Source organism: Mauremys reevesii, linkage group 3, assembly GCF_016161935.1.
Source record: "Mauremys reevesii isolate NIE-2019 linkage group 3, ASM1616193v1, whole genome shotgun sequence".
NCBI classification, from domain to species: domain Eukaryota; kingdom Metazoa; phylum Chordata; order Testudines; family Geoemydidae; genus Mauremys; species Mauremys reevesii.
Genome location: NC_052625.1, coordinates 10431734 through 10503822, shown reverse-complemented (window position 1 = coordinate 10503822; position 72089 = coordinate 10431734). Strand labels below are relative to the sequence as shown.

Sequence of the window (72089 nt, the reverse complement as noted above, 5' to 3'; positions counted from 1 at the left end):
AATTAAATTAAAATGCAGAGCCCCCTGGACCGGTGGCCAGGACCCAGGCAGTGTGAGTGCTACTGAAAATCAGCTCGCGTGCCGCCTTCGGCGCACGTGCCATAAGTGCCTACCCCTGGTTTACTGGAAACCATAAATAATAATACCTAGCTTTTATATACCACTTTTCATCCATAGAGTGCAAAGCAGTTTCTAAAGGAGGTCAGTTAATCCCCATTTTGCAAGTGGGTAAACTGAGGAACAGTGACTTGCCCAAGGTCATACAGCTGACCAGTATGACATCTGTTACTATCCAGGATCAGATCAGTGAAATAAACCCAGGCCAATGAGTGATCTGCTGTTTGCTGGTTGTAGCTATTTTTACAAGTGTTGTCAAATGTAACATCTCCAGATCACCCGCTTGGAGTGAAGGTAGACCCCTCATTTACCTCACCCATTATTCCCTGGGCAACATCAGTTCTGTGGCCCAGTCCTGAGGTATGGCCCTCAAGGTGTACCTCTTAGCAAGCCCAGCTCCAGTGGGTGGGTGTAGGGTGTAAGGCAGTCCACACCAAAAGGAACATGGTTCCAGAGCCACTCAGGACAGGGTCCCCCCTTCACACAAAGGGAGAGAAACAAGCTTTCGTGGAATCTCAGCTCCCAACCTCCTAGGTGGGTGGAGACCAAGAATTCCCCATGGGATTTAACTGAAAGAAATAAGCCAGCCCATCTTTTTTCCTCAGAGGTCCCAGGCTGGCAGCGCTCCCACCACACTGATCCTGATCTAGGAGCAGGAGCTCTCCTTGGCTCAGGGCACTACCTCGGCCACTGAGCATTCCACCCTTGGGGCCTTCCCCCAAAGCCTGACAGGGCCCACAGGTGCAACAAGTTGGGTCTGATTGTGGCCACAGGAGTTCTTTAACCCCTTCTTGCCCCTCCACCGATGTATTATAACCTTTGAACAAGAACTGGCTGCTTTTGGAGAACACCTCCATTTTATATTGCAAGCCAACTGTTCCACATTTGGGATAAAGGTGTTCTGAGGACGACTGGTTGTCCCTTTTCCTCTCTCCCCTGGGGAATGTCTTGGCCATCCTTGCACTTTATAAATGGTGTTTCAGCGCTAGCCCTATCATGCTATCCAGCCCTCTCCCTTTACGGAGGCGTGTGCTGCAGAAGGCCCAGCAGATATTTTGAGCATTAGTGTAAATAATGTGAAGTATCCGCTGGGCTGCTCTGGCCTTGCCCATTGAGATGTGACCTTGATGTGCGCCTTTGTCGCTTTTTTGCTCTGTTTATTGCTTCGGGGCAAACGTTGGGTCTTGTCAGGGCCCCAGCGGGAAAACCTGGTAAAAAGCTGCGTCACCTCAGCTGTGAAATACAAGCCTCTTATCACTCATAACTATAAGAGAATGTTTAATACGGGAGCTAATACTGGGATTTGTACTCGATCTGTGTTTGTGGGTTTGGGATGTATGCACAACCACTGACACTGCTGGACCTTTAAAATTGTTCCAATCTTGTGGAAGATATGATTTGAAGGAATTCTGTTATTCAAGGTATTGCATATGGACATCACCAGAGGACCATTTAAGCCCATTGGTTGTAAGAAACATGGCTCAGTATCATCCCCTGGTCTTCTACTTTTCTGTCAGTGCCAGTCAACAGCAAGCTTTAAAAAAAATACACCTTTTTTTTTAACTGCTAGACAACACTGATTTCTTTGACAACTAGGGTATTTTCAGTCATCCATGTATATTTAGTATTTGCACAGCAGCTGTCAGTCTCTGATTTGTGATCATATCTTTCCAGTGGTCCTTGGTAATCGAGCACTCTCTGGTTCATCTGTCCCTGCAGCTACCGATTTATTCATTCTGTTTTTAAAATAACTCAGCAGTGACACAGAGATTTCAGCGTCAAGGTCTGCGTTTGAGATGAGTGAAGAACTTTGGAGAGGTGGTGTTAATCTGGGCGGGGGGAAGGCAAGGAGCTATGGAGTCTAGAGCTGAGTGGAGGAAATTTGCTTTCATGAAGAATTTCCATATTTTGTTCCACCAGGCAGCCTGCCCCAGAGTCATAGACTCAGTGATTAATTTGTAATGAAAGAGGTGCCGGGGCTCAAGCAATATTTGTACTTTCAGAACCGAGGCGGCAAGCCCACAGGTGCTGGGGCTATGAACTGCCAAGCCTACAGGTGCCAGGGCTCAGCCTTCGCAAGCCCTGGCACAAGTTAAGCACTGCATGGAGCCTGGACTGCCAAAGCAGCAGCTAGCCCAGAAGGCAGCCAGCACACTGCTGGACAAGGTCTGTGGCTACAGGACAGCCCACCAGGTAGACTGCCCCAGAGCCAAGTTCCATTCCCTTTCATGTTGATTTTTGGTTTTCCTTCCTAACTGGAATTTCAACTCCTATGAAACCCTGATGGAACTAAAAGATTTCTCTGAAAATGAACTGAAAAAAAAAACAGAATTAAAACTCTAGCTTTAAAGTTGTGCTGAGAATTTCCAGCCACAAAGACAAAACCAATATAACCATAACATTGGAGAATTACAACCCTCTGCATATGCACTAACAGATTGCATACTAATGAGCTGGAGATGCTATCAAGATCATCCCATGACACAATGAAAGGTGACAGCAGCTGATATTTAAATCCAGCCAAGCCCTGGAAAGAGGTGTGTCTTCCACCTTTAGAGAGACTATGGAAAAAGAATATAAATTCATCTGATCCGAGACATTCACTCTCTTACGCATCTGCATTCTCAGGCTTGTATTTTCTTGTACACTTACGCTCTTATGCTTACTTATTGATTTTTCGATTCAGCCAGCGTACTGAAAAACAGGGAACATATTTGGTTTGGCTCTGAAAATTGTCAAACTGGAAAAGTCTGTTTCATGCCAACAAACTCATGAATGTACCTGTCACATGGGAGACCTAGGTTTGAGTAGGCCTGGCTCTGGAGCAGGGACTTGCACTCAGATCCCCAGGACAAGCAGCCCTGCCCCCAGGCCATAAGCTATTCTGGTAGGTTGCTCTTAATCTCTCCTTTTGAAACAGCTCTGCTTTTTCTAAGATACTTGAATATTCATTAGGCCAGAGAGCACTTGAATGACTCAGTTGCTTGGTGATTAAAGCATTCACCTGGGAGGAAAGCACAGTGGCTTCAAATCCCTCTTCTGAATCATTACTCAACAGACAAGTCCTGTATCCACAATGCAGCTTCCAGACTCTGCACCCAACCACACTCTGTACTAATAGCTGGTACTTGGTTAGGAGTTTACTGTGCAATGTTTTATGGGAGGAAAATGCTGGGTTACCAGAATCACTGGCAGTTTGGTCGAGAGCAGCAGTTCTCAAACTGGGTTGTGTCCCCGTTTTAATGGCGTCGCCATTAGAGTTGCTGGGTCCGGGGCCGAAGCCCGAGCCCCACCGCCTGAGGGCTTCAGCCCTGGGTGGTGGGGCTTAGGTTGCAGGCCCCCTGCCTGGCCTGAAGCCTTTGGGAGCAGTGGGGCTCTGGCAGGCTCAGGTTTTGGTCCCTCCTCCTGGGGTCATGTAGTCATTTTTGTTGTCAGAAAGGGGTCATGGAGCAGTGAAGTCTGAGAACCCCTGGCCTAGAGACTACAGTGTTTTATTTCCAATTTTGCCTTTAATAAAAGCTCACACCATTTAATACAAATTAAACCAAGCTGAAATTTGACATCCGTGCTTTCACAACACCACAGATACGTAATGAAACTCGTGAGGAAGACCTTCGTTTGCTGTTCATTTCTAGAAGGAAAATAAAGACAGCGCTGGCCGTTAACGGTTTGCATGTCCACATTTCAAACTGACCTTGTGATGCTCTTACCCCTTTCCCCAGCGCTGAATGGATCGCATTCCATCTCCTGCTCCGATTCGAGGGTGGCCCATAAACCCATTCAACTGCAATGGAAACCAGATCAGAGAATCATATTTCTTAAGGTGCCAGCCCAACACTAAGAGTGATCAGTGTTTTTGCTCCTCGTGTGGCTGCGTAACAGATAACAATGGCTTGTTGAAATCAGTTCGCATTGTTAGATAAAGGAATATAACAATTCCAGGGCTAGGCTGTGTCTGGGACCTCATGCTTGCACGAGGAGTAAGGGAGAGTGTGAACGCCCCCTGCATTCCTGCGCCAGTTACCCAGACTTTGGGTCCAGGCATGTAGGAGGAAACCATGCGCCCATTTTCTCTCTCCCTGCCCTGCAGCCAGAGTATTTGGGTTGCAAGTGGTGTGGAATGGGAGGAGCAGCTTTGGGTTCATACCCTCTACCAGCTGACCAGCAGGACCGACTGAGCCAAACCCTTTTGCTGTAATTAGGGCTGACCGGAAAACAAAAATCGTGAGGTTTGGGAATTTGTTTTTGGTACTGGAGTGAACCTGAGCCCTTCTAAAATTTAAAACAGGGGAATGAGCCCTGGCCCATTATAGCCAATAGCTCTGTGGTTAGGGCACTCTCCAGGCACTTGAGCTCAGGAAAAGGTGGAACCAGGACCAGCCCGCAGGCTGCATGCAGGGCAGAACCTCCCCATCCCTGTGGGGAAGGCAGCAACCCCATAGGCCTGGGTCCTCTCTGACCACGCACCCCTTCCCCAGCTCCCATTCTCCACAGGGAGGGCAGAAACCACACAGGCCTCAGCCGTCTCTGATCCCCCAGCCCCTCCTTTCTTCTTAAACTTTTGTCTCCAGGACCTTTTTTTTTTTTTGGAAGGATGGGACAGGGGTGTCCCAGATTCATATTTTGCCCCGGGTCCTAAAAACCTCTGTGCAGCCCCGTCCCTCAGCTAGGCCACTAATGTTCATAGCTTGGAATAAATGTGCACTGTGAGGATTAGTTAATGTCTGTACAGCGCTCTGCGTGTATTGAGTGCAAAGCACTTCCAAACGCTAGTGGTGCTAGGTTTATGCTGTTATGTTTCCACTCCATGGTACAAGTTATGCAAGCCCATTTGATAACTAGATATTTATTGTTTTTTTCCTCTCTTTTCTTTCTTTACTTGCATTTCCCACTTTGTGGTGCTGCTCTGCTTTTGCTAGTCTTGAGTATTGCGTTGCTTCTTGAGCAGTTTCCACTGAAATCAATAGGTTTATTTGATGAGCAAGGTACTATTTGATCTGTATTAGCCAAGAGCGTGGCCCAATATGAGTAAAGATGGTCAACTCTGGGTTATATCTGTACTGCAAAGAAAGGTTGACTCCAATACAGACCTCAAACTGTAGGTATTTATGGCTGAAATCACTTTTGATATCTCCAGCTCTCTCATATCTAGTCCTTGAGACTAGATCAACTTTGTTGGCTTGTTTTTTTAAAGCCCACCGATTTGGAACTCCTTCGGCATGACTGCCATTAAGACAACTTTCCTGTTAAAGGATACTGAGGCAGAGGCACAAATATATATTAAAATTGGGCACGTGTAAAACTCTGATTTCCTTTCATTCTTGTTAGGCCAATGCAGGTCGCACTGCCCAAAATGTTGCCAGTCTTCAGCCCCACAAGTGGAAGAAAGCAAAACCGTTCCTCTAAATATGTGGGTATGTTTCTACTCACAGTCACCTTTAAGTGTTAATTAACCTTTGCGTAAGACACAAGACAGTTGCATCCATGGACGAGAATCTTTTAGCAGACACTAGGCGTTCTTTAGCCAAAAAAGAAAAAGGGAAGATCCCTGTTATGATGGTAATTGTGTAAGTGGGATTATTGGACAATAGAGACCAGAGGTGCCTCTTGTGTCATGCAACGTCTATAAATGCTGTCTGACATTTTATTGGCAGGGCAGTTGTCCTAGCTTGTCTCCTTGATTTATTTGCTTTGGTGCTATGAAACCGAGAGTCCCCTGACCTAGATTAAAATTGTTAGTCACTGCATGCATCTTTTGCTGTGTCCATGTATTGCAAAATGGAAATTTACAGCTGCGATAGTTTCTGCAACTCAAAATAAATCACCACAATAATCTAGTCAACTGGCTGTCTTAATTCTTATGGCCTAACATAACTTTTGAATCTAAAGCAAAGGCCCCAGGGACTTCTATGTGATCTTCCCAAAGTAATTTAGTATCAGATATGACCCCTAAGAATTTGAACTTTTAAACTTTGTTTTCCAACACAGATACTGTTCACATTCCTTTGTAACTTTCCTTTTTGTTATGCTCAATCCTTTCATTTTAGCAATGGAGACTTGAAACCCCAAGCATTTTCCCATCAGAGGTCTCTTGTAACTCTTTGTTGGTTCTCTTTTCTGCCACCTCAGTATTCCTACTCCTAATCCACAGGGCACAACCATCGGCAAATAGAGTGACACCTACTCCAGCATTTATTTGTTTGGGGAGATCATGTGTCATAATATGAAATAAAGTTGGTCTGATAACAGTTCCCTGTAGTGTACCATTTTTAATATTATATATATTTGACATACCTTTCCCAACTCTGACCTGGTCCTTTTACTCAAAAAATCTCTAACCCACTCAGACATTCTTCCCCTCATCCATAGTGCACCAATTTTGTACAATAAGCCTTCTCTCCATAGCAGGTCGTATGTCTTTTTGATATCTAGAAAGGGATATCTAGGGGTTATAGTGGACCACAAGCTAAATATGAGTCAACAGTGTGATGCTGTTGCAAAAAAAGCAAACGTGATTCTGGGATGCATTAACAGGTGTGTTGTGAGCAAGACACGAGAAGTCATTCTTCCGCTCTACTCTGCGCTGGTTAGGCCTCAACTGGAGTATTGTGTCCAGTTCTGGGCACCGCATTTCAAGAAAGATGTGGAGAAATTGGAGAGGGTCCAGAGAAGAGCAACAAGAATGATTAAAGGTCTAGAGAACATGACCTATGAAAGAAGGCTGAAAGAATTGGGTTTGTTTAGTTTGGAAAAGAGAAGACTGAGAGGGGACATGATAGCAGTTTTCAGGTATCTAAAAGGGTGTCATAAGGAGGAGGGAGAAAACTTGTTCATCTTAGCCTCTAAGGATAGAACAAGAAGCAATGGGCTTAAACTGCAGCAAGGGAGGTTTAGGCTGGACATTAGGAAAAAGTTCCTAACTGTCAAGGTGGTTAAACACTGGAATAAATTGCCTAGGGAGGTTGTGGAATCTCCATCTCTGGAGATCTTTAAGAGCAGGTTAGATAAATGTCTATCCGGGATGGTCTACACAGTATTTGGTCCTGCCATGAGGGCAGGGGACTGGACTCGATGACCTCTGGAGGTCCCTTCCAGTCCTAGAATCTATGAAACCATTGTGCCTCATACTTCTTTGTATTTCAGTTTCTAATTTAGCAATATAATCAATGGTGCATCTTCCTCTCCTAAAACCACTCTGTATCTTGTGTATAATACTATTATTTTTCAAATAGGCAATCATTTCATTCACCATTCTCTCTTAATTTTACCCAGACAGGACATGAGGGCAATTGATCTACAGGTATCCACTTTTGTGGACAGTTTACCTGTTTTTTGTATTGGCATTACTACTGTATGTTTCCACCTTACTGGTATCACTCCTTTTTCCCATATAGTGTTAAATAATTGCAAGATAACCCTCAAATTGCTTTCAGAGAGAGATTTCAACATTATGTTACATATATTATCTTTACCTGGGGATGTATTCTTGCTGATATCAATAGCTTTCTCAAGTTCTTGCATACAAAACCACTCATTCAGTATAATATCTTCATGTTCACCTCAACTGCATAATAGATTGTGATTCTCTTCAATGAATTGTCTTAACCCGGTGAAAACTTCACTTTGGTTTTCATCCTTATTCATCCCTCAGAAAGTTTCTGCTAAAACTTCTGCTTTCACATTATCAGAACTTTTAACTATAACACTAAGAACTGGGATGTGCCTATCTGAATTCTATTCATTCTTCTAATTTGCCTTGTATATTTCCAATGTCTTTGTATCTTTGTTTAACCACCCACAGTACTTCCTCCGACTCTCTGATTTTTTTTTATAATTCTTTGTGCTGTTCCCTTACTTATTTTATACTTTACTAAATCTTCAGTATTCATGGTATTTCTTGCTTTTTTATAGGCTTTATTCCTTTCTTTAACTGAAATTTTGACTCCTCATTCTACCATAGAAGTCAGTTGTTAGTTTTAGGGTATTTCAATATCCTAGGTCTGGCTACAGTAACTGCTGCTAATAATCCCGTTGTGACATTATCACTGAAATTCTCTATGTCCCCACTCTCACAACGATTATTCACAAATTCAGTACATTTACTTGTAAATAGCTCCCAGTTAGCTTTCTTAAAATTCCAGGTGGGTAATTTTCCATTATCTTCAATCTAACCCTGGAATTTTAAAGGCAAGCTTTTCAACCAGCCATGTTTCCTGGGTACATATGATGTCTGGTTTATTTTTTGATTCCAGGATATTATCTTTTAGTTCTTGACCGTGTGCTATCAGGCAGTGCACATTCCAACAAAAGATTGAAATCCCCATACTACTCGTATTTCACCATTAACTTCATTCAAAGTTGCATGAATATATGGTCCACTCACAGGTTGCTAATATACAAGTATTTCTCCACTGCCCTTTCTATAACTTTCATTAATTTCTGATTTTTCCCTCTGTTTGTGATGTACAATTTATCACTTTTACCATAAACACAATAAACCTTTTTTCATTCCTAGCAGATCATTGACTATTTCTTACATGGCGTTTATCATATTCTTTATAGAATGAGGCTGCGTCTGCGGTTCCCTTTTTCTTGTGCTGATTGCCCCTTTCTTCTCCATCCGATGCTATGAGTCTCCTTTCAGTTTCCGCATAAGATATGTTATTGACAGTTTTTGTCTTTTGTATCTCTTTAGCTTGCCTTGCCACAACAAATCCTCTATGTGCTCAGCTGTGGTTACCACTGTAGTTACCACAACTGACCTGAGTCCCTTCTATACAATTTTCATAGGAATGCTTTCCCATGTGTTTACCATGTCTTGTTTTCCCTTTACAAACAGCTGCTACATGTTCATACCGTTAGCACTTATAACACCTGCCAAGCCCCTTGCCTATTGGCCCAGCTGTCCTGCCTTTATAGGAACCACCCAGCCTAGTTCTCTCTCACTGGATATAGTCCTTAATTACCCATCTTCCCTCCAAATGTCATAGAATGGGATAACTGGGCTCTTTGACTTCCCTTACCTGTTGCTGCAAGTGTGGGGTTTATATGCCGCATCAGAAGGAACAAAGTCTGAAATACACCTCTACCTCAATATAACACGACTTGATATAACACAAATTTGGATATAAGGCGGTAAAGCAGCGCTCCAGGGGGGCGGGGCTGCGCACTCCGGTGGATCAAAGCAAGTTTGATATAACATGGTTTCACCTATAACACGGTAAGATTTTTTGGCTCCCAAGGACAGCGTTATATCGAGGTAGCAGTGTACCTCAAACAATAATATAGAACCATGCAACCTATGCAAAGTTCATTACACGAAATAACCGACAAAAATAAAATTGAAAAAGTCCTGAGGGCTACAGAGCCCAGAATGATGCCCCCCGCTCCCCTATATTTTTGCTGAAGATCAGAGAATTCTGCAGAACTGTTCCTAAATGGAGAAGAATCTGCCTCTGGATTTCTCCATGGTAGGCTGTTCCATCCCAGCCACTCTCAATTTCTATGAAGGGACATAAAGCAAACAATCCCTTAGGCAGATAGGCCTTCTTCTTTAGGGCTTAAACCATGACTCTAACTGCTGAATAAAAGCCACCCAAGTGCAGATCGTGGAGCACGATTTAGAGGCAAATCTCTCTCTTTTCTGTCATGTGATGCAGGTTATTTTCACATACAAGATTTTGATTTGTCTACACACTGATTTCTGTTCAGTGGTACTGCAGGTTTGCACGACTGTTTTCCACACTCATTCACAGATATTTTCACTATCTTCACACTGGCAGTCTTGCAGAACATTGTGGCTCACATCCTACACTCCCCTATAGCACCGGCGGCAATGACTTTTGCTGTGGAAAGCCCTTGAGGAATCAGGAATCTGCATTAGCTGTAAATGATTTTATTGAATAAATACTTTATTGATTTGCTATTAAACAAACAAGTAACAAAAGTTTTTCCACACACGTCCCTGGGCTTCCTGAACAAAGAGCTTGAGCTTTTCAAACATATAATAGGTACAAACACCGAGTGGATAATTTTAAGGCAGAACATTCCCACATATTTCAGACAGTTTCATATTTATATATAGCAAGTCATGTCAGACACAATCAAAGGCAACATGACCACGAAAAGCTCTCTTCACTTGAGTAATCTCTGTTCACATGAGGAGATGCACTGAAATCATGCAAAATCCTTACTCACATAAATAGTGTTTTGCTGAATGAAGTTCTAAATGACCAACTACTTCATTTTTTCTGCCAAACTGAGAATATGTAACCTTGGCATATGAGTGGCCTTCATTGATAGCTCCAAATAAAACATTTAATATAGTGCAGTAGCACTCAGTCAGGGATCAGGGCCCTAGCATGTTAGTCAGACTACAAACGGACTAAAACACAATCCCTGCTCTGAGGAGTTTACAATCTAAGGCCCCAATCCTGTAAACACTATGTACGTGCTAACCTTTACTCACATGAGTCGTTCCATTAACACCCAGTGGAAATGGATTCCATTCCCCATGACTCTGTACAACGAGGGCTGTTAGTTTGTGAGGTTATATGACACCTGAGCTGTGCTTTGAGGTGTGAGGTAAAATACCGAATGCCTTCAAGTCTGAGTGTAATAATCCCAAGAAACGCAGCACTTGGAGTGACTTATTGCAGCTGCTGCATCAAATGGAAATGATGTTTCCACATTGAAAAAAAAAAAGTTGGTTGTTGTGCAGATTGTTGATTTGCTAAAAGTCCCTGGTACAGATGGAACAAAAAACATAACAGGAGAAAATTGTGCCACCAAAGGACTTGATTCTGCATGCTCCATTACTCATGGGAGCTTGCATTTGTATGGTCAGGTCCAAAATGAACCAAACCGGGCCTTTAAAAACTAGTGTTGCCTCTGAATTGCCCTTCCGTGCTGAAAATTATACTTATATAGGTTATAAATACCCCCTCCCCCACACTAGAGTTTTACTTTCAACATTTACTTTAAGGCAGTGCTTCTCAATGTATTTACCATTGTGAGACTCATATGCGGCCCACAACGTGTTATGTGGCCGGCATCCAATACTATCTGTATGGCTCTAAGGATATCGCATGGGCCGCAGCTCTGTGCTGATTGGGCTGTAAGCAGCATGTGGGCCGCAGGTTGGGAACCCCTGCTTCAGAGGAGGTTTTTTATCCTATCCCCAACTTAGAACACTATGGGCCAAATGGTGCCATAAATACACTGGCATCTGTTGAGAGAGGGGGCACAGCCTCCGGGATGATCCCTCCCTGAGCAGCCTGCCATGCAGAGGGACGGCCCAGGCTACCAGACCACAAACTGCTCCTCCCGTTGCACCCAGCATGTTGTACCCGGCTGAGCTGTGCCTCCACCTCCTTCCCTTCCCACTTTTGGGCAATGTGTAAGAAGGGGTAGGGCCCTACATGGTCCATGCACAGAGCGGTCAGTCACAGGCGCACAGGGGCTGCCATTATGCACAGGAGAGGCTTTTTGCATGCTGCTTCCTCACCCGTCCTTTCCAAGGGCAGTCACAATCAAGCCACACGCTGCACAACCCAAAACGACGGGAGAAATAGCATTGTACACTGGTTAGGTTAAACTCTTCTACTGTATCCTAACAAAATCCTTCTCCCTTCCGGTCGGGCCACTCATCTGAGTAAGCCAAAGAAGACATTGCCCTTAGTTAATCATAGCAGTGATTACCTAAGGGTAGGCTATTTATTAGGATATTAATGAGTAGCTGACGTTAATGGCTGAGAAAACTCTCCCAGCTAATTCCCATGATACGCCCGTGTCCTGAACATGGTTGTTTAACTTCTGAAATAAATGACTTATGAATCTCCCCACCCCACCCGGCATTTCTATCCGTGAAGTCTGCTTTATTCTGGTGTGTATGATTTATCAAATCAATCCTTATGCTTTTTCTGTATGTACAGATACAGCTTTATTCTTGATCTTTTGTTGTCTGCCAGCTCATCCTCCTTTGCATGGTTCTCTCTGAACAGTTTTAATAAAATTATTTTATTATTTTGAACTATCTGGGTACAAACAGAAGTTTCACACTGACGGTCAAAGACACCATGCCCATATATTGAGAATCCCCAAACAATTTATGTCCACCCAGGACACCCTTGAAAGGCCTCCATTACTCTGAAATATACGAACTACAATACCAGTAGTATTGGGCCATTCTTCCACGCTAAGCATCTTGCCCTAAGAATTTTCATCAGGGCTAAGATGCCAATTCTATTCTAAATAATTATATGTTAAATAAGGTCATTTTAAATTGCACGTAATATTGCACTGGGTGTGTTCATCTTCAAAAGAAAGGAAGCACAAGGGCTCTGTTGATGTAAAGTCAATGGAACTATGTGCATTTACACTAGCTGGGAACCTGGCCCCAACATTTTCAAATGTGCACGTAGCTCATTAAGAATTATTTTCCTAACAAATGCTGTCTAAGTCATTTGCTTCAAGTTTCTGTCTCCATACCAGTGAATAGTACGTCTATCGTCCTACATGCAACTAGGGTAAAAAGCATTGGGCTCATATGGGTAACTGGGCCAGTAAGAGGCATGGGTAGAGAATCGTACAGTCCCACCACTATTAAGGTCTCAGTCCTGCAGCCTTTACTCAGGCAAAGCACCCACTGAAGTCCATGCTATCCTCAGCAGTGCCTGTGCACATCCATTAAGGACAATGTGGCTGCACAGGTGTCACTGAGGGCAGAATTTGGTCTGCAGAATCTTTATTACTGGGGATGATGCACATGAAGGAAAGAACGCAGCTTGACTCTCAGATTCCATGCAGAGTTGGCAGGACTGACAGAAAAAACCCCAAATATTTTCACCCTTGTAAACTGAAAAAACTGGATCTAGAAATCATGGAGACACAAATATAAATACAAGAATTGTCACACCAGGACAAACCAATGGTTCTTCTAGTCCAGTATCATGTCTCAGAAACATACTTCTGAGGGAGGTGCCAGCATCTCTGCAATGGAAAATTATAGAATAACCTAGCCACAAGGAAACTTTCTTCTTAACACACATTCAACTAGTAATTGGCTTAGGCTCTGAAGCATGAGGGTTTGTATACATATATATATATATAAAGTCATGTCTAAAGTAACTATGGCTGTTCTCATAATCCATATAAATGTCTACATCTTGTACTAAGTTATTGTCTTCAGATATATAGTAATGGGGAGTTCCACTGGTTATTTATGCACTAGAGAACATTTATGTACTATTTAAATGACACATAACATCATGTTGGGTGTTTTCATCTTCAAACAAACAAGGTGTCTTATAATTCTCTTTTTAAATATGTTTTCAACCAGTTTTCCTGGTGCTAAAACAAGGCCCCCCAATCTATAATTCACAAGATCACTCCTAAGGCCTATTTCTAAGGTAGGGACAATATTCACTGGCCTTCATTCCTTGAGTATAGACCAGCCACTGAGTTCAAAAGGCTTTGTATCAAGCCCCACGAGAGCAAAACTACATAGAATCATAGAATATCAGGGTTGGAAGGGACCTCAGGAGGTCATGTAGTCCAACCCCCTGCTCAAAGCAGGACCAATTCCCAACTAAATCATCCCAGCCAGGGCTTTGTCAAGCCTGACCTTAAAAACCTCTAAGGAAGGAGATTCCACCACCTCCCTAGGGAACCCATTCCAGTGCTTCACCACCCTCCTAGTGAAAAAGTTTTTCCTAATATCCAACCTAAACCTTCCCCACTGCAACTTGAGACCATTACTCCTTGTTCTGTCATCTGCTACCACTGAGAACAGTCTAAATCCATCCTCTTTGGAACCTCCTTTCAGGTATTTGAAAGCAGCTATCAAATCCCCCCTCATTCTTCTCTTCTGCAGACTAAACACTCCCAGTACTGGTGATTATTTTTGAAAGAACATAAGAGTGGCCATACTGGGTCAGACCAATGGTCCATCTAGCCCAGTATCCTGTCTTCCAATAGTGGCCAGTGCCAGATGTTCCAGAGGGAATGTACAGAAAACGGCAATTTCAAGGGATCCATCCCCAATCATCCAGTCCCAGCTTCTGGCAAGTTTGTTGAAAATATATCAGTGGCCTGAGCCTGATGTGTGGTGCACTGGCTCAGAACTGGAGTAATGCAATACTGAGCAAATCCCTGCATTTGTCCATTTTGCAAGTGTGTGTGATGGGATATGAAAATATCAGTTCAGCAATTAATACCAGAACTACCCATTACTCGTCTATTTTCAATTTTTAACTAATAGGAATGATGCCATCTACCTCTCTGGAGGATGATGCTTTCCTCCTGACTGTCCCATAGCACTGGCTAAGGACATCCCAATAGAGGACTTATCCTGCTTGCAATTTACACTGTTCTTTTTTTAAAAAATATCCTAATGAGAGAAAGAGAAATACAAACCTACTTGCCCTTAGATGAGTCTTGCCCAGTGTCCAAGAATATGGTAGCATAAAGCTGTAGCCAACAGTGCCTATGTTTATAAATTAAAAAGGATGCATCGTTTTATGGAACTAGAGTCTGCATACCCTGGTAAATCAGGGCCTGATCCTTTGAGGATTCTAGAATCTTGGCAATCTAGAATCTAGAAAGAGGCAGCTCAGCCTCTTATAAGATTAAGTCCTTAACTACAGGAAAACTACATAGTTGTACAAAGAAAAAAAAAAGTGTTGCTACAATTTTATCATAATTGAGGGGCATTAAATAAGGGTAACATGATTCAGTCTTCAAAAAAGGAGCCTCTGCTTTTAAGCCCTTTCTGAACTTTGATGCAAAGAACAGCATGAATTAATTTAAGACGCCATTTCTAACGCACGGGCTTTTCCCATGAAATTCTTCTTAAATGGCATCATGAAGTCTTCAAAATCCACCTCATAAGTAAAGCGCTCACGATGCAATTCCCGCTTTCTTATTAGACTGGCTGTTGTCGCTTCTGGGCTCCAAGTCTGGAAAACAAAGATAAATAGAATTGTAATAATTAAGTGCTAGTATGTTCTAATTTACTAATAATGCTTATGCAATTGTCTTAACATTTTTTATATAGTTTTTTTAAAAAATTAGAATCAATATCAGACAGACAAACTATTGGTTATTTAGTTGAATATCTGCTTTATCAGCTGGGAGATTAGTGATTTGAATCCTGGAATTCACCCTCATATAACATTACTTCCAGCCAATTAAGGGTGGAATTTTTTAAAACACCTAAGGAAGTTAGACGCCTAACTTTCATTGACTCCCAATGGGAACTGGAAACCTAATTCACTTATAAGCTTTGGAAAATCCTACCGTGTCCCTTAGACACTTTTAAAAATCTCATCCTAAAAATAGTCTGTATAGTTACAAAACCTCTTCCTCATTCAGTAAAATATTCGTGGGCATGGGAGGGCACATCCAGCATTGCTTCCTGCTTCCATACCTGGCATAACCAAATAGCTTTCCCAGCTGAAAGGCATCATAGTGACAGAGAGTTCCCCAATGTAATTTCCAAACGTCTTCAATAGCTGCCGGAAAGCATATGCCACACACACTTCACCATTGTCGCTTGACAATGAATATTTGATATAGACAGAAATGGGTGTCCAGCACTCCTGCTGAATAGCCAGTGATGGCATCAAAATCTGCAGCTTTGTGTGAAAGAGGAGGCCACAGACCTTTATTGCAAATGGAGCATTGTAAGTGAGGACAAATGTTTACAAACATGCTTTGAAAAAGGACTGGAGCCTGACGGTTCTGTCAGTTTGCATGTGCAACTCCCACAGATTTCACCTGCAACTGATGGGGTCCTGGTGTGCATATCACCTGTTAATTGTTACAGTAACACAGGGATTGCCGTTCTGGATCTGAACAGTGACCCATCTAGCCCAGTATCCTGTCACCAACAGTGGCCAGCACCAGCTACTTCAGAGGAAGGTGCAGTCATGGGATAACTTGCCCAAAGGGAAAGTTTCCCCCTAAGCCCCATCAGTTAGAAGTCAACTTATGCCTGAAGCATGAGGGTTTACAGCCTTTAAAAGTGTTACTTATTTTTAACATACATTTAATATAGTTACAGTTGTAACAATGGATCCACATTAAATGTCTAATCCCTTTTTGAATCCTGTTACGGTGTTGACCTCAGCGATATCATGTGGCAATGAGTTCCACGGGCTAATTATAATTTCTTTAATTTATGAAGGAGAGGAGAATGACTAGGAAAAAATCAGTTGTCTTCAGCAAGGTCTTTTCTTCAAAGATTATTGTTTATAACAGCAAAGTCAAATAAAATAATAACATAACTGACAAGTAAGGAAAAAGACTCCCTAGAATGGATTTAAGCCAGACAAATGACAGCCCTTTCTTCTAAAGGTACTCTCCCCTCTGTCTCCAAAGCAGCCATTCTTATATCCCTTCCCCTTAATAGCTGTAGAAGAGGTGAAGAAAGCTGATCTGGAGTTAACCCCGGTACTCTAGCATCATCCTTACACCCTTATACAACTTCATTGTCAACATTGGAAAGCATCTTTCTCAGAGAGAAACCACCTGAATTTTTACAAGGTTGTTGCTCTTTGATCAATTGATTTGTAATAAAAATACTGAAGGCTATTAATTTCTAGAGTCAGAACACAATGATTTCTCTTAAGCAGAGCAAGCAAAGTGACACTAGTTATGAAAGCCATGTTTCCAAATCATGCAAATAAAAGTTGTATATTTTTGAGATTTCTGAATATACTGGGCCAGATTCTCTGCTGGTGTTAATGGGTTCAGCTCCACTAAACTGACTTTGACTTCAATCAAGCTGTAGATATTTACACCAGCAGAGAATACAGGTCTATTGTCATATTCATTTCAGTGTCAAAATGCAGCAGTATGAGGCTCTGCTAATATACTTACTTTTCTGGGTGTGAATGTGATATCAACTTTCTTAGTAGCTCCACTGGTTATTAAAGAATTCAGATGAATAACATTGTCCTTAAGGGATTCTTTCTTTTCTTCAAAAATAGATTTTTCTACGATTGGTGGAGGTGGCTGCAAAAGTTTAAGCACAAGACAAATATGTCACCCTTTCAAACACTGTTCATACTAGTTGTTGTATGATATTTCTTTTACCAGACAGCCAGATCGATGTGTGTGTGTGTATCTATTCTAGAAAGGATTTTTATTATTGAACCATTTAAAAAAAGGTGTAACGATTTATATTGGAAATAAAAATGAGGGAAGCATTTTAAGAATCAGGCAGGTGGATGCAGTTCTTGGGAATTTACAGATGAATTTGCAAAATACATTTGCAAAATAATTGGTTGACAAGTTTAGAAAGCTTGATGCTTTTTCCATGTATCACAAGTATTAACTAGCAAGCCTGCAAAGAAAAAGCCCGTAGGACATCTACACCAGGGGGGTTAACTAGAGTTTAACTTCTAGTCTCAGTCACATTCTCCCTAGGCTGTCAAGGGCAGGATTGCTGTAAGGAAAGCACTTTTAGTCCCGGAGGGAATAATTACATTGCATCTCTAAATAACGTCCCCTGGGGCTGATTAAGAAGCAGCGCTGATAAACTCAGAAGAAAGTCATGACTGAAAATGCCTTAACTATGATGAAGTTGCTAACGTTGGTGTTAGAATGTGTATTGGGGGGAAGATCAGCGACTCAAGGCTCTGGCTGGGGTGCAGAGAACACACCAGGGAAAAGAACACTCAGAAGAGAGGCAGGGTTTGAAAAATATGACTCAAATAGCTCAACATCGGAAAAGGCGGAATATGTGATAACTGCAGACTCACTACTGGAAAAAAAAGTCAAGGGCCTTTATCCAAAGCCCACTGAACTCAATGGAAGTCTTCCTGTAGACTTCAAGGGCTTTGGGTCAGGTCTCCTTTTAACATATCACAATCATGATGACAGTAAAGATTATATGAGGGAAAAGGACATTTCTCTACCTTGTATTTAGAACCCACAATTCCTGGAATATCACACACCAGGCAGGACAGTGGGCTATCCTGCACTAAGATAATTACCCAATCCACAGTTTTAGCTGATGAATGAACGAGTACCACACGAGCTCAAAGCAGCAGGCGAGTGTCATTCAGAAACCACATGTTGCAAAGTACAGACTTTAAACGAAGTAAATACTCTTGGTGAGGGTCACGTGCTACAATAACACATTTTGATGCCCACAACTTGGATAGTGATTATGTTCCTTGCACGTTTTCAGTGGCCAAATCTATTGACACAGCCAAGGCCACGCAAGCACCACAGGGTTCTGGGTACTGACTGTGTGACTTAGCAGAAAGGAAGGCTGAAGTTGTGGGTAAAGGTCTGACTCTGATGCTCTGGGTTCTGTTCATGGCTCTGACACAGACTTCCTGTGTGACCTTTGGAAAGACACCTAACATACTTAGATTGAAAGCTCTTTGGGACAGGGACCGTCTTTTTGTTCGGTGTCTGTACAACACCTCGCATAATGGGGTCCTGGTCCATAATCGGGGCTACTAGGTTACACAGTAATACAAATAATAACAATAAACCCTGTGTCTGAGTTCTTCTATCTGCAATGCTCTCCACTCTCACGGTTCATGCTGCCAGGCTCTTGCTCCCTCTGAATTCTTTACCCTGCCCTTGAAGCAAACTGTCGCTATTCCTGTTCTAGTCTGAAGATTAGGCAGAATGCTTCCCACAGCTCCTGCTGGGCCAGAGGGGTTGCACTAAAGAGCTGCAGCTAAACACTGACAATTGAGCTCTTCTTCTGTAACATTCTCCAGATCTGTGACGTCCAGACTGCCCCTCAATCAATACGTCTGCTTGGTACAAACCTCCAGCACACACTCTCAGGGTATCATCCCTCTCACCACAGGTCAGCTCAGAAGCATGCAGACTTTTCGAAGAATTAAATTCCAACCCAGTCCAGCCTGCACCACCACCAAGATTGCATTTTGGAAAGTCTGATCTTTAATAACCTTATCTCATGCTGCATCTTCCAGGATAGTAAATAAGGGTATTGCAAAACTTTTTAAAAAATGGAGTCATGTTGGCAAAAAGTGACTTACATGACGCCAGTAGGTAGCGGGTGTGACAGCAGTACCTTACGGGGCACTGGTAACTGTGAGGAGAGTGCTGCTAAACAGGGGTTCAGGGACCAGAGAAACAGAAAAGCAAGCTCAAGTTACCGTGGAACTGAAATGCTCCTTATACCATTTGTCTGGGGGCAAGCCGCACGGGCTTTTGTTAATACGAAAATAGCACCTAGAGGCCTGTGTGATGGGCACTGTCCCTGCCCTCAAAGAGTTTACAGTCTAAATAGACAAGCCGTTTCTCGGAGGGGGAACTGCCCAAGGTCATACAAGGAAGCCTGAGTTAGGAGATCGGGGTTCAATCCCAGATACCCAATGCCTTAATCCTTTCTCACAGTCACCGGTGACAGTGCTAGCATGGTTTGCGTAAGTATTTTGTAGAGCATCTTTATAGCTTTAGTCTGGAAAATAAATGAAGAAAATGAGCATTTGAGTAACTGCTGGCAAATCAAATCGCCTCCTGGGCTGTATTTCATTACCCCAGGCTATCTATCATACCTCCTCTTTTGCAGTTTCAGCCTCCCCCCGCGTGGGCTTCGCGGCTGATTTAGGCTTGCCAGCTTTCTTCACTTTCTTCCCTTTATCTGCTTTGGTTTCTGGTGGTTTTGGCAAACGGTCCAGTTTTTCTTGAAGCAGGTCAATTAGTCTAAAGTCAGCGTACGCCTTTGCAATGTCCAAAGTATTTTGGCCTTTTAAAAAAGAAAAACAAAAAGCAAACAAAGTTGCTGATAAGAATCGCTGTCAGTAGCCATAAAAATAAACGGTGGCACTGATCACCATAATTGCATAATGACACTGCAATTCACTGAACTCAATGAGAGATCAAGCCTGCTAACCATGAAACACATGAGTTGTGCTCACTCATGCTAGCCGCCTTGCTGACATCAATGGGAATACTTGCAGGAAGGAGTACTAAAGGCACTATTTATGTGACTAAGGGTTTTCAGGATCAAGCCCCTAAACTGTGTATCACATGTATTATTTGGTTGGTCATTTTGCTTGTAATAGTTTTTGACATTTGTTGTTTATATTTGAACTCCCGTAGAAGCGAATTCAGCAAGATGCTGACTTTACTTGGAGGCACTCAACCCCTCTCAGGAAGCCGTCAGCATATTGCAGGCTTTAAAACAGGCTAGAGTAGATCTCCACCTCTTTTAAGGCCCCCAATGGAACACCATCATTTTAGAAGTTATTCCTCTGTGGCAAGACTCAGTGGAGCTGAGCACCTGCAGTTCCCAGTGAACTCAGTGGGAATTACAAGGCTCTGGCCTAGAATTGGATAGGGAATGGTTTTGGGGCCCCACAAAAATTTCTAGGATTTCAAAAAACAAAAAATCCAGTTTAACACTTGGGGGGCAGGGGACTGAAATCTTTAGAATTTGTTCCTTTTAAAAAAAAATCAGAGAGACTCCCCTCCCCACATCCAAGAACACCTTATAGTCTGGTAGGTAGGACCCTCCACCGGGATCTGAGAAAGACAGTGACTTCAACCCCCATCCCAAGTGAGCACCCTAACACCAACCTATTTGGGGGAGTGTGGGGGTTAAGAGGGGGAGCACACACCCTTTGACCAGATAGTGCCCCATGGACCTGAGAAACCTTCTCATGCAAGCTTCAGCGAAACCGACCCTTTCTTGCAAAAAGTTTCACTTTTGACAAAGCTATGTTTTTCAACAAGCTATGTTTCCCAAATCAGCTCTACTGAGGGCCCTCTGGATCAATCATTTTATCCCCTCATAGATGCTCCCATATCTTTTTAAAAAAACCAAAACTACAAGATTAAAATTGTCAGTAACAGAAATAAAAGTTTTCATTGTAAATGATGCCAGCTCCATCGATCACAGAACTCCCATATAATCATTGTTTTGGTTGAACAGCTGCTGTGCGTCTCAACCCAGGAATAAAGCCACACTAGTCAACAATTTTGACATTTCACATAATCATACCTTACAGAAAGTACTAAAATGTTTCACAATAGTTTAAAACCAAACAAACCCTAAATGTGCACTATAGCTCATGAAGGGAATGGTTTTAAGTTTGTTTAACCATTAGAAAGGGCTAGTATGAAAAGTTTTTCCCCACTACTTTTAAAACTGTTTGCCCACAGAGGTGTGATTAGAACAGAGCAGAAGATGCATATACAGAGTCAGATTTTCAAAAGGGCTCAGCTTCCAGTTGCAGACCTAAATAAGGGCCAGATTTCCAGATTGCTCAGCACCCGGCAGTTCGAATGCTCTTTTGAAAATCCAACTACTTATTTAGGCATCGGATGCTCGGCTATTTTGAAAATCTGGCCCACAGTGACATTTACACCTGGAGCATGTTTTTCCTCTTTTATTCAGAACAAACTTGTCCCCTTACTATTACTTAAACAGCATGAATTAAAGAGGCCTTTAAGACACCTTTGTGGTGTTGGCATTTTGGTCTGGTTGGCAGGCAATGCAGCCTCCAGCACAATCTAGAGTGGCCTCCAGGGCTGCTCTAACTACAACAGCCTGCAATCTGGAGTTGTCCAGAATCCCTTTCCAGGAATAAGCTGTGAAGTCTCCCTTCTTGCCCCAGCACATCTTCTATGCCAAGGCTTCTAAGGGGACCTGTGTAGAGCTACTGACCTTCACCAGAAGAATTGTCCTGTAGCCCTTTTCTGGATATTGCATGGTGACATAAGAGTGCATAGGGGCCGGAGTACAGGTGAAGAATTCCTTCCCTGGAGTTTGCCAGCTGATAGAGTGACCAGACAGCAAGTGTGAAAAATTGGGACGGGGGTGAGGGGGTAATAGGAGCCTATATACGTCCAAAAATCGGAACTGTCCCTATAAAATCGGGACATCTGGTCACCCTACCAGCTGATGTCAATGGGGACAAGACTACATCAATAAGTTGGATCTTCATACCAGCAGATGGCCAAAACACCCAGCCAATATATTTTTAATTTAATAAAGTTTATGTTACTGGGAGTATTTCTGATGCATGACAGCTATTGGACACCTTTGCAGACTGAAGTTAATGAGACTCTCCCACTACATCACGTGAAAACCAAGTAAACTAACAGAGCTGCACTAGATCCCTGTCTCTACTGCTGCTAGAAGGTAATAACTTCTGTATAAATCCAGATAATTTTTGTTGTCACTTTTGCTAACACAGAATAATATCTATCCAACTGCTAAACAGGAAGAAGCACATCAAACAAGTGCCACATACAGAATTAAAAGTAAAAATACAATGGCCATTACAGGTGGTCACAATTAAAACCTTTACAATTTTGCTTTACAGAACTAGCATTCCCTCATTATTGTACTCACTAATAATGATTTGCAAACCATGGAGCCACTACAGTCCTAGCAGAGTTGTTTTCAATTACACTCTGTTACACTGCAAAAAACTCTGTTAACCTAGAGTTAAGTTTGAATCTTCACATAAAGAATAAATCAAAACAAAAAGAACCCCAAAACTCCTGAGACTCACTTTTTTCAAAAAGCACAAAACGACACAAATCCTGAACAGAAAGAATCACAATGCCACGATATAAATCCATGGCATGCCCACACCTTGAATACTGCATGCAGTTCTGGTTACCTCATCTCCAAAAAAGGTACATTAGAATCAGAAAAGGTGCAGAGAAGGACAACGAAAATGATTAGGGGCATGGAACATTTTCCATAAAGGAGAGATTAAAAAAACTGGGACTGTTCAGTTTAGAAAAGAGATGACTAAGGGATATGATAGAGGTCTATAAAATCACAATTCGTCTGGAGAAAGTGAATAGGGAAGTTCTATTTACCCCTTCACGTAACATAAGAATGAAATTCAGCCAGTGACATTAATAGGCAGCAGGTTTAAAACAAATGCACGCACAAGACACAGTCAACTGATGGTACTCGTTGCCAGGAGATGTTGTGAAGGCCAAAAGTATAGTGGGGTTCAAAAAAGAATGAGAGAAGTTCATGGAGGATAGGCATGGCTATTAGACAAGATGGTCAGGGACCGAACCCCAAGCTCCTGCATCTGACATTGGCCATTATCAGAGATAGGATACTGGGCTAGATGGACAACTGGTCTGACCCAGTATTGCTGTTCTTAATGTTCTCAAAATGTGGGTTCCACATAGTAAAAACGAAAACCCTAAACACTGGGAAATAGGAACATGGCTGCTAAATTTGCTCAGACAACTTTGACTGTATCCCAGCACACCATGCTGACAACAACCAGAAATCTAGTACCGCCGGCTCCTCAAAGAACATACCACTTCATTTTATTTCTTTTACAATACGGTCCACTGTCTCAACAAAGCTTATGTGTAACTGAGAAAAACCCCAAACCCTCTACGGCCGTTTTAATCGAAAGTGACCACAAATAATGTGGGTATTTACCTTTTCTGTTTTCCATCTGGACTTTTGCACCACAATCAATTAAATATTGCACTGAGTCCAGTCTACAGCTCTCAATAGCTCTCATCAATGGGGTGGCATTGTTGATTGTAACTGCATCGATCACTGCTCCAGACTTCACAAGCAGTTCAGCAATGTCTTGTTGACCTGCATGGCAGGCATGGTGCAGAGGAGTCCACTTGAAATTGTCAGTTGCATTTACATCAGCCCTGTAAATAAATAAAACATAAGAACATATGAATGGCCATACTGAGTCAGACCAATGGTCCATCTAGCCCAGTGTCCTGTCTTCTGACAGTCACTGGTACCAGATACTTCAGAGCAGGGGTTCTCAAACTGGGGGTTAAGACCCCTCAGGGGGTCATGAGGTTATTACATGGGGGGTCACAAGATTTCAGCCTCCACCTCAAGCCTCACTTTGCCTCCAGCATTTATAAAGGTGTCAAATATATTTAAAAAGTGTTTTTTGCTTATAAGAGGGTTCGCACTCAGAGGCTTGCTATGTGAAAAGGGTCACCAGTACAAAAGTTTGATAACCACTGCTTCAGAGGGAATGAACAGACATGGGCAATTATCGAGTGATCCATCCCCTGTCATCTAATCCCAGATTCAAACCATTTCACCTCTAGGGACACCCAGAGCATGGGGTTACATCCCTGACCATCTTGATTAAAGGTCTAGAAAACATGACCTCTGAGGGAAGATTGAAAGAAACTGGGTTTGTTTAGTCTGGAAAAGAGAAGACCGAGAGGGGACATGATAACAGTTTTCAAGCACATAAAAGGTTGCTACAAAGAGGAGGGAGAAAAAGTGTTCTTCTTAACCTCTGAGAATAGGACAAGAAGCAATGGGCTTAAATTGCAGCAAGGGAGGTTTAGGTTGGACACTAGGAAAAGCATCCTAACTGTCAGGGTGGTTAAGCACTGGAATAAATTGCCTAGGAAGGTTGTGGAATCTCCATCATTGGAGATTTTTAAGAGCAGATTACACAAACACGTGTCAGGGATGGTCTAGATAATGCTTAGCCCTGTCATAAGCATAGGGGATTGGACTAGACGACCTCTCGAGCTCCCTTCCAGTCCTATGATTCCCATTTCGGAAGAGCTGTACGGTGCCGGCTCACATGACTGCGAGAATGCTTCCATAAGGAGGGGAACAATAGGGTTGTCAATGATTCATGTCACTAATCAAACATGTCGCTTTTATCGTGCTGCTACCTTTGGCTTCCATTTGGAACACTACTTCTCACCCTTATGGCTGTGTTTTACATTCTTTAACAGAAGATCAGCATTCTTAGATGCTTTTTACCAGAACAATTCAGGTTGATTGTCACTTTAAAATCTGCCCTGGGTTAAGGGACTGCATGGTGCTCTGCTGCTTCAGAAGCAATGATTCAGGGGAAAGGAATCTGCCACTGAGCTAGACTAAGAGTTTACTTTTCTCATGTGAATTGACTCAGCTGTGTTGGCTCATTATGGGGGGCAGAGCCCCAGCCTCTCCATGTCGCTCAGGGGCCTGCCTCCCTGTACACAGGAAGGGTCGTAGGAGCCCTACAAAGGCTGCTCTCTCCACAGCGTTCAGGATAGCGAGGAGGCACTTCACACCCCTGTACGGGCACACAGGGCAAGCTGTGATCTTGCCTCTGATGGAAGAGGAAGAGGAGACGAGATCGGCACTTGCAGTGGGGGTGGGATTCCCAGCTTGAGGAGACATCCTCGTGCTAGCTCTGATCAAGTGAGCACGCTGAAAAAACAGAATGTAGGCACGGCAGCAGGACTGGCAGGAGGGGCTGGCCCCCGAAGTACAAACCCAGCTGAGACCCTAGGTATGTACTTGGGACAGCGAGCCCCTCTCACCGCTTGCGCTGCCATGGTGACACCCTATTTTTAAGCACACTCACTAGCGCACGTCCCTGCAAGCTGGAAATCACACCCCCAGCTCCAAGTGTAGACGTACCTGGAGAGGTAGAACGGGCACTTGAGCTGTGGGTAGGAGAAGTAAGAAGTCTGTGAGGGGATGAGGGAGGGAAAGAGGGAGTATGGGTTAAATACAGATCTTACTTCCACTGAAGCCCAAGGTAAAATTTCCATTCAATTCCAAAAGGAGCTGGATCAGGGCCTAAAACGAAGCCGGTCTAAGGGCATGTCTTCACAACACAGTTAGCTCACGGGATCGTCCAAGGGTTACGCTTTCCTCAACTCCCATCCACTCACAAAAATGTCCTGGTCAAGTTAAATGGTGCTTTAAACCCTAGGATGCAGTGACTTACAGTAACTCATCACCCGATAATCCAACCACACTGTGTAACTGCAGTGTTGTTTTACAGTGTGGCTGTGCTCACTGGGGCTAGGTTAACTTGAGCTAACTGAAGCAGTGAAGACAAGGCCCAAGGGACAGGCCACAATAGATGTGGGGCAGAAACTCTGCCAGGTACTATCTCTAAAGTCCAGTTACATCATTTATTTCAGTTCCCCTCCCAGTTTAACATTTTCATCTGTTGAATATTCTTCCACAGCCCAAAGAATTACAGCCTACAGATTCCAAATAGGGATGACAGGGAAAGGAGACATGAAAAGGAAGCTCATCTTTAGATTTTTCTCAACCTTTTTTTTTTTAAGTCAGTGCACCTGATTTTATTTTGAACTAGTTACATCCTAAAAGGGATGTGACCAAGTAGTTTACTACCCAGATTTCACAGTACGTTATTGTAGGATCAAATAATACTCATGTTTGCTTTTAACACTAAACAGCCTCTCTCTGATTATAAATTGCCAGACCTCTGGCATAAATTAGCATAGCTCCACTGAAACTAGAGCATCTATGCTGATTTATACAAGCTGATGATCCAACACTGCATGCCTGGACAGCTTTAAGTTAGAAAATTACAGTATTTCTTTAATTATTCAGAGCTAGAAAGAACCAAGATTGGTATTAAAAACTTCACACTGCTGTAATCAGGGGGGAGGGAGGGAGTGTATTTTCAGTATTGTTTATCCAGTTTATCCTACACAGCAGTACAGCAATGATGGCATGACAGAAGTGAAATGTGCAACTTGAAAGAAAGCATAAGAGTTAGGCTAGCAGAAAGAATATCAATATTTTATTTTACTACAGAACAGAAATAATCCAAATTGCTGCAATATTGTTGACATAGCTGCTTCATAAAATGTGACCTGAATAGTGACTCTGATTATGCCTCTACACTTTCTACATCTCATATTCAGACTTTTCCCTCCTTCTTCCATATTCCCTTCTGGTTAATTTCATTTTTTTAATATTTCCCCATTCATATTTTTTGCATTTGATTTTTATTTTACTCACTCTTCATTTTTTTTTTTTTACTTTTTGGAAATGAAAATTTATATGCAAAGAACTGAATTAACAGAAATGCAGTGGTCTGAAGGACTGTCTTCAGTCCAACGCAATTAGATCCAGGGATGCAGACACCTGTGTGCAAGCTGAAGTTAATGAGGCCCTGCATGCATGCAGGGGTCCATCTGTGCAGGACTGGGACCCAGTTGATTGTGGGACACCTCCCTCAGGTGGAGCTCAGAACAGGAGGGTCTCCATCAGCCACTTCTCCTGGTTTCTCACTTCATCTATGTTCCTTCGCAGTTATCAAAGGGGGGAAAGATGCTCCCTCCTGTTTTCAAACAAGCCACAAGCTCCTCCCACAATCCTCTCCAAGGCTGCTGCCTCTCAGAAGCCCCACTGCGTGGGTTTACAAGGAGTAAAAAATTGCTCAACTGAAGCATCCATTAGAACATTAGTCCAGGAGCCAATACCGCATGCTTCACAGGAAGATGCAAGAAACCCCGCAGTTATAAGATGTTTCAGGATAAGTTTCTTCCTAAACGGCTCTGGCCAAAAGGTGACTTTATGCCCTGAAACACAAGGGTTTGCATTCCATCCACATGTCTTTTAAATTCTTTACTAATGTAGTCCTAGATGTTCTTGTAATCTATATAAATGTCTAATCTTTTTTTAAAATCCCACTGAAATCTTGCTCGCAGTGACATCTTGGCAATAAGTTCCACAGGATAATTGAGTGTTATTTGTTTACCAGGTTTAAATTTGCTGGCTTTCAGTGTCATTGGATAACACTTGATCTCGTGTAAGAAAGTGCGGGAGGGGAAGTGCTCAATCATCTCCATACCATTAATTATTTTATACATCACTATCATTTCCTATTCATCTTCTTTCTGGAGTCAATGAGCCACAAGCCTTCCAGTCTCTCTTCATATGCAATATTTTCCAGGCCTGCAATTATTCTCTCCATCTGTTCACTGAACCCCCTCTGCTTCTATTTTATCCTTTTAGGGACAAGCTGATCAGATCTGAACAGAGAATTCCAGGGAGGGCATAACGTTGATTTACACAGGACTTGTATGTTAGCACTGTCTCTTGCTGTATTTTTTTTTAATCAAACTGATTTATAATCCTGCTCCAGCAAAACCGTGCAAATAAACCACAGCACGCACTGCCGATTTCTGTTCAAACTGCACCATTTTCTAGAACCTTAGATGAACATACAGAACACTTTGTATTCCACTCGATATGGTTTGTTGAAAGACCATGTTATAAAACGGAGCCCAGTTAGATTCCCATAGCAATATTTTCACCACATATTGAAATTCTATCCTGCCGAAAGGTACAAAGCTGACATTTACTATGGCACTTTACCTCTGAATTTCCTGGTTTTGTCTGTTTAAAATCTCCAAATTAACAGTGCTTTACCATGTTACAAGGTCCAAATGTTAAACATAAGGGGCAAAATTTATCCTAGCTGTAACTCCATTGAACTCAATGGAGGTTTGATGACGTCAGTAAAGATTAACTGGCCCAATGAGCATAACCACTGGACCCCAAGAATGCACAGGCTTAAACGTGTACGTAACTTTAGAAATGTCCCATCAATGTTAATGGGAGTGCTGAAATGCATTAAGTTGCACGAGTTTAAGCCTCTTCAGGATTGGGGCTTGTAGGCAATATAGGTGTTACTGGAGCCCTACACACAGCTAACAGTAAGAACCAAAGGCTGTGAACCAGAGGAAGCCTGGCCTTGGCAAAATGTCAATGCACCAGGTATTAGCTAACACCAGGTAAGCAGATTCCAGGCCTGAGAGGATGGTACAGGAACACCCAGAGTTCTCATGTAACTGCATGAACACATTCCCAGGAGACGGTTCAGGGACAGACAGACCCCTCGTAAGATACTGAGGGAATGACAGGATAATGGATGAGGATGTTTTGTTAAATCTAGCAGGTGCAAGGTACAAGAAAATAATGAAAAGCATATGGAATGTAATATGGAACTTCTTTATATCGGTGTATAAAAGGAGAAGACATAGGAGGGGCACCTTTCTGTTGGCCTAGGGGACCGGATCCTAGTGTCCTGATTGAGCTGGTACCATTGTCGCAGGCATACATATAGTGGTGTACCTGTAGCTCCTATGGGGCACTGGAACTGTGCTTTGTCGACAACGAACCTGGCTGAGCGCTTCGGCACTGAACCGAGCCCATGGGCTTTATGAACAACATCAAGGTCTGCTGAATCAAGAAGCTGCTGGTGAAGCTGACAGATACAGGAGCACGTACCAACTTCAGCAAGGCTTCACTAACAACAGAGCCTAAGATTGTAAGTAACTTAGGGTGACCAGACGTCCCGATTTTATAGGGACAGTCCCGATTTTGGGGTCTTTGCTGTCTGGTCCCCCTAAAGTAACTGCTCACCCTTGGAAATGGGAATTGCTACATGTAGAGAGTAATGCTAATGTAAATGTCATTGTCTTTAAAATTAAAAAAAAAAGGTTTGTTTAAAAACCCATCACACTTGTGTGTAGCGATTTTTGCATATAACATAACATACTGCTCTTTTGTTCTCCTCTTTGAACAGACACCCTGTCATGCTCTGGTATAGCCCTACAGTCATTCAGATAAATGCCTAAGGGAACATCTTCCAAATTACTTTAATGAATCGTTAACTATCATTCAAAATAAAAACCCTACCTTTTATTATTAAGATTTCCCTAGTGTGTCTGCTGACTATAATCTGCTGCAGAACTTTTAAAGTGGTGAATATATTAGATAGTAGTGTCTGACTACAACCTGAAGCCTGATCTACTCAGCACACGTGTCAGTCCGCTGTGGCTGTAGAATAGAAGTAATGCTTTTATGCACCAGTTTCATTCACACCTTTGCCTCTAAAGGCAATGTCAATCAGGAGACCTAGGATGTATTCCCAATTCTGCTACAGACTGCTTGTGTGACCTTCGGCCAGTCACTTAGGCCAACATTTTCAAAAAGCATCCACTAATTTTGACTGCCTCCATTTTTGGAATGCCCAATTTGGGACACGCCAAGGCTGATGTTCAGAGGTGCTAAGCACCTGCAGATCCCATTGACTTCAACTGGATATGTTGGCACTTCTGAAAGACCAAAAGCTCAGATCCCCTAAATTAGCAAACACTCTGAAAATGTTTCAGAGTAGCAGCCATGTTAGCCTGCATCCGTAAAAAGATCAGGAGTACTTGTGGCACCTTAGAGACTAACAAATTTATTTGAGCATAAGCTTGGCTTTAGCCAACTTTGAAGATCACCTTTAAGTGCTTCTGTTTCAAAAACAAGGATCATAATAACAATACCCTACCTCATGGGCGTTATGAAGCTAAATTCATTACTGCTTGCAATGCTTTGATTGTCCAGTAATAAACACTATGCAAATTCTTAAAAATAAAGTTAAATATCTCCACTTTTTTTTCTTTTGTGTCTAAGTGACTATCAAATATATACACTGTGCAAAAACAAAAACAACCCTCCTCACAAAAACTTACCCCTTCTCTAGAAGATATTTCACAGCATCCATGTTTCCACTTCCACATGCAGCCATCAAAGGAGTTTTATAATATACATCTCTAATGTCCACTGGGACCCCCTCTTCAAATGCTTTTTTCAGTGACACAATGTCTCCTGCTTTAGTAAGATAGTTGATCTTGGTGTAAGTCTTCTCCGGCTCATCAATGTACCACGCAGAGTCATCCTGCAAAGGATGTTCAGGGGGGTGATCCCGATGAAAGCGGTTACCATCGGTCACATTCTGATAGGTCTCAATCATGTACATAGAGGTCCCGCCATCTATTCGGCGTGGGCACAAGCTCTCTGGTATGACGCAGATGGGCATGGGGATGGAGAACTTGCCTTTCTTGCCTTTTCCTTTTTTCCCTTTCTTCTTTTTGGGTCCAAAAGACGAAATGAGATAGGCTTTTTGCAAGTATTTGGAACCTTTAAAGAACTCTTCAATGTTAATCCCCCCAGCACGAGACTTATCATGTGCCTGGGCAACGGTTTGTATTAGTTCAGGATCCACAAACTCACACTTCTCCTGAATAATTGATGCAAAGTCATCTTTGCTTATTGTTCCATCCCCTCTGTCCACCACCTCAAATGCCTCACGAAGGGCTGTCTGGTGTTCTAAGGACCAATCGTGCAACCTCATTGCCCAGCGAGGATTGTCTTCTTTCGGTCCAGGTTTGGAGATTTTAGCATGAAGTCGTTCAATTTTGCGCAGTTCCTTTGATGCTGCTTTAAAACCACCTTCTTTGGCAGTCATTCTTGGGGTCTTTGTTAGTAGGTTCTTCCATTTTGGATCACAACCTAAACATACAGAAATCGTTTTACTGCAAAAACAAGATGGCGTATAAAACTAGCTGAGTCTTAATTCAGATTTGCCGCAAACTGCTGCAGATAATTATTAACATGGGTCTATAATTTTATACGGTCTGGGATCTAGACAGAACTATTAAATGCACTTTTTAACTAGGGAGTGGGATAATTATTAAATACAAATACTACGCTGAAAATGTTAAAGATTTTACTTAAACCAATAAAAGAAGCCATGAAGAGCAGAGCTAAGGTTGAAATACTATTTTTAACTCACGATTCTGTACCCAAGAATTGCAGTTTGGCTATGTGTGGTGCCATCACTTAAAATGTTTGGACCTCATGAACAGAGCATGAACAGATTTTGCAGGTTCACGTGGAAACAGTGTTAAATTCCAGGTGTGTCACTGAATTTGATTTTAGTCAGTATGACCACAGCTTCTCTGAGGCCAGATCCAATGCACATGGAGATTAAGGGGAGTCATTCCGTTAATTTCAATGGCTCTGGATCAATCCCTTTAACTGATACAATGATTATTTTCCTATGAAATGTAAAAGTTTCAAAAGCAGCTGTGGGCACTCACTTCTGAAAGAATTAAATCCATCCCAATGCTAATGGAATATCGTTCCCACCTGTGTATGCCTAAATACTTAGCCCAGCATAGTTTTAAATGACTCAAATCTATTGAGCATCCACTGCCTCCTTTGAGAATTATTCTACAGGCTCACAGCCACACAGCTAGGAACATTTTCCTGACAATCTATATTTGTCAGTGGATTAAATGCTCATTACAAGTGCAACTGTGACAGTTCTGGAAAGTCAAATCCTCCATTTATAGAGAAGTGAAATCCTGTATTTAGCACAGAAGACAAGCAAAGATTTGTATAATCTATGTAAATACACGTTGTTTGTTTACCTCTTTGCCCTATAAATTTGCAGCAATCCGCAAACCCCCCAGCAGCAGCGTAATGAAGTGGCGTGTTCCCATTCATAGCAATGAGCCCCACATCTCCATTATAAGCTGAAATAATTCTTAGGATCTAGAAAAGCAAAGTCAATGCCATTAAAAACCCTGCACTAAAATGACTGGGATTTGTTTTTGTTTTTTTTAAACTTTAATAATTAAAATTAGGGCTGTCAATTAATCACAGTTAGAGTGACCAGATGTCCTGACTTTATAGGGACAGTCCCGATATTTGAGGCTTTTTCTTATATAGAGGACTATTACCCTCCCCCACACCCCGTCCCAATTTTTCACACTTGCTATCTAGTCACCCTAATCACAGTTAACTCAAGCAATTAACTCAAAACAGATTAACTCGATTAAACAATTAATTGTGATTAATCATAGTTTTAATCGCACTGTTACACAATAATAGAATACCAATTTATTATATTATTTTGTTTCTCCACATTTTCAAATATATTTATTTCAATTACAATGCAGAATACGAAGTGTACAGTGCTCACTTTATATTATTTTTTATTACAAATATTTGAACTGTAAAAAAAATAAAAATACTATTTTTCAATTCACCTCATACAGGTACAGTAGTGCAATCTCTTTATCATGAAAGTGCAACTTACAAATGTAGATTTTTGTTACATAATTCCATTCAAAAACAAAACAATCTAAAACTTTAGAGCAGGGGTAGGCAACCTATGGCACGGGTGCTGAAGGTGGCACGTGAGCTGATTTTCAGTGGCACTCGCACTGCCCGGGTCCTCGCCACCGGTCTGGGGGACTCTGCATTTTAATTTAATTTTAAATTAAGCTTCTTAAACATTTTAAAAACCTTATTTACTTTACATACAATAGTTTAGTTGTATATTATAGTCTTACAGAAGGAGACCTTCTAAAAACGTTAACATGTATTACTGGCACGCGAAACCTTAAATTAGAGGGAATAAATGAAGACTCGGCACACCACTTCTGAAAGGTTGCTGACCCCTGCTTTAGAGCCTACAAGTCCACTCAGTCCTACTTCTTGTTCAGCCAATCACTGAAACAAACAAGTGTGTTTACATTTACGGGAGACAATGCTGCCTGCTTCTTATTTACAACATCACCTGAAAGTGAAAACAGGTGTTCGCATGGCACTGTTGCAGCCAGCGTTGCAAGGTATTTATGTACCAGATATGCTAAACATTAGTATGCCCCTTCATGCTTCGACTTGTATACTGCACTATTTTTTGTTTCTCTTTTTTACAGTGCAAATATGTGTAATAAAAAGAATAATATAAAGTGAGCACTTCACACTTTGTAGTCTGTGTTGTAACTGAAATCAATATATTTGAATATGTAGAAACACATCCAAAAATATTTATAATACATTTAAATTGATATTCTATCATTGTTTAACAGTGCGATTAAAACAGCGATTAATCACAATTAATTGTTGTAATCGTTTGACAGCCCTAACTGAAATACTGTGTAATCCATGCCCACATTGCGCAGCTCTCTGTCCCTCTCCACTGATTAGTCTACATCGAAAAGTTTATGAGGTTGCTATAGTTATGTGATTCCTTAGCCAGGCAGTTGGAGCTTGTGCTTTTAAATCCAGAGAGCCCACGTTCAATCCCTATTACCACCAACCCATTCAAGGCTGTTGTGTTTTAAGAGGCAATTACCTGTGACAGATAGAACAATACTGCTACAGTAAGTGACCCTAGATCCAAACAACATGGTACTAATGGGGTGGGCATTGCCTTCAGGCTTCTCTATAGCAGAAATGTGGAGATCTTTGGGGTAGGAATGGGGGGGTAGTTGCTGCAGATCAGTTCCCCCACCTCTGTTGAAATTACAGAGGTCAAATCCACAGCTGTCCTGAACATGCCTTAGGGACAACAGGGAAGAAAAGAAGCCGCTCCCCCTCACTGGGCATCTACAAGCAACACCTCCTTCGTGAGAGACAGCCACGACCCACGGCCTTGTGAGACCCCTCTGCCCTGGTGGGCCCACCCGCAACAGATATAAGTAGGAACATGCATTTATAGGTACCTCACAGGAAATTGTTGCCGATTTATAAGAGAAATACCATAATTTCTAAATTCCCTTCGATGGTTTAATAGAAGCCATTCATGAATACTGATTTCTCTGCTTAATCAGCAAAGCTGCTTGGCTTGGGGGGAAAAAAACAGGCTGAGTAGCTTTGAAGTTAAGTTTCAGTACTATCAACAAAGATACCTCAAAAAAGCCTCCTTTGGCGGCAAAATGTGCAGCATTGTGTCTTTCATTGTCAAATATGTTAACATCTCCTCCTCTTTCAAGTATGCCACGCACCACCTCTATTACACCTTCTCTTGCTGCTTCCATTAAGGCAGTGCGACCAGTAGCCTGCAAATTAAACAGCTTTTTACGTTTGTTTTTGTGTTAGACAGCCCAAGCCAGTGTCACAAGGGGACAGAAGAACTGAAGGCCTCCTTTATGCATCATAAAGAAGCAAAGAAGAGTGGGTGCAAGCCCAATAATTTCAAAAGTCTTCTGCAGGTCACCTTTAAAAACCTAATCCTACAGTCTTTAAAACATGTGAGCCGTCCCACTGTCTTCTCTTGAGTAAAAGCTATAGGATCAAGCCACATAAGCCGAACCCTATAAGTAACTACACAAGTAGTTTTACTCAAATGAGTAGTCCCTGTGAAGTCACTGTGCCTACTCACTTGAGGAAAATTACACAGAGGCATGTTTGTGGGATCAGCCCCTAGATATTCAGAAAAGCTCAGCTCAGCCATTCAGTGACGTGCTCCTCACCCAGCAACTGACATTGTTCTCTTACACGCAAAGGGCTTGTTGGATCTTGCTTAGGAGTTCCACAGCTGTGGATACAGACTTAAAACAGAGTACCATTGTTCTTCCATGTCACAGATGACCTAGAGAGGGACACGGGACCATAGGCTCCTTTGGCCAATTGGTTTTCAACCAGGGGTACGCAAAGGTCTTCCAGGGGGTACATCAACTCATCTAGATATGTGCTTAGTTTTACAACAGGCTACATAAAAGCACTAGTGAACTCAGTACAAACTACAATTTCATACAAGGACTTGTTTATACTGCTCTATAGACTGAAATGGAAGCACAATATTTATATTCCAATTGATTTGTTTTATAATTATATGGTAAAAAGGAGAAAGTCAGCAATTTTTCAGTAATAGTGAGCTATGCCATTTGTATTTTTATGTCTGATTTTGTAAGCAAGCACTTTTTAAGTGAGGTGGAACTTGGGGATACGCAAGACAAATCCAACTCCTGGAAGGGCGACAGTAATCTGGAAAGGTTGAGAGCAACTGTTCTAGCCAATACCAAGAACTTTTTGCAAAATGTGCCTGAAAACCACTTGAGCTAGATGTGTCCATGTGGTAAGATGGACGTGCAAGGGAAGACTGATTCAGTGCACCAGTTCTGTCAAGGAGGAGGTGGGTTATTAGAAGATGGCAGGGTTTGGGGAATTCCACCAGTATTCTCATATTCCCAAGCAAAACTAGCATATGCTAGTACAAACATCACATTTATGCATGACATTTGTACACATTTTGTTACAACAGAATACACACTCTTAGGAACGTCTGGCTTTAGGTGACCCAGAGACCTTTCCTTATGCATAACACATCTTAGATAGTCAGTGGCACACGCTCTGCCCCTTACTTGCTACTGCAGACCCGCATGTTGGAGTGTGGCTTTATGCTGGAATTCCAGTAAGATAACCACAGGATAGGGCTGTACATGATGGGTTTATTGATGCCTGGGGCTAGGCACCAATCCAAGTGTGTATTGCAGAATTACTTGGATCTCTACCTTTCTACATAGCTGCCTGCACGTTTTGTCTCTTTCAAATGTGTTTATGTGAAAGGGGAATATAGTCTAGAATTATTAAGACATTATGCTGTTGTTCTTTACACCCCAGAGGCAGGCACATTTCAGTGGAGTCATATATATATGTGTGTATTTGTGAAGCACTCTAATATAAGTGTTCTCCAGTCAGGTAAAGTATCATTAGCTGGCCAGAGGTGGAGGAAATAAAATCTCCTTCCCCTTGGCATCACCCTGGACATGCAAGCCAGGCAGTGCGACTCTCTTCCTTTGAAAATTATTCTGTACAAGCTAGGACCAAACGGTGAGTCACAGTGAATAGGAAACTATTTGTCCTAGGGAGTGGTGAAGATACTGACTGAGCAGAAAATAATTCCCTACGGCTAAGCTCCGGTATTAAAATGTTCCTCATTGCCTATCACTGTTAGGAGGAGGTGCCAGGGATTCTTTTATCTTATTAAAAAAATGGTTAAATTTTGCACTGCTTTTTGACCCAATAAAAACAAGCAGATTAACTCAATAGTTAATAAGTAAAGAAATTTGGTTGTTCATCCGTTATTCTGGTCTATTTCAAAGGGTATATTTGGAAGTAGCTGCTGTATTGCTGGTGATGAGGATTTTCAGGGACCCTGCATGCCTTGCCCCGAACTGTGTCCAGCTGGTCCCAAGCTAAGCTAGCAATAGTAGGCCATATAGTTAGGCCAGCTTGACCTTAAGGCATAGGAAAAAAAATTGTAAGAGCTTGCTTGTGTGGCACGATCAGGAGCCTGCATGGCTTAATCAAAAGGCCAACAGGAGAAAAAAGGGAACCCACGCCTACTGGTAATTGGGTAACCTGATCTAGGATAACAGCATTTTGGCAGAAGAGTCTTGTACAATGAAAACCGCAAGTAGGTGGGCATTCAGTTAGAAAAGTGCTTATTGTACAACTCTATTGGAAAATAATTGCATTAGGTAATTTAGTACTCAATAAGATAATGCAAGAGAAGGTAACGCAAGAAGGAGGACGTGGCGAAAGCAGGAGCCTCTAGGACAATAACAGGAAAACCCCTAGATGGTGAAGGGTCCGAGTCACGGCCCCAGAGGGGCTCTGATTGGCTTGCTGATAAGAATTATACCAAATAAGGCTCATAAAATTTGTAATGTATGATTACGCGTTGCGGTTTTTACCTTTATAAGCTTAAAGCTATGTGATTTATGTAAGGCGGCTGACCCCCTTGTATGGGGACACGCCGACCTTCCCTTTATGCAGAATTGTAATAAAGGTGCCTCAGTGTGTCTGGCCCAAAATCATCGGTGTGGTCAATTTTTCCACGACACTGGCAAGTGGCTGGAGTGATTATGCTTGTGCAAATTCCAGGCCGGCTGAATGTGTCTTGTGGGGCTCAGGGAGTTTATTGTGGAGAAGTGCTATTAAGATTTTTGGTGGGGGGAGGGAAGAGAGGCATAGCAAGCAGGTCCCTGTTCCAGCTTCAATCCACCAGCTGATACCAAGGGAGAGCAGGGCAATATCCCTAAGCCATTCTCTATGGAGTGTCTTGCACCATTTGTGGTACTAACACTCTCCTTTCTTTGCACACTGGAGCTCATATCACCCACAGTCAGTAAAGCCATTCCAATTGGAGGCCCCCACACTTTAATTAAGAGGGGCAGCTGGAAGAGCACTCTCTGTGAATGGCTTGGAACTCATTCCTCTCTTGGGCTGAAATAGCCTGAGTCTCTTGACCTTTCATGCATGGTCATCTTGGGAGACAAAAACGCGGTGAGGGATGGTGTTTGTGGGCACATGAGGAATGTCTGGACTTTAACTAGAGGGATGAGGATAAGCTCCTGGATTTGTGGTTACCTGAAACATATGGAACGTTGAATGTGCCTTGAGCACTGGTCTGGATTTTTTAAAATGTCTCATTGTACTGGATAAACAAATAAATGACCTGGATTATGGCTGCCCCTTGCAAAGCTGTGCAGGTGGAAAGGAGGGTAAAGGATACGGTTTCTTGTAACATCTCACTGCCTTGGTTCTCATGCAGGGCCGGCCACACTATGCTTCTAATTTTATTGAATATAATTTCAACATTTAAAACAATAGGCCAGATCCCTCGGCCAGTGTAATGGACACAGCTTCACTGAAGTCAACGGGTGATAGCACTTCACACCATTTGAGGAGATGACCTGGTTGTTTTTATGCATATAAATAACTGGATCACAACCTACCAAAATCCAAAACAGGAGATAAATGATCCAGGTGTGGGACCTCAGTAAAATAAAACAAGAATGATGGAGGTGCTATCAGTGGCAGTAATCTGTGCATTGCCCAGAAGTTAACGACCTGATGTGTCTCATTATTATTTCAATTTAAAGATTTATGGTCATATATTATAGTGGTCTTACAACTGCATTACAAGAGTATGTATACATATTTAATTATAGGAACATTCCTACTAGGTTTATCGCATTGGGGTCTGCTCCTCTTTCCAAAAATTTCAGACATATTTCTTTAATCTCGTGTGCTTGTTCACAGGCTTGTAGGAATACTGGCTTCCCATCGATAGTGCAGTTGTTAACATCTGCGCCGTATTCTAAAGCAATCTGAACGCAGCGGAAGTGCCTTTTCGTAGGTAAAATACAGTAAAACAAAACACCTGGAACAAAAAACAAAATGGCTGTTAAGCAACAAACACGAATTTGGATATAACGCGGTAAAGCAGCGCTCCGGGGGGCGGGGCTGCGCACTCTGGTGGATCAAAGCAAGTTCGATATAACACAGTTTCACCTATAATGCGGTAAGATTTTTTGGCTCCCAAGGACAGCATTATATCGGGGTAGAAGGTGTAACAGGAAAGGCCCTGATTCAGGAATCTGATCTGCACAGACAGACCCCTTGAACCAGTATAGAGACCCATTCATTTCTCAGGCATAAGGGTCTGTTCATTTGAATCAGATTACAGGATGAGGACTTAAGAAATGAACACATGAAATGATATTTGGGATTTCAACGGGACCACTTGTGGAGTAAAGCAATATTCAATGAGAGTGAGGGTATCAGAATCTGACCCTTAAGAGTTAGGCACATATAAAACTAACAATTGGAGAAGCTACAACCTAAATGCCTGATCCAGTAAAAATGTCTTCACTTTCAACACCACAAAAGCTCTTAAGAAAAATGGCTTTGTTGGGTTGGATGTGTAGTGAACACCCACCCTGGGTTGAATCTCAGGATGTTCAAGCCACAGACCTTTGCTACATGAGCCAAAGAACGGTCCTGCAGCAGAAGACTTTTACCCACTATGCTGACCAGCCACTAGAGGGGGACATAACAAACATAGCTGGCACATGATATGTGGTGAGAAAGCAGGATTGCAATTTGTGTTGATTCTGGCTCCAAAGATACTTTTTCTGTCTAATATGATTAAGCAGGACTCTTTTTACCTTTTCCGTCATTATCAACTATGGTCATGTCTGCCTCAGCCTTCACTAGTTTATCCAAGGCTAAGTCATGGCCTAGCTCGGCTGCTTTCATTGCAGGAGTGCGTCCCATTCGATCTTGAACATCTGGATGAGCTCCTTGCTCCAGCAAGAAGTTGCACATGTCTATGTCATTTGCGATGCATGCCAAATGAAGGGCACTGTCTCCATCGACAGGCTCTGTGAAATTAATGAGTTCTGGGAATCCAAGTTTGGTCAGCTTTTCTATCTGCCTCTTGTCCTTCTGGCGAACACATTGGAGAACTTTGTAGATCTGCAAATTTTCAAGTCTTTTGTCCGTCAAAGACATCCTTGATCAACTGAAACTAGTCTTCTTCAAAGGGAATGCTTTCTGGGCAAAAAAAAAACAACACAAAAAAAACAGGTATGAAGTTATTCTCCTAACATCATTACTGAGCATGTGCAAATTGATTATTTAGAGGATTATAATTTGGCCAATTTTAGCAGATTTTCACAACAGCCGCAGAAGGCACACCCCTGACACAAGCACAACCTCCCTGACAAATTTCAAATCCCTGCTCCAAAGCATGGAGGAGTTGGAATTTCTTGTGAAAATGGTTGTACAATTTTTTTTTTTTTAAATTGGGGAAAAAACCAACATTTTCCCCTAAACTCACTCGTGGAAATAACTGAACCATTTTTGCTGAAACTTTTCTAAATAATTCAGTTTCAGACAAACACTCAGCATGGAAAATTCCAGCCCAAGCCGTTACAGTTTGTCAAAGTTATAAACAACTGAAAACAGGATACTAAAATGGGAAGTGTCAGGGAACGTTAAAACACAGGTGATGTTACCAACACCAACTCTAATTCTGTGCAATTTGCAACTACACTGGTATTGATTTTTTTTTTAAATATTGTTCAGCATCTTGCTAGTCTGTGTTGTTAAGCAAATATTAGGAACTGAACTCATTACATAGTTTTAATCAGTTTTACCTGTGACGTATTATTCTTTGTTGGGAGGAAGGACTGATGGCATCGCCTTGAGCCAGGTACACTCTGGCAAACATCTCACATAGCTATGCCAATAAACCTAAATCCAAACCTGTAACACTTCTCTCTCTCTTGAAAAACAATGAGGGAGACACTAGCTAATTGTGCCAGATTCCATCGTGGTTTTGTGATGGACTAGGTTGAGAATCAAAAAACATTTTAATTTCAGTTTAATTATTTTTCCAGTGCACCAATTAGTAGGAAGATCCTTTTAAGCAGATTCTTGTTTCGGCCTGGAACTTGCCAAACTAGCTAGATGCACAAGGGGAAGCTTTTCAAGGGCATGCAAGTGTGAGTAGATGATGTCCAACTCCCATTCACTGACTTTCCATGGAAGGTGGGGGCCTATTTGTCCCTTGTGCCCTTGAAAATCTCCCCCACTGTGTTTCTCAAAGGCCATTATCAACTGTAAAAATATCACACCGCTGCCTGATTCCCCCCCCCCTTATTGTTATCAGTAACACCTAAGGCACAAACCTGCAAACACCTACATACGCACTTTGTTTTACTCACAAACATAGTCTCAAGGATTACAATAAGTCTTTGCTAGAGCAAGGCTTTAAGAGTTTAGAAAAGGGAAATGTTTTTTCCTCTTTAGTGTGTGCATGTGTCAGCACTTTGTGTATATTGTTGGCTCCTTGCCCATTGTTTGTGTGAGACACACACCCAGCAACAACAACAAAAAGAAACACACACAAACAAAAAAAGAACCCTGGAAAATGTAAAACCACAAAAACTGGCAGAGAAATTCAAGGACAGGTACAGTCACTGAAACTACTTTGTCAACTTGAAATTTAGCTTTTAAAAAAGGAGTAAATGTCACAAATCAGTAAACGTTATCAGAGACTTTGTATTTTAAAAAAAATAGGCATTTTAAAATTTCTAATTAGTTTACAGACTGACAGTGTATCTAAGCATGAGCCTTATATTATGACATAAAAGAACTTAATATAGTAACAATACCTCGTGTGTTTATTCCCTTACACAAATAAAGACTACATTTGACTGATGTTTACTGGGAGATGAGCAACAAAGTCTGATGAAAATGTATCCCAGTACAGCAAATAATTACAAGGCTACAGGTACGGCTCAGCTAGATATCCCCTTCCCTTCTAAGCCTTTTATTTTTAACTTGTATGTCACTTCTCAAAAAATGCTCTGTTTAAACAGAGATATACTGTATAGCGTAGAAGCAAATGGACACTGTGGGGACTTCACACCTGACTCATGCACCCATCTAGAAAATTAAAAGTCAGCTCCAGTGTCTGTTTTTAATTTGTAATTGCTAAATCTCCCGTTCCTATTCTGAGCTCCTCATGGGTCGACCTCCATGGAAGGTAGCAGGGTTCCACACTGGCGCACGTATCTGCCTGTGCAGATCCATTGCAGGACTGGGGTGTAAGGGCCAATCCTGAGTGCCACCTGGGAGACCTGGGGCTAAGCACACCTTGCAGTTAAGGAGTAGGGGCTTAATGTATCTATTCTTCTGCAACATCGATTAAGATTAATGAGAAATACATTCACACAGTGATGGGCTAACATACATTTCCAACTGACATGCTCCTCCCTAACTCTAATGAGGGATACTTGGAGAACAAACCAGAATCGGCAAAGGATGGGCCAGCCCCGCGGCTTCCCTCCTGCCCAGGCCAGGGTTAAGTGGAGTGCGTGTGTCAGTATTTGCAGGAGTGCAGGCATTAGGGGCAGCCACGCTGCATTTCTACTGCACGTCTCCTCCTAAAAAAGAACTTGGCAAACGTTCCCCACAGCGAGCCCCACTGCTAAAATGCAGCCACCTCTGGGGGCGGGCCGCAGCACTGGCGCTGCACCCCCAGCACCGCACGAGGGCTCAGGCCCTGCAGAACACGTTACCCCACTGAAACACCCCGGGCGGGGGCGGGGGGGGGGTCCTGCCCCGCATGCACTGCGGGAGGCCCCTGCGCGTGCTCCCTTGGGACCCAGCACGAGCCCAGGACTCACCTCCCGCGGGGGAGCAGCCGGGCGGGCGGCATGGCTCAGGCACGCGCGCGCGCGCGCTGGAGGGGCTGCGGCGCGCCCCGGGACAGGCAGCGCGCGGGAGGCTGTTAGCCCGCAGCTCCCATGGCAACCGGCAGCCCCGCCCGCACGTGCGTCATAATGCCAGCCTGCCCCGTCCCCGCCTGGCCCGGGCGCTGCTGCTGCTGCGGGGCGGGCTGAGTCCGGCCGGCGTGGGCAGCTGCGCCCCTTCCCTGCGCTCCGTTCCGCGTCCGCCGGTCCCTTCTGCAGCCCCAGTTCCCCGCACCCCCTCTCCTCGTCTGCAGCCCTGCTCCTTGCACCCCTCATCCGCAGCCCTCCGCCCCCTGCACGTCATCCCCGCAAGGTGCAGGATCCCCAATTCCCTGCGTCCCCCTCACCCCCTAGTCTGCCAGGGTTCAGAGTAGCAGCCGTGTTAGTCTGTATCCGCAAAAAGAACAGGCGTCCTTGTGGCACCTTAGAGACTAACACATTTATTTGAGCACAAGCTTTTGTGGGCTGCAGCCCACTTCATCGGACGCATGCCTAGTCTGCGTTCCTAACTCCGCGTGAAACAACAGGGAAGATTTGCACTCACCCTGGTTTGGGATGTTGCTCCTCTCTGCCCGGGAGCAAGGTGGGGCCCAGTTTGCCAAAGCTTTAGACAGTGGGGGTGCGGAGGAAGGGGGGAAAAGAGCAGCATAGCTTTTTTCCCTGTGCGATCCCCTGGAAAGGAGAGACCCTTAAGGTATGTGTACGCTCAATGTAATACAGTGTGGTTCTCAGAGTCCTGGAATTCACAATGCAAAATGCACTGCTCCTCTGAGCAACAGGCTTCCCCTAACCCCCACCGCATTCCCGATTTTGATTTGTGCAAGCAAGTTGGGTCTTAACATCACCATGCAGCAGCACTAGGGGTAGCAATGCTCCTAATGTGAGCGCGTTCCGATCAGGTCACATTTATATCTTTAGAGCTTATTGTCAGAAAAAGAAGTGAATGAAATTTGTGTCTAACCCATGCCCAAAATTCCACAGCTGCTCCCTGAGGATTTCATGTGGCTGTGATGTTTTGGGGATCACCCAGACCAATAACCTGGGTTGCCTTAATGCCATGCTGCTATCGCTCAATAGTCTGACACCCATAGCCAGCCTAAAACCATAAAGGTCACCCTGGCTGCCACCAACCTAGTTACTCCTTGCAGGGTAAAACCTTTATGCTTTTAGGCTACCTGCAGATGTCAGGGCTCTGCAGCATAGTATAAAGATGCCCAAGGTTACAGGGCAGGTGGTGACAGAACCCCTTAGTGGCCTGGGTAATCTCCAAAATATGACCGCCGTATAAAATCCTCAAGGGGCAGCATCGCTGATAATCACACTTGGTGAGCATTCAAAGTAGATATTTTGGGGAAAGATTCTGAAAAAAAGTGTAAGAGACTTGAAGTACAAAGCCCTTTTGAAAATCTCGTGCTCTTAAGTCATTTAGAAGGTTTTGTAAATTCCACCCTTTGTGATGAGTGAGCTATTTCTCCTATGTCCGTTTTGATCAGTGTCTGATTTCAACATCTGGGCCCGGCCTCTGCCAGCTAATCTGCACTCAACACTCCCACTGAGTTCAACAGGAGCTTCATGGACACTGATTGTTGGCAGGATCAGTTCCTTACATTTAACATCAGTTTGGTTATCATAATCAGGCAAGTTATCCACTTCTTATTCAAAACAACTGTCAAAACATCTCTAAAACACCTTCAGAGCCAACTGAAGCATAGGGCCAAACCCTTGCTATGTATTAGGTCTGTCAGTTAATCGCAGTTAACTCATATGATTAATGGCAGTTTTAATTACATTGTTGAACAATGGAATACCAATTGCAATTTATTAAATATTTTGGATATTTTTCTATGTTTTCAAATATACTGATTTCATTTACAACACAGAATACAAAGTGTACAGAGATCACTTTATATTATTATTTTTATTACAAATATCCTCACTGTAAATATGATCAAAATAGTATTTTTCAATTTACCTCATACAAGTACTGTAGTGCAATCTCTTTATTGTGAAAGTGTAACTTACAAATATAGATTTTTTTTGTTACATAACTGCACTCAAAAACAAAACAATGTAAAACTTTAGTGCCTACAAGTCCACTCAGTCCTACTTCTTGGTCAGCCAATCGCTAAGACAAACAAGTTTGTTTACATTTACGGGAGATAATGCTGCCCACTTCTTATTTACAAATTATGTTACCTGAAAGTGAGAACAGGTGTTTGCATAGCACTGTTGTAGCTGGCATTGCAAGGTATTTACATGCCAGATATGCTAAACATTTGTATACCCTTTCATGCTTTGACCACCATTCCAGAGGGCATGCTTCCAGGCTGATGATGCTCATTAAAAAAAAAAAATCTGTTAATTAAATTCGTGACTGAAGTCCTTGGGGGAGAATTGTATGTCTCCTGCTCTGTTTTACCTGCCTTCTGCCATATATTTCATGTTATGGCAGTCTTGAATGACGTCCCAGCACATGTTCGATTTAAGAACACTTTCACTGCAGTTTTGACAAAATGCAAAGAAAGTACCAATGTGAGATTTCTAAGGATAGATACAGCACTCGACTCAAGGTTTAAGAATCTGAAGTGCCTTCCAGAATCTGAGAGGGATGGGGTGTGGAACATGCTTACAGAAGTCTTAAAAGAGCAACACTCTCATGCAGAAACTACAGAACCTGAACCACCAAAAAAGAAAACCAACCTTCTGCTGGTGGCATCTCACCTAGATGATGAAAATGGATGTGCATCAGTCTGCACTGCTTTGGATCATTATTGAGCAGAACCCATCATCAGCATGGACGCATGTCCTCTGGAATGGTGGTTAAAGCATAAAGGGACGTATGAATCTTCACCACATCTGGCATGTAAATATCTTGCGATGCCAGCTACAACAGTGCCCGGCTACAACAGTGCCATACAAACACCTGTTCTTACTTTCAGGTGACATTGTAAACACAAAGCAGGCAGCATTATCTCCCATAAACGTAAACAAACTTGTTTGTCTGAACGATTGGCTGAACAAGAAGTAGGACTGAGTGGACTTGTAGGCTCTAAAGCTTTACATTGTTTTATTTTGGAGTGCACTTATTTTTTGTACATAATTCTACATTTCTAAATTCAACTTTCATAATGTAAAGAAATTGCACTACAGTACTTTTATTAGGTAAACTGAAAAATACTACTGTACTTCTTTTGTTTCTATTTTTACAGTGCAAATATTTGTAATAAAAAATAAATATAAAGTGAGCACTGTGCACTTTGTATTCTGTGTTGTAATTGAAATCAAATCCATATATTTGAAAATGTAGAAAACATCCAAAATATTTAAATAAATGGTATTCTATTATTGTTTAACAGCACGATTAATCGGGATTAATTTTTTCAATCACTTGACAGTCCTGCTATGTATCAAATATCTTCATCAGAATGGGCAGTGGTGCATAAGCGGATCCAGGTCCAAAAGAGGAGCCATCCTGCTGCCACAAAACAGGATGTCTCCTGTTGCTTCCTCTCAGTAAATGAGCTCTTTACTGCTTCTCCTAACAGGAGTGCAATTTGCATGGTAGCTGCTTCCAACTAGCACTTGCTTATGGCAGTAACCTGAGTTAGCCAGACTGTAGGCCAGTTATTACTTTAGTTCAGCTGATCATTCCTGCTTTGGCAGAGGTACATGCCCCATTGCGTTAGGCTGGTGTCACAGTCATTGTGCTTCTGTATGGCAGGACAAAATGTAGTGTGCTCACCCATATTGTTGCTGCTATTGCTACATTTTTGTGCCTTCCGAAAGCAAGACTTACACTAACATGGTTGGCAATATTCTATGCTGAGAAACTTTTGCAAATATTTCTTTTTCATTTCTGGTTTTTAAAATAGACAATTCAAGATGGGAAATGCCAACCTGCTTAATCTGAAACGTAGTTTCATGCCAAAACGCTGGAGACCCAATTAAGCACACACACAAAAAAATAAGAATGAGACCTTCAAATTAATACATTATGGGAACTTTTGAGATTTGTATTCTATTCTAAGTGGAGCATAACCCCCTTTCATAGTGACTGCCTCATTCCCTCAGACCATGCAGTCTGATTGCCCTATATCCTCTCATGCTCTTGAGAATGATGCTGGGGACTCATGATTTTAAGGGGAAAATATCCCTTTTCAGCAACTGTAGAATACACAATTAGGTATTTCACAGCATCTTTACCCCAAGAGTGAAGTCTGTCTCTGCCTAGACAGTTGCCACTATGACATTAGGGAACAACCCTGACCACACTCCCAAGACAGGACTAGATCAAAATCCTGCATGAGAAACTCTCAACAACATATGCTATGAGGATCGACATCCCTGAATTAAAAAATCATCAAAAAGAATTATACAGGAATTGGAGCCTGATGCTGCCAGGCTTGTTGGGGTACCATTAGAAACAACTAAATATCAAGGCTCTAAAACCCATCAAAATGTATTCACAGGAAAATGTCTAAGGAAGTTTCTTTTTAATGACTCTCAAAGCTGGATTTGAACGAAAAACCCATGTTTACAGATGAAAACAAATGTTGACATTAAAGAATCATCATGTTTTCCATAACTGCCCCTCCCGTTTCTAATAGGATAGCACAGAATGACCTGAAATATAAAATGGAGAATTATTAATGGTAAGATTAGGAACTTTGATAGCGATGTTTTTAATGGTTTGTAATTCTGTATAGTGAAGGAGTACAGATGAGGTAACACTTAGGCCAAGTCTTTGCTGGCATAAATGTGGCTTTGCCAATTCTTCTTTTACATAGAATTGCAAATCTGCTTAAAATGTTGTTGCTGGGAGAACAAAGGTAACATGTTGTGTTGGAAGATGTAAGTAAAAGATACACAAATGTTTCATGATAAATAAAAAACACCCTTTTCCTGGGAAGGCCCTGGGCAGGGTGACACAAAAACAACATGAGCTAGAAACTGCAAACTCATCAGGAAGTATCTAGAAGTTGGGTAACTGAAGCTTGTGCATGCGTAATATATAGGTTACCAAAAATCTAAACAGTTGACATGCTAAAACCACTTGGATAAAGATTAAGCAATCTGTAATGTGGAAATGTATAAATGACCTTACTGAACATGGACCCAAACTTGAGAGACACTGGACCAGAAAACTGAAGAACGGGATTGCCAGACCAGGCCAAGAGATCAGAGAGGGTGACCACTATCATGGCAGAATGTGGCAATTTACCAATTCTATCTTGTCTGTTATTATATGTCTGGTATAAATGTATCTCCAGACACTATAAGTGACAATAATTCTGTCAGCAATTGTATAAATAAAGGTGAAAATAGATTAGGCCTAAATTAAATGGACTTGTGACTCCATTTCCCAACTTTTTACCCCCAACAGGCTCTTCTTGGCTGACAGCTTAGTTTTGGAGATGAGCCAAGTATGATGCCATGTAGGCGGTAGAGAGACTGCATCCACTAAGGAAACATGAATGCTGCGGAGCCTTGACTATGCCACAAAGATCTGTGACTGGGAAAAAACAGCTTCCATAGATGGAGGGATCAAACAGCCCAAGGAGGTGAAGAATTTGGGATCAAGACACAGGAAAAATCAGATCCTGATCTACTTCGATCTGGCCCAACTGCCATTGATGTAGCGCTCAATGGAGCAGGCAAAGCTGCTGTATGATACCTTTGTGCTCATCTGATCTGCAGAGCTGAGCAGAGCCATTTTAACCCATGTCATAAGTTAGGGCAGCCTCAGAGCTGCTGTAACCTGCACTAATTTGTAACAGTTCCCAAAGGTCTGTTAAGCTGTCCAGGAATTACTAGAGTTGTGCATGCTTTGGCCACACCCCCTTACTCCCAGCACACCTCTTGACACTACGGGGGCCAGGAGAGATTTGTGTAAAGCTGGCTATGCCAGCTGGGGGCTCCCCCGCGCCAGGTGAATTTTCAGCTGCCCCATTTAGGGCAGTTTACAGCCCTGTTGGTACTGCTGGAGGGACACAAAGGGCCGAACCAAAGGCTAGGAGCTGCCCTTGACTGTGGTAAACAAAAGGAAAACTGTAACTGATGGAGCAAACTCAGGTGTTCTCCAAAGAGTTACTCCAGGAATGAATCTGATCCATCGGTGGAACAGGATGCAGGAGGCATCATTTTGTTCAAGCTATAACAGCAGATTCTGATCGTTAGATGACCAGAAATAAATGAAGTATTAGTTCCTAAACAGCACTATGTCAATAAAATATTAATGTGTAAGAAGGGAATTTGTTTCATCCTGTTTTACACATGCTAAGTGTTAACCTCAATGACTCAGACAGCATGAGCGCCTCATATTATGGTGGGTAAAGCTCCCACTACCAACATGCTCACTTTGCACAGCAGCAGGCTGAGCTAATTACGCATGAAAAGATTTTGCTGCAGAACAGCTGCTTCAGAGTGCTTGGAATTTAAATATAAGAGCTTTTGAGTGCTTTGTTCAGTGCTGGTGAAAGGCACCAGGCCGACAGCAACTGGAGAAGTTCTCTCATACACTAAGACAGGAGCAGCACACTGCTAGCAGTCTCAATATACCAGCATGCTGCATTTGTATAGTGACTTTCATCCATGGATCCCAAAGCACTAGAACTATGAAGGTGGGGTGTCATTGTATATTGTCAGAAATATTATGCAGATAGGGGAAACTGAGGCCCAAAGAGTGGTATTCTGGCCATATTGACCTCAGTGGGAGCTGGTTTGGAGCCTAGTATGATTTTCGTTGGTATTACAGGCTGTTCTGTATTACACTGAGCATGTTTGTGACTTCAACCTGTTGCTCCTCCAATCATTATCTTCCCAAGGTTAATCGCTATTGTACTCTTTCATCTAGTTCCATGTTACTGCAAGAGTCTTCCTATTGCTGTATGCTCTTCTCCATACCAGCTTGCAAGCCTGATGCATAGTGCAAGGACACAAGCCTAGCATGTGGCTAATTGTAATGTCCATCTGGATCATAAATAATGTTAAAATCGGCCACACGTTACCTTGCAGGAGGGTGAGATCACTTTAGCCTGGCTAAGGAATGTATTAGACTTGGTAGAGTTAAATAACACATTGTTCCTAACAAAGGGCTAGGTTGTGCCTAGGCACTGTAGGGATGGAGGAGCTCCTGCACAACTGTCTGAGCGCTACCCACATCACTCCTCCAGACTCATGAGGGAGCAGAGAACCTCACAGGAGAAAATGAGTGGGGATCGGGTAGGGAAGAGCAGGTCTGGACCGAGCCCTAGCTCCTCCCCGTCACAACCTGGCCACTGGAGCTGGATGGGTGTATAGGGTTGGGGAGACATCATAAAGGGGCGTGTCAAATTACTACCTCCCTGGAAATTTCCTTTACTTGCATCCGACAAAGTGGGTATTCACCCACGAAAGCTCATGCTGCAAAACGTCTGTTAGTCTATAAGGTGCCACAGGATTCTTTGCTGCTTTTACAGATCCAGACTAACACGGCTCCCCCTCTGATACCTCTCTTCTAGTCAACCCCAAATGAATTTGGTTCTGCTTTTGGTTTTTGTTGTTTCACCAAGAGAGGGAGGGGACATTAATTTGGGGTCAATCTAAAACAATGTCTCGTTTCAATGTCGGGCTCCAGCCAGGGAACTGAAAAATCAATTATTCACACAGCTCTACTTGTCCCCTAACATCCTAAGTACAAAAGTCAGGCCCTGCCTTGCATTCTTTGCCCACCCAAAGCTCCCACTAGCTTCAGCAGGAGTTCTGGCTGCACAAAAGAGAGAGGATCCAAATTTTAATGTGCTGTGGGAGGCTCCACCCTTTAACCCTTTAAGGTTACTTTAGTGTATCCAATCCCCACTCTGCAAAAGGTGCTCCAGGCGTCTTAAGCTCTGGAATTGAGGGGATATAAGTTACTGTCCCCTAACCATTCCTCAGGTCTTCTTTGTCCACCTGTCTAAGGGCCCAGGCCAAAGCCCATTGAATACAGGATCCACTTCACTCCTTTCATTAGTTCTTTGTAGACAACTATTGTTAGGACAAAAAAAAAGTAAGAAGAGAGTTCTTTTAGTAGTTCTTTTGCATTAATGTTAGTGTAGTTAGGGCAGGTGAGTAATCGTGAGACATAGTTAGGGTTGCCAATTTTGGTTGGGCATATTCCTGGAGGTTTCATCACATGTCATAATCTTTAAGTCCTGGAGACTCCAGGCCAATCCTGGAGGGTTGGCAACCCTAGTGTATCTTAGTCTCCGTTTGATACTGCATACGCTAATGTCCAACCCCCTGTGATCCCTGCTGTTACATTATCACTATTGTCTACTAATATGCGTTGTAGGTTCTTACTTAAGTTTGCCAGACTGATGAGAAACAACAGGCTCAAGTGAGTAATCCATCTAGCATTTCTTATGAACAGGGTGAATGAAATATTGATCACATCGCATATGCAGCAAGCAACGAAGTGATTTTCAGCTGATAATAATGCATGTCAGACAGAAGTGGGTTGGGAAAGCAGCTCTTCTGAAATGCCTGCTCTCTTCCTGCAAACCCTGAATTGTTGCTGAACCTCTTGGAAATGCAACCTGTAAACGGAAAATAAAACAGCATGTAGTGGAAAAGCAACATCATCCTAGAGACAGAAGGAGCAGAATGACCATGTGCTGGATTGTGAAGCCCTTACTGACGTGCTGTTCCTTTCTCCGCAAGCAGTGCCACTGATCTAAAATGATCTCCTTGAGGTGTAAAGTGCTACCTCAGTGTGGGAGTGTATCAAACGCTAACCCCACGCGAGCCAGGCACACCGTTTACCTACCCTATGTGAAGAATGTATAGCTGCCCCAGATTTTCTAATGTAAGGAGAGATGGCTGTAATTCCCAGATTAAAGCGACTTGACTTTGTGGGGAAGGAGGGATGCTAAATCTAATAATAATAGATATACCAAACTCCTAGAGCTGGAAGGGACCTTGAAAGGTTATCAAGTCCAGCCCCCTGCCTTCACTAGCAGGACCAATTTTTGCCCCAGATCCCTAAGTGGCCCCCTCAAGGACTGAACTCACAACCCTGGGTTTAGCAGGCTAATGCTCAAACCACTGAGCTATCCCTCCTCCTTCTCTACTGGAAGCCCCAACCCTGTTCACCTGTGCAGCCTTTCTCAGGTGGGGCTAGATGAGGAGAGCAAAGGCTACAGACCTGATAATCCCCCTGTAGGTGGGTGGCAGAAGGGAAAGGGTGGAGTGGGCCACAGAGTGAGAAGAGCTCTGGTTTGACCTTCCCTACTCAGTAGCCGATGTGGCTAGTCAAGCATGACGGGATGGGGGTGGAGAGTAAACTGCTTCACTACAAGGGGTGAAGTAATTTGCTGTTCCCCTGCAAAGCAAGGGACCCTCAGGAGAGGAATTATGCATTCCTTGATTTTCTCCTGGGCTATGCACTGCCCCTGCTTCAGATCATAAAGTTACCAACCAACCTCATGTGCTCAGTGACTTACTTTGTACTAGTATAACTCCTTCCCTTGTGTAATGATTATTTCAGAGAACATACCTGCAGTAGGAAGGCAGGATTACAGCAACATGTTTGAAGCAGAGCTTGAAATGTGCCTCAGTTTTCTCAGATTAAATATTCTTCTTCTTACATGGTTATTTCTCTTTGTATTCATTTGTTAATAACTCTTACAAAAACATACTCCTGTGCTATGCAGTCCCTCCCCTAATAGTCCTCCATTAATAACAAAATTAGCCAATGGACACTGGTTCAAATCAGTCTCAGGTCTGCTGTGAAAAAAATTCATGACCATCTAGGATCCTCAGGGCAGGGCAGGTCTACAACTAAGCGGGGTCGACTACAAGTGCGTCGTTCAGTCGTGAATATAGTATAGCCAACCCCCTAGTCCTACTACGACCCACCGCCCCGCCCGGAACGGAAAGTCGTCCGCGGCGGCTCCTCTCCGCGCCCGCGCCTTTTGGTTTGGTGTGGTGGAGTACCGACCCGCTTCGCGGAGAGAGAACTATCGCGTCAGATTTAGACGCGATGAGTTCGAAACTCGAGTCGAACTCACGCGCGCGACGGCTGGTAAGTGTAGACTAGCCCTCAGTGACAGACCTGGAATGAGCTGGTGAACTCAGTCCAGTTCAAAAAGGGGAAGAATCCATGTCACAGAGATCACCAACACAACTGATACAAATCAGTTTCCCAATGCCACCAACCCTGAATTCTTCCATCCATCCCTTCATTGGTCAACTAGTCATTTTCCAATTTGTTCTAGTTGTTTTAAAAAAATTCCTTTTAGTTGGTTGGAAATTTGAATTGAAATTGAAACATTAATACGCAGTTTAAAAGCATATATATGGTAAAACACTTGTACCTGAAAAAGCATAATAGGTTTGAAAAGTATGAACAAAGACTTGTGTACATGGCTAATGAATGCACCAATGCAAATGGGAATCAAGTATTAAATTATTGCATACGTTATCTTGATGTCAGTGGAAGGCCAGTAGATGCATTTCTAGATGTTCAGGTTATAGAAGACACATCAGCTGAATCGCTGATAACCCACATTTTAGAAGAGTTACATGCCTTTAAATTGGACCCCAACCAGATGGCTGCTTGCGCATTTGATAGAGCTGCAAACTTCTCTAGAAGACATGATGAAGTACAAGCTTTGCTCAGAAAAGTGTAAACCTAATCTCTCCTATACACACTGCGGAGGGCATCTACTCCAACTAGCACTAGTATGAGCTGCAGAATATTCAAAAGACATTTAAAAAGCCATAAATTTAATGTCTTCGTTATACACTTTTTTCAACAAGAGTCCAAAAAGACTGAACATCTTGGGAAAAAAAATAGATGATGCTCTGGAACTGAAGTTAAAATTAGTCCAACCTGGGAAAACCCGCTGGCTTTCTCATGAGTGATTCTTGGCTATTGTCTTAAAATTACTGCAGCTGTTATTACTGGCTTTGGAAAGTATCTATCAGGAGGGGATGGATCTAAGTTGTGAGGCTAGTGGACTAGTTTTGCTAAGACATTCAGAGAAGACAATTTCCATTCTCTCTTTTGTAAGTCTACTGTTGAAACCACTTGGGTCATTAAACAATGCCATCCAGGCATCTGCTACAACAGTAGCAGATCTTTGTCCAGCAATAGAAGCTACACTTGGATCAATCAGAGAGATATCCATTGACAACGTACTGGAAGAAGCAAAGACTTCAGTCCAGAAGTTGACTAATGAAGGCACTTATATTGAATCCTTAAGTGAAGAGGACAAGAAGTGTTTGTTAAGCCAGCTGAACAAACTTGATCCTTACAAATCTACAGCAGCGACTTCTGGATTCTACTCAACCTCTACATAGCTTTTAAAGATGCCCGTCTTATAAAACACTGACAGGCGAATGGAGTGAGGCACTACAATCAATGGGGCTGCCATGTGATCAGGACAGAATGGAGAATTTGAACACAGAGAGGTATGTCATAGAACAAATGAATGAAGATTTGACTTCAACTTCTGTTTTTTATCGTCACTAGTGGCTCAACCTGATCTTTGTGCTATGTTTCCTGGGATGAAAGAAGTAGGAATGCATCTCTTGCTACTCCCAGCTACAGCAACAGCTACAGTTGAGTGTTCTTTTTCATCACTGATAGAATTTTGCATTCTGATAAAAGTCGCCTTCTGCCTGATCATATGAATGAAGTAATGAGCATATCAATTGAAGGACTGGAAATACCGGACACACGAGAAGCCACCAAAGATGAACGCACTGCATTTGAGAAGTTCATTAACAGAGTTGTGCAAAATTACAACAAGAAACCAAGAAGGATGTTAGATGTAGTGCTTCATAGAAGGCCTGAGTAGCCAACTTTAATTTGTGTGATGATTTTTAAAATATGAGTTAAATCTAATAAAGTGATTGTGAAACATATTTCAGTTTTTACTATGGTGCCATGCAGCCCACCTTCAACCTTATGGTCTCGCTCCTCGGCCTTCACCCCCCTGTAAATTCGAACATCTCGTCTTATTTCAATTCCTGGGGAAACACTGATTGGAGCAGTCTCCAGTATGGATATACGCAGATTAATGGGGCGGCAGCTTCACGTGTGTTAATTTAGCACATTTAGTGAGCACTAAATTCATATACATCCAAAAGAATTTAGGCTCTGATCCAACTCCCATTGAGGTCAATGAGACTTTTCCCATTGATTTCAATAGATTTTTCACCAGACCCTTAATGAATTCCTATATTGACAGAAAGAAATGGCACCTCTTAAACGTCAAACTGAGCTACAAGCTATGTGTGCAGACTTTCCTCAACTACTAGCTGCTGACTGTGCAGTGCTAACTGCTTGCCATCTTTTGTGTTTAGTTCTCTGACCGCACTTGATCTTAATGTATTGGTTAATCTGGACATTAGGGGCAGGTAATACATTGTATTAGGAATGAACATTCATTTGTAAGTGGAATGTGCTACTTATTTATTTTACAAAGCATATGACATATTTGCTCTGATATTACAGATTTAAGCAAAATATCTGTGAGCTTAAAATACTTCACAGTGGTAGCTATTGTTTCCATTGGTAAGGACTTTCATAATTCATTTAAGACTTCCTAGTTCTCTGCACCCTTCTGACTCCATTCAAACCTATTTCAAGGCCCATTTCTCACTCCCAGCCTAACACTCCTAGCTCTGCCTCTAACAAAACAATAAAATACTTTTTCAGGCTCTCAAAACTATTGCATTCATCATCCCTGCCTGATTGTATCCATCAATGCTCCTGTAGGGTAAACTCTACTTGTAACTGACGTGGAAGCATTTTGTGGTACTTTCATAAGATTCGATAGAAAAATAAAATGCATTAGATTCAACAGGCAAGGAATACAACAGTGTGTGAGTTAATCCTTACAACAAGTGGAGAAATGCTGTGTCCCAAAGTACAGCAAGTGAATTATTTTACATTCAACTCCAGATGTATTTCAGTATGCAAAAGTTACAGTCCTGAATAAGAGTCTGATTCAAAGCTCATGCCAGTCAATGGGAGTCTGTCCATTGGCTTCAATGGCCTTTAGACCAAGCTGTAAATCCTTTGCTTACAAAAGTTGTCCAACCTGAATTATAGACCAGAAACTGGTCAATATTCTCTCCACAGGGCTATGTGAGTTTTACTTTACTCAGTGCATAGGACAGAATTGAATCCATCACAACAGTTGGGAAAACTGTGCATATAAAGACCAACAGTTTTTCCTTTAGCTTCGCAACCATATAACGTGCTTTGGGCTCAGGTGACATTAAAGCATCCACCATGGCATCTACAACTTCGTGGCCTGTGGTGCACCCTTCCTTAAGTATGTTGTTGAAAAAGTCTGAACGTTCTTGCACATATTCTTTATTGTACACTGCCTTTTCCTCCTCACTAAGTTCATTCCAGATCTGCTCTGCATTGACTGGTGGCTGAACATTAGTTGAACGTGCATAATTTCCTGGCTGAATAACACAAACCTAAAAGGAAAACAAAATTAGAAAATAACTATTAGAATATAATCAGCTGCTCTGAATTCAGTGAAATAATATGAGCAGTAGAGCTGGTTGAAATTGTTTTTTGTTTTCTTTTAACAGAATAGTTCTGTTGGAAAATGTGGCTTCTGCAAAATCAAATGTTTCGTGGGAATGAGTTGATTACAATCAAAATGGAGTATATCATTTTGACTTTGTTTCATTTCAACTTTCTTGTTTCACTTCACTTTGGCTTAATTTTTTTAACGTCATTAAATTTTAATTTATGTTTATATATTTTATGTGTAATATAGTGTATTTCATATTTATATATATAACATTTTTTAATTTTTTACAACAGTGAAACAGTATCAGGACACAATGTTTTGACATTATCTAAATGAAATATTTTGATAAGGTCAGTTTGATGGATTCAAAATGAAATCTTTTTGAGTTTCAGTTACATGGTAAATTTAGAGATTTCAACTTTTTGTCCCATTGAGAGAGAAACAACAATTATGAAAGATTGGAATTTCTCATGGGATGGAAATTCTGTTTTCCTAGCAGTTCTAAGGAACAGGTGATGGACTTTGATTTCCAAGTATATAGGGACAAAGATCATGTTCCTGATCCCACTGGAGTCTGTAGCAAAACTCCCACTGATTTCTGTATGGAAAGGTTTACATCCAAAGTTTCCAAATCCTTTGCTGATGGGTCTCCATTGTCCTTGCTTGCATTGGTGCTGCTGTTCTGTTAGTGTCCCAGAGATCGCAGTGGAATGTTAGGGCATGTTTGGCACTACAGTAGGCGCATCTGACTTGGAATATCTGACTAGTGCTAAGTGGTTAACAGCGTATTTGTTAAAACTACCTATGTCGCATAATAGTGACACTATGGGTTTGTCTACAGTAATTCAAAACCTGCAGCTGGCATGTGCCAGGAGATTTGGGCTAAGGGGCTGTTTAACTGTGGTGTGGACGTTCAGGCTCGGGATGGAGCATGGGCTCTAGGACCTTGCAGAGGTGCCAGGCAGCCTGAACATCTACACTGCATTTAAACAGCCCCTTAGTCCTAGCCCCACAACTCAGCTGGCACAGGCCAGCTATGAGTTTTTAATTACAGTGTAGATTTACCCTGTAGGGCTAGATTGTGGCGTTTAGCCACAACCTGTTGTAAGTGGCAGCACAGACCCAATGCAAGGCAAGGAGCACTGGACCTCACACTCATGATGTGTATGCGGTCACGCTGGCAGGGGCAGGATAGCACACTCTTCAAAATGGCGTCCCTCAGACAAAACCATGTCTGGTTTTGTCTCAGTACAGGATGGGGGACAAACCTTAGAAAAGCAGGACCATTTACTGGATGAATGGCCTGCCTTGCTACGGAGAGCACAAACTGCTGTATCCCTTTAATAGGCGTAACATACTGTGCACTGGGTGGGCAGTCAGTTTGGCTGGCCAATGTATAGAGGGGATAGGCAGCAGGTTCAAAACAAACAAAAGGAAGTATTTTTTTTCACACAACGCACAGTCAACCTGTGGAACTCCTTGCCAGAGGATGTTGTGAAGGCCAAGACTATAATGGTTCAAAAAAGAACTAGATAAATTCATGGAGGATAGGTCCATCAATTAGCCAGTATGGGCAGGAATGGTGTCCCTAGCCTCTATTTGCCAGAAGTTGAGAATGGGCAACAGGGGATGGATCACTTGATGATTACCTGTTCTGTTCCTTCCCTCTGTCATTGGCCACTGCTGGAAGACAGGATACTGGGCTAGATGGACCTTTGGTCTGATCCAGTATGGCCGTTCTTATGTTCTTATGTAGAGCCATGGCTCCATCTGCTCCCTGCCCCCTTTTGGGAGAGTGGCTCCAGAAAAGAGGGAGAGACTCTCAAGGAGACGCATTCTGCCGGCCTTTAGGCGGGCTGTGCAGTGGTGAAGGGGACAAGGGGGACTAGCTAAGGGCCAGCCACAGATTAGCCCATAGTGAGTGGATATAAAAGTAATCCTCATAAATACCACCACAATATTTATTTGCAAAGGTAATTATTAGAGAAATATATTTTTGAACATTAAAGTCCAAGCAAATAGAACAGCTAACCTCTTAAGCTAAGCACCTCCATGCACTCAAGATTATCCTTAGCTAAGCAGTTCAAATCCTCATCGTGCCGTAGGTATTTCAAAGTGTATAATGCAAGTGGTTTTATACTGTTTTCCAAAAGGGGGCGGCTGCTGAAACACAGCAACAGCTTTTCCACAACCAAACTGCTGTGAGCAGTGCATACGGTTAGTCTTTGCTGTAGTAATTACTTCAGGGGGAACATTTAGTGAGCACTAAATGAGGAGTTAAATGGAGGAATAATTCAAAGGGAAAAAGCTAGATGAGCTTTTCAATGATCTAAGCTTTAGGTTTGGTCATTAGTGTTCCATCAGCAGAGGAGCCCCGGTTCAGGGGGTGTATATTCACCATCAGCGCAGCCCCTGGCAATCTAGTGGGGAGGGATGTCTCCTGCACTCAGGTTTTCTACCAGAGGAGTGAACCTTCACCTTCTTCTGGAAACTCCAGAGGAGCTCTATGAGTGAGAGACACCAGGTCAACCAGGTCCCGCTCCCTTCTTACCTCATACCACTCACTTTTGAAGTCCTGACCTCATCCCCGCAAGTAGCGGCCCCACTGAAGGGAAGTTTTAGTTACAGTGTGTTGTTTAAACCTCTTCTTCTTGACAGGCACGGAATAAACTCATGGAGAGAGACAGTTCCTGCCCCAGAGAACTTACAGTGGAAACAGTTGAGGCACACAAAGGATGGGAGGGGGAACACAGGGGAGGTGTCTTCCCAAAGTCCCACATTGCTGGGAACATAAGCCAGAGCACCCAACTCCCAAGCTGGTACCCTATTCACTAGGCCACACTGGGGATCCCATACCTAGAAACCAGCATAAATCCTAGAAGGATCTGCATCTTAGACATCCTGGAATCAGAGGCTGGAATCCCAGGGTTGACTCGGCTCTTCATCTTTCCAGGGTTAATATACACATTTACATGCCGTTTACTGGGAGGGGCTTTTAAATATGGCTTTTCACAAGAGTAAGAGTCTGCTTGGCCAAAATGTCCCTGTCCCCTCATCAATATGCAATATCCTCTGCGTCAGCTGCTTGCTCCCCTCCACCTCAGAAATGATGGCAGGTCGGTGATGTGTATAGAGTTTCAGGAGGAAAGGTGCTATATAAATATAGAATACATCTTTTCTTCCCGCAAAATTAATGGTTATTCCTGAAATATATAAACAGCTTTTGTGAGGGAAAAAAGCCGAATAAGTATCTTACCAGCACTCCAAACTTCTTCATTTCCAGTCTTAAGGCATCACAAAATTTTTCTATGGCTGCCTTGGTCATAGAGTAAATGCCATTCCCCAAAGTAAAGTATGCAGTAACACTAGACATAAAGACCATACGTCCTGGAGGGGGAAAAAAACATGGTTCAAATGTTCAAATAACTTCATATTTAAATCCCTTGTTTTCCCTCATAATCTTTCCCTCATAACTGCCTTACTATGCAGCGAGGCTAAGATGTGCATTCCCAGCATAACCTTACTATAGTATGTTCAGCTCTGTAGCTCAGAAAACCAAGCTTCCTCCAGAAGTCTCATTTCTTGGTTATTTGCAGGTGCTGAACCAGATAAAGTGTAATATAGTCACAACTTGCATCCTACCAGTTCTGAGCCAGTAAGTTCAGATATAAAGATGTAGTGTGAGGACATAAACGCAAAGAGCCATGCTTTAAGCAGCAACTAGAGATTCCCTGACCCACGAAATTCCTACATTTATTAAGCTCCTTGGTGAAATATATCCGGGTCCTCTCTGGAAACTGTGGAAGACCAGGAATTGTATGACCACTTCACAGAGAGGAGGAAAGAGATTCCAGCAAGGCAATCCCTGAAATCAGTGGGTAAATAAAAGAAATGAAAATGAAGGGCTTGTGCATCTAAAAGGAGGATTGTAGTAAGGGAGAGAGACAGTGTCTAATTATTCATCATGATGGGTCTGATTTCACTGTAACACCAGTTTTATACCAGTGCAACTCCATTGACTTCAAAGAAGGTTAGCCCTGGAAAGGTAGTTTGATTTCCACTAATGTGTGTCTTCTCATTCCATTTGGCGGTGATTTCCATGGCTTGTGCCATTGTTATAATCATTTTATGATTTTTTGTCAAATGTACCAGTCTACTGAAGTTCAAAGGTGTCCAGAACAAGGAATTGTGCTTTAGCCCATCTCAACAACTTACTCCTATAGCTCCACAAATAATTATACCATAGAACTAGAAATGTTTACATGTACGATGATACCTCAGGTACTGAGAGGCAGGATGGTCTTGTGATTAAGGACTCAAGAGATCTGGGTTCAACTCCTGTGTCAGAGTCACCAGGTGACCTTGGCAAGCCACTTAGTGTCTCTGTGCTTCAGAGCTCCCCTGTAATATGGGGATCACAGTACTTCCTTTTCCCTGCCTTGCCTGTTTAGAATGTGAATTGTTCAGCTCAAGGATTGCATCTTAGGGCATGTCTGCACGGGCAGCGATCAATCCAGCGGGGGTCGATTTATCGTGTGTAGTATAGACATGATAAATCGACTGCCGATTGCTCTAGCGTCGACTCCGGTACGCCACCTCCATGAGAAACGCAAGGGGAATCGATGAGAGAGCATCTCCCGTTGACACACCGCTGTGAAGTCATTGCAGTAAAAGTAGATCTAAGTACGTCGACTTCAGCTACGTTATTCATGTAGCTGAAGTTGCGTAACTTAGATCGATCTCCCCCCTTAGTGTAGACCAGCCCAGAGTATGACATATCATAGAAAGAGAGTGACCGTGTCCCACACATTAGCAATATAGCACTTCCATAGCTTCTAAAGAGGCACACGCAGTGCTGTGTTCTTGTGATATTCGCATAACATGGCCATTCGTTTTATAGTGTGTTACGGGTTCATTACATTTTTTCCCATATATTGAAAAATCATAAACAGTGTTACTAGGAGGCTGAAGAGCTGTGTATTTGTGAGTAAGGGATAAATGGTAGGATAAAAGCATCCATTTCTGGATCACAGGGTCCTTTCTAATTTTGTGTTACAGTAGCACCTCCAGACCTCAATCGAGACCTCACTGTGAGAGGCCCTGTACACACACGTAGTAGGAGACAATCCCTGCCTCAAAGAGCTTAAGGCAAGACAGACTAAAGGTGGAAGAAAGGAAATATTATTATCCCAAATCTGTTCAATGGGGACAACAGAGACGCAGAAAGATTAAGGGACCAGCCCTCAAACTCAGAGACCCTGTGAGAGAGCCAAAATTGAACTGAGATCTCCTGAGTCCTTCTCCACAAGATCGTCTTTCCTCCCAGAAGCAATGAACAATGAAATAGTACAATCTAAATACCGGAGCAAGTCCTTGTGTCCCAGTGCCAATACTGACAGTCTCCTGCACTCGAAGGAAGGCTGCTAACAACTATCATTCAGCATTTCCCTCTGTTTTCAATCACAGATATTGATGTCATTGATTCCTCATAAACTAAAACTAACTACTTATTTCACCTTATACATCCTTGTCCTCTTGTCAGGATCAAGTTGTCCTCTCAGGTAACATTTCAGGAAATTGGACAACATACTGGTTTTGTTTCAGTTAACTATAGTAAACTAATTATTCTACAAATGTAGATGACATTGGATTAGGATTACCCTTGTATTTCCTTAGAAGGGGAAGAAATGCCAACGTTGTCCTTATACACCCAAGGAGATTCACATCCACAAATTTTTCATATTTCTCCATAGGCAGCCACCCTGTCTCGCCGAATGTCGATATTCCAGCATTGTTCACCAGTCCCCAAAAACCTGAAGGGGGAAAAATTGTTTCCTGATTGCAACATATTTAACCACCAGACAAACTGGACACAACACCGTCAGAGCCTTCAACAATGTTCATAAAATGGGTGTGGTTTTGGTCTGTGCATTTGAGGACGAGGCTTCCCAGACAGGCTGGGTGAGGCGCTCTGAAGTCCACCCAGTTGGAACTGACTTAGAATAAAGCAGAGCTCTTGCAAGCAGCTTATATATCGAGTTATCACCGAACACCACAACGAGAGCTATCTGAAATAAGTCCTTGGCTACATTATATTTTAGGTTTGTATTCATAAGCATGTGCACATTTTGCTTAAGGAAGCAACATAATTGTGGCCATTATCTGGACCATATCAGACTGTTGAGCACTATTTAATAATCATTCACTATATTGTCTCCTTAAGTTATTTATGAATAACATGATCTGGGAGGCCACTTTCTGCTGCCAAAATAGCACACCAAGGTATTTTAACTACATGTAACTATGTAACTCGGAGCACCTTTGTGAAAACAATATTAAGCAGACTAAAGGCCAAATGTTAACATTTTCAAAAGTGTCTAAGTAACTTAGGAGTGTAAATCCTATTTTAAAAAGTATATATATATATATATATATGGAGATATACCTATCTCATAGAACTGGAAGGAACCCTGAAAGGTCATTGAGTCCAGCCCCCTGCCTTCACTAGCAGGACCAAGTACTGATTTTGCCCCAGATCCCTAGGTGCCCCCCAAGATTCAACTCACAACGCTGGGTTTAGCAGGCCAATGCTCAAACCACTGAGCTATCCCTCCCCCCCAAGCACCAAAGTGATTTGGTATTTAGGAGCCTACATCCATTGAAAGTCAATGGACTTAGACTCCTAAGTCACTTTAAAAGATGGGACTGAGTCAAAAACGTTACTCCAGATCCTGTCCTCAGATACTTGTTGCAGGTATTTCCAGGCTGACCAGCACTGTAATACCTGTGCAGTAGTTAAGAATCACATAGGGAGGTCTGTACCGGACTCAATAACTGAGTTAGGTCAACGTAATGTTGACCTAACTACAAGTGTCTATACAAGAATATGGCTCCAATCGATGTAACTTGCCCACTATGCCGACTTAACAACTGCACCTCTGCAAGAGGCGTAGCACTTAGGTCGCTGTAGTTAGGTCAGTGTAGACACTGTGTGGCTTATATCGACGGTTGCTGCCTCTCAGACGCCATCCCACAATGCCCCAGAATGACAGTACAGTCGGTACAAGCACTCCTGGTGAGGACACGCACCGCCAGCGCAAGGAGCGCAGTGTGGACATGCGAAAGCGATTTAATTACTGCAGTGGCTGTACGTCAACATAACTTAGGTCGATTTAATTTTGCAGTGTAGATTTCCCCTAAGTCTCTCCCAGGTTCGTCATCTTTGCTTACTGCTCACTGTGAGCCCTGCCAGGGGCCTTGCACATTCTTATCTGAAGGCAGCATTTGATACAAATGCTCAGTTTCACATGCCCTACACAGAATCAGTGAAAATGGCGTATTTGTAGGGGCTGGAGTGGGTAATGGAATCTTTCCTCTTAATCCTGACATGGGGTGCTGGGCATCTGCCCAGTTATCTATGGCTACAAAGCTGTAGGAGGGACCACAGCTTGCTGCAACCATGCCAGCAAGGTTCCTGGCTAGGGGAGCAGCATCGCTCATAGACCTAGTGGATATTATCACGCCTCTCCCAAGACCACCCCAGGCTCCAGGATCTCCTTGCTCAGACTCTCCTCTCTCGCAGCTGCCCGTGCAAAGCCACTAGGCTGGCTTCACTAGATTTTGTCTTTCCAGATGTCAAGGCAGTGCTTGGTCAGGATCTCAGCCAATGTCTATCCAGCTCTCAGAAATTGTGTCTCCCCCCCCCACACACACACACATTCACTTGAGCTCCTGGCAGTTTCTGAGAGCTGGATAGCCATTGGGCAATGTACAGATTCTATCAGAAACAGAAGGACTGAAGCTGCAAACAGCATTAGAGGACTGGGGGGAGATTCTCACTAACACCGTGGTCGTTAAAATGGATTCTGAGGACAAAGATTAACAGATAAGCTAGAGGATCTGGAGGTTCACTTTAGGAGACCTCATTTAAGATTAGTAGGGCTTCCAGGAAGGGGAGTAGGCTCTCACAAGGACAAAGAAAAACTCCTATCCCTGCCACATGAAATGATGTCTCTTTCATATAAAGAAGGTATCCTGATGTTCTTTCTGATGGTAGGGTAGAAACAGAGAAAAATATAATACGATTCACTCTGGTTTAAAAATATATAAAATCTTATGGAGCTGGGTACACACTCTGCAATGTGGTACATTGCAAAGCTGTATATTCTTTACAACAAACCCAAATCTCTCGGCACATCCATAAGAAGCTAATAAATTCCTTGACTCCTTGCAAAAGGCTACTGGGCAGTGAAGCCCACGGTCTGTCAATCTAAATAGCTCCCTGGATAGGAAACTGCACTCTAAATCCACAAATGAGAATCCAAGATGAAAAGAGGGTGAAAAATGTGAAAAGCAAAATAAAAAATGTGCTGTCTCTAGGTTTATTTCTCTTTCACAAGGAACTCAGTGTTGTAGTGATGATGTGTTATGGAAAGCTGCCAAAGCAATCCTGATGAGTGAACTGATGTTCAAAGGACCTGCAGCCTACAGAGGGGCCCTGGAAAACATAGGTTAGAACTTGGGAAGAAGGATGCTTTTCAGGTTAAGTCGACAGAATGGGATTCAGGAGATCTGGATGCCATTCCTGGTCTCTCACAGATTCCCTGTGTGACCTTGGGCTAATCACTTAATCTCTCTGCTCCTCAATTCCCTATCTTCTGCTTGTCTTATCTATGTAGACCGTAAGGTCTTCAGAGCGGAACCTGTGTCTTACCATATGTATATATATGCCTAGCACAATGCAGCCTGATGTTCTCTGGCGTCTCTAAGTGATACTGAAATACAAATAGTAATGGATGTTCTGCAGAAGGCCAAAGTGGAGGAAATATTATTTAGGGATGTAATAAACACTAGAGGAAAACTGAATCAGCTCCTTAGAGAAAAAGAGTGAATAAATATTCCTTTTATGACAAAGGGAACAAAGATGACACAATATTGGCCTATCAGTTAAGAAAGGGGGCTCATCAGACAGCTATTCGCCAGATCACGTCTGAAGGACAAATGTTTAGTGACTCAAAAATTTCCAACCCCTCTTTCATGCATACAACTGTATTCTTCACAGTATTAAGAGGGTCAGAAAATTCTTCAGCAATACTTAAAACTAGAAACTAGCTATCCTCGTCAGTTAGAATGGGAAACCTTAGGTGAACTTATTCTAATGCAAGATGTTTTCATAGACTTTAAGGTCAGAAGGGACCATTATGATAATCTAGTCTGACCTCTGGCATCATACTGTCCAGAGAATTTCACCAAGGATTTCTGCATCAAGCCTAGTAACTTGTGATTGAACAAGAGCGTATCTTTCAAAAAGATATCGGATCTTGATTTAAAGATTGGGTATAATATAGAATCCAGATCCCTTCGTAAACTGCTCCAATAGTTAATTATCTTCACTATTAAAAATGTGCTTCTTTTTTTAACCTCGAATTAGTCTAGTTTCAACTTCCAGCCATTGGATCTTGTTACCCTCATGTGCTAGATAAAGAGCTCTCTGCTATCTGATATGTTCCCCCCATGTAAGTACTTGTAGGTCATGATTACACAGGTTAGATTTTTTCTGAATGAAAAGGGTTTTTTTTGTATAAAAACCCAAAAAGATGTACTTCTTTTTCAAAAATAGAAAAATGTGTGAAAAAATTGACTTTTTTTTAAAATTGCTTTTCCCAAAAAATACATTTGCAACATTTGTATCAAAATTTGTATCAAAACCGTTATCCAAATGGTTCACTAATTTTATTTTATTTTTGTTACTGAAAAACAAGTCACCTTAGGCCCAATTTTCCAAGCACCCACAACAACTCCCACTGAAGTCTTTGTGCTGAGGCACCCAAAATCTGTGGCCCCTTTGAAAGATTTGGCTGAAAGGTCATTATTATGCGTGGAATAATACTGCCTAGTCTGTGTCATAGCATATGGAATTCCGGGATCACAGTCCTTCTTAAGCAGGAGGAATTTATTATAAAAAGCTACTGTATCTACAGGCACAAGTGAACAGGCTTCCAGACAGCTTGAGTTCCTGCTTGATCTGGATTTGTTTAACAGGCACTACATTTTGTCTGGAACTCTATGCAGCACTCAGAGTGCAGTACTTATCTAGTGGCTAAATAATATTTAGCCTAATGAGATGTAGAATTTTATCTATAATTTTTTAAAGGCACGGGAGATGAGGTTCTCATTTTAATGTTTCATTCATTTAGGCTCTGATTCTGCAACCCTTACTCACACTGAGTAGTGCTTACTCGGACAACTAAGGTGCATAGCTTTCATCAAGAGTCCCAAGGAGGTGAATGGTGTGAGTAAGGGCTGCAGAGTTAGGCCCTCAGAAATATTGGGCTAACCTGGGAGGTGCAGCGTCCCGTGGAAAACATACATGCTCTGAGCTCCAGGTTGCACTGCAGACAAAGTAACTGGCTACACCGCATTAAGGAGCGCCTCATCCTATCACCCCCCCAAATCTGGCCCACCCTCTTACGGTGAGTTGCTCTAGGGAAATAGGAAGGAGGAGGCGACCAACTCAGAAACAGTCTCTAAACCACTGCGTCCTCCCATGTGCACAGTGTTAGAAATTCTAGGAGACCCTTATCCAGGCCTCACAAAGGAGGCAGGGTCCTTACTCTGTCCACCCACACAGGCATAGATGCTGGAACTAGGGGTACTGGGGGTGCTAAAGCACCCCCTCATTTGAAGTGCTTTTCATTATATACAAGGTTTACAGTTTGGTTCAATGGCTCTCAGCACCCCCATGATACAAATTGTTCCAGCGCCCCTGCACACAGGACAATCATGAAAGCGGGGAGGGCACAACCTAGCCCATTATAATTAAAGAGATGGATCACCACATCCTGGCTTGTTGAAGAAGCCCATGCAGGGAGGTTGCTAATGTCAATCCCACATACATCGGTTTATCGGCTTTTGTGCCACTTGAAATGAAATGTTTTATGCCACTATATTTTGCAAACCACTAATAAGGCCTTTGGAATTCACTGTATTAAATCAGATATTAAATTAAGCCAGTGGCTCCATTGTACTTAATATACTGTAGGAGAAAGATTACCTAGTAATTTAGAAGTAAAGTACATGCTGGTAGGATTTGTAAAACCACTTTACCTTTTGACTACCTGGTTTTCTCCATGGCACACTCAATAGCTGCTCAAGCAGAGAGGTTGAGCAAAAAAGTGAAGGGCCATCATCAGATGTATAATCCATACAAGATCCTGATTATGTATAAGGTAATATAACAGAATAGGTATAACTGTCTCATTAAGGGCCTGTCCAAAGCCCATTTAAGGCAAGGAGAGTCTTTCCACTGACTCTCTTAGGCTTTGGATCAGGCCTTAAAAGTCTAGATCAATTTAAGATCATGTATATATTATGATCTGGACATTCCATGTAAATGAGCTGAATCAATAAGCATAATCCCTGGAAAATTCCCTTCCCTGCTGCCCCCATGAATCAGGCCTTGCAGTAAGAGTCTTTCATAATACCCCCAATTTGGCAAGCTAACCTTGTTAATCAAGATTTCGCGGAATAGATGCCAGCTACTGCTTTGGTATAAGGTACAACTAATTGTCCCTGAACAGGAGTTTCAGGGTGATGCTCCTTTAAGTCCCTGGGCTCTGTCTAACCTATAAACACCCTTAGGATTCAGCTGCTGTTTCTAAAGCTGGGGAAAGAACCTAAAAGGGGAAGACTTAATCAGTTGAGGTCAGGATAACCCATAAATACACATACTTAATGAGAGGCTTCTGTGCTTTTGTTTACTTTCTATATTCTTGTTCCTTTCCATGACATATCCTAACAAGCTAGTCAAGAATGTGTCCTGCATTTCCATGCTTGTGTCATGTGCTTTATTCTTCATTATAACTTTTGTGTTAATGAAAATCATTTGTTCAGAATTACAAATGCACTTAACTTCTGTTGCAAAGTACTGAGTAAATGTATTGGGCTAAATCCATCCCTGATGCAACTCCATTCGCTTCAATGGATAATAGAAGTGTTTACGCCTTGCAGACTTAAGTCTATAAAGAGTTTTGCCTTGCATGGCATATACTAATTCATGCATGCTCTGGATCCAGTAAGTTCACGCATGGCAGTCTAACACTATTCTGATAGGAGAAACAGGCATTTGTGCTGCTTGTGATTATTTTGGACAATATAATGTACCCTAAGTTCATGTATCATGTGGAGGCTAATGGGTGCTGTCATCCCCTCACCAAATTTGTGCCCAACCATCCAGTTCTGAAGAGAAATCATTGTGGGCACACTTGTGTTAGTACACAGCCCTGCTGAAATTAATGCAGCTCTATGCAGGCAGAGGTGTCCTCCTGCATGGATCGCATTGCCCATGCTAGAGAGAAATTCGACCCTACTGCTGTGCAGGTGGGACAGGGAGCTGGTCCAAGGAGGCTTCCCATGCACTCTCCCATCTCTAGCATGCCCAGCTGACAAGGCAATTCTGGTTACATGCTGTCCCTAATTTAAGGGAAATTGCCTCATTTTTGCTACCATGGGTAACATGTCCAATGAGGAGTGCAAATGAGCACATCTCCCCTCCGCTCCCTTTGGTGTCAGGTCAGCCATTCACACCACATAAGGCTTAGACTTTACATTTGCTTTTCAATATCCATCCCAAATCTGACCAAGTCCTATGCACTAGCTTTATAACACAAAACATTAGAATGATAAATAATTGGTCATTCTTGGTACAAGAGCGTTCCTCTCTGCAGCTTTCCTGCATTTATTCACCTCTTTTCACATCACTCCTGAAACAACTTTTTTTCCCTCTTGCTTGTACATCTTAATTTGCTCTCCTACCAATTATGACCTGTGATTAGATCTGTGCAAAATACTCACAAAGAAACTCGCAGACAAGCAACACTCGGTGGGTTTCCTTTTTCATTACAAACTTGAAGTTTAGTCAAGATTCATTGGTGGGCTCATGCCCGTAAACTCTTTGGGGAAGGGATTGTCTTTTTATTCGATGTTTGCACAACACCTTGCACAAGGGGTCCTGGGTCCATGTAGGGCCTCCTAAGTGCAGCCACGGGACAAATTAACAACAATTTGGGTTGGTTTATGGCTAAGTCTCAAAAAAATAGGTGAGAGTAGTCCCAGCCCCAGCCCCAGTCCCAGTCCCAGTCCCAGTCCCAACCCAAATCTCTGAGCTCAAACCCCAGGAGCGCAAACCCCAAGCAGTCAAACCTCAGAAGAAAGATTTCATGAACCTCTGTCCCCAGCAGCATCTATTCAGCACCTCGCCCAGCACATGGCGTATTCAGCTCTGTCACAGCAGGGTTACGAACTACCCCAGACAAAAGGGGTATGAGCTAGTAGAGCAGGTTGGGACGTCTGGGGAACTTTGTTTACAATTTTGTGTCCGTTGATGGCCAGATCAATACATTTTACTGATGGAGCCTCAGAGCAAACTTGGGGCTGGACAAGAGACAAAGGCAGCAGAGTCCCTGCCCCCAGGAGTTTACAACACATGAAGGTTTATTGATGATCATCTATTTTTGCCCCCATATCTGCCCTGGTTGAACTCCCAGCCCTGAGTCTAGGACCACACCCTGCTCCTACACCGGTGCAAACGCTGCTCCGGATTGACTCCAGTGTCCCGAGCTGAGCTCCCCCACCCATTGCCTGGCCCCGGTGCAGCGGGCGAGTGGCTGCTGTCTCTGGAAAGGGCCTTTGGCAGGTGGCAGTCGGGGGCAGAGGACAGGAGCCGGAGCCCGGAGCAGGGCAGCGCCGTGTGAACGCGCTGCCTTCGGAGCAGGGGGTGGGCGCAGGAGGCTCTCACCTGTCTCCGGCAGGTTGCTCAGCACAAACTCCTTGGCCGCGGCCACGTCCCGCTCCCGGGTGACATCCAGCGGCAGCACCCGCAGGCGGCCGGAGCCGGAGGCGGCTTCCCGCAGCAGCCGCCGCGCCCCTTCCCCGCCCGGGCAGAGGCAGCCGGCGAAGACGGTGAAGCCCAGGCGGTGCAGGCGCAGCGCCAGCAGGTGCCCGAAGCCGCTGTCGCAGCCGGTGATGAGCACCGCCCGGCCCGCGGGCTGCAGCGCTGCCTGCCGCGGGAGCCTGGCCAGCAGCGCCAGCGGCACCAGCAGCAGCAGCGGCAGCAGCAGCAGCGCGGGCGCTTCCCACATGGTGGCTGCGCCTCCCGCAGCTCTGCCCCGTCTGGCCCGTGTCGCCGCACAGGGCAGGTCGCTAGAGAGAAATCCGCCCCCTCCCCCCCTTTGCAGGGAGCATTTCCCTGCTACCAGCCACACACAGCACGGGGCGGGGTCAGGGCACACACCCATCGGGGTTCAGGGCACCTCTCCCCAGGCTGGCCCACAGCTGGGAGGGAAATGTAGGCCCCCACCCCTGGAATCGTGAACCAGATTGACCCCGAACTTTCTGAGGGAAGTTGTCATTAGAGCTCAGGCATTTATTTCCCACAGGGTCTTGAGCTCGTGTGATAGTTACCACGTGCAAAGGAATAATCTTAAAGGAAGGGATGGGAAAGATGTAGCCAGATCTGCCGTGATCCCTGTCCGATGGCTGGGTTTGTTCCACACGGGGATTGGATTGGAGTAGACAGTGCTGGTCTTCTACCGACAATCCATCCACAGTCCCAGGGGAGCTGGATACCTCCGCTACAATGACAGGTTTCAGAGTAGCAGCCCTATTAGTCTGTATTCGCAACAAGAACAGGAGGACTTGTGGCACCTTAGAAACTAAGGCCTGGTCTACACTAAGAAGGGGGGGGGGAGGTCAGTGCAAATAATTCAGAATAGTGAGTAGCTGAATGAACCCTAGACCCCTACTCACCCATCCCCCAGCCAGCGGGGTCGGTCGACGCTCCCCCCTCCTCCTCCGCCTCCTCTCCTTCTGCCCAAGGTGGGTGCGCGGCCTTTCGGAGTCGAACTACTATTAGTAGATCAGATCGCGAGGTAGTTCTCAAAAAAAAGAACTCCTCGTCGAGCCGGCAGGTAAGTGTAGACGTACCCTAACAGATTTATTTGGGCATAAGCTTTCTTGGGTAGTCCCTAAGGTGCCACAATTATTCCTGTTCTTTCTGCTAAAATGATTAGCATTGAAATAGTTCACCATGTTGCCAATTGAGGGACCATAATTAGGATTGAGAGCTAACATATTAAGAATAAGAGAGGCAGTTCTTGCCCCTACTCAATTGTTTCAATTTCTCTTCAAACAACCTGGCATCGGTCCACATTTGGAAAATCAGTTTCAGACTCGTAAAAACAAGGAGTCCGGCGGCACCTTAAAGACTAACAGATTTATTTGGGCATAAGCTTCAGATGCACCTGAAGAAGTGAGAGTTTTTTTACCCACGAAAGCTTATGCCCAAATAAATCTGTTAGTCTTTAAGGTGCCACTGGACTCCTTGTTGTTTTTGTGGATACCGACTAACAAGGCTCCCCCCTGATACTTTTCATACTCATAAGAACTAGCAACTCTTTTTTTTTTAATAATTAAAAGTTGAAGTGCTGCTCTACTCCCAAAAGTGATTGTAAAAATGGCATATTTATTGTGCCCCAATGATTTCTGTATCAAATATGCTCCATTTATAAGCAGAAAGATGGTTTCTCTAACCTTCCCTCTACCCTTATTGTAATGAAAGCAGATCCTCAAGACAGATTTATTACCAAAAAAGATCCAATATTTCAAAGGACAGTGACATTTGTAAATGAATATGTCTTTGATTGTTCTCAGTGTGATTTACTGAAATGATTTTAAAACAACTCTTGCCCCTTACTTGTACAATGTATTAATTATGGTCTGTGATTTTAGCAAGGTCGCTGTGCCAACAGTCCCTGAGAAACTGGTGTTGGAATCCAGATTAGATTTATTATAGAGATGGCCCCAGGTATTATGTGATTCTTCTGCTCTAGAATTTTCTGTAGGGTTCTCCCTTTGCCAATCCTTCTTGGCAAGTTGTACTTTGAAATCTACTCTTTCATTTAAAAATATGTATGATTCTAGTCCTCATGGTTGTAAAGACAACCAGGAAAACAAGAACTA

At 42.9% G+C, this 72089-nt stretch overlaps 2 protein-coding genes and 1 long non-coding RNA gene across 5 annotated transcripts; 1 reads left to right on the top strand and 2 right to left on the bottom strand.

Moving 5' to 3' along the window:
• Positions 1-14793: 14793 nt before the first annotated feature.
• On the bottom strand, positions 14794-42622 carry ANKEF1 (ankyrin repeat and EF-hand domain containing 1). Of its 3 annotated transcripts, none has more exons than XM_039528265.1 (10): positions 42484-42622; positions 39454-39841; positions 38467-38666; positions 34405-34554; positions 32134-32257; positions 30391-31210; positions 23540-23766; positions 19668-19858; positions 16999-17133; positions 14794-15074 (listed from the first exon to the last, which is right to left on the bottom strand). In XM_039528265.1, the coding sequence occupies exons 2-10, from the start codon at positions 39797-39799 to the stop codon at positions 14922-14924; spliced, it is 2346 nt and encodes a 781-aa protein (XP_039384199.1). In that variant the 5' UTR covers positions 39800-39841; positions 42484-42622; the 3' UTR covers positions 14794-14921. The 3 variants fall into 3 exon arrangements, with proteins under 3 accessions (XP_039384199.1, XP_039384200.1, XP_039384201.1); XM_039528266.1 differs by lacking the exon at positions 42484-42622 and adding an exon at positions 40447-40465; XM_039528267.1 differs by lacking the exon at positions 34405-34554.
• A 307-nt stretch (positions 42623-42929) lies between these two features.
• Positions 42930-48795, top strand: LOC120399978. Its single transcript, XR_005595440.1, has 2 exons — positions 42930-43243; positions 47933-48795. It is a non-coding gene; the product is annotated as an uncharacterized LOC120399978 (long non-coding RNA).
• Positions 48796-55662: 6867 nt separating this feature from the next.
• On the bottom strand, positions 55663-70210 carry LOC120402333 (D-beta-hydroxybutyrate dehydrogenase, mitochondrial-like). Its single transcript, XM_039532906.1, has 4 exons — positions 69868-70210; positions 61733-61885; positions 59329-59459; positions 55663-56010 (listed from the first exon to the last, which is right to left on the bottom strand). The coding sequence occupies exons 1-4, from the start codon at positions 70208-70210 to the stop codon at positions 55663-55665; spliced, it is 975 nt and encodes a 324-aa protein (XP_039388840.1).
• Positions 70211-72089: the final 1879 nt, after the last annotated feature.

Excerpts from the sequence above, each read along its gene's own strand:
- LOC120402333 (XM_039532906.1), bottom strand. The coding sequence starts at position 70,210 with ATGTGGGAAGCGCCCGCGCTGCTGCTGCTGCCGCTGCTGCTGCTGGTG. Across the intron at positions 61,886-69,867 it reads GAGCAACCTGCCGGAGACAG|GTTTTTGGGGACTGGTGAAC; the intron begins GTGAGAGCCTCC and ends TTCCCCCTTCAG. Across the intron at positions 59,460-61,732 it reads CCTTCTAAGGAAATACAAGG|GACGTATGGTCTTTATGTCT; the intron begins GTAATCCTAATC and ends TTCCCCCTCCAG.
- ANKEF1 (XM_039528265.1), bottom strand. The coding sequence starts at position 39,799 with ATGTCTTTGACGGACAAAAGACTTGAAAATTTGCAGATCTACAAAGTT. Across the intron at positions 34,555-38,466 it reads ACCCCAATGCGATAAACCTA|GCTACTGGTCGCACTGCCTT; the intron begins GTAGGAATGTTC and ends TTTAATTTGCAG. Across the intron at positions 32,258-34,404 it reads CCAAAGGAGGCTTTTTTGAG|ATCCTAAGAATTATTTCAGC; the intron begins GTATCTTTGTTG and ends TTGCTTTTCTAG.